Source organism: Xiphophorus hellerii, chromosome 3 (genome assembly GCF_003331165.1).
Source record: "Xiphophorus hellerii strain 12219 chromosome 3, Xiphophorus_hellerii-4.1, whole genome shotgun sequence".
NCBI lineage: Eukaryota > Metazoa > Chordata > Actinopteri > Cyprinodontiformes > Poeciliidae > Xiphophorus > Xiphophorus hellerii.
This window is the reverse complement of record NC_045674.1, coordinates 4,806,043-4,872,803: the sequence shown is the minus strand read 5'-3', so window position 1 is coordinate 4,872,803 and position 66,761 is coordinate 4,806,043. Positions and strand designations below refer to the sequence as shown.

General features: G+C 36.3%; 4 protein-coding genes and 1 long non-coding RNA gene across 8 annotated transcripts; 3 read left to right on the top strand and 2 right to left on the bottom strand.

Annotated features, from left to right (window-relative positions):
* The first annotated feature begins 12,531 nt into the window (after nucleotides 1–12,531).
* On the top strand, nucleotides 12,532–33,982 carry LOC116717178 (uncharacterized). Its single transcript, XR_004338702.1, has 3 exons — nucleotides 12,532–12,545; nucleotides 22,656–22,666; nucleotides 32,981–33,982. It is a non-coding gene; the product is annotated as an uncharacterized LOC116717178 (long non-coding RNA).
* tnfaip8l2b (tumor necrosis factor, alpha-induced protein 8-like 2b) lies at nucleotides 19,294–26,055 on the top strand. The gene is made up of 3 exons (XM_032558345.1): nucleotides 19,294–19,362; nucleotides 22,757–23,080; nucleotides 24,419–26,055. The coding sequence occupies exons 2-3, from the start codon at nucleotides 22,763–22,765 to the stop codon at nucleotides 24,659–24,661; spliced, it is 561 nt and encodes a 186-aa protein (XP_032414236.1). The 5' UTR covers nucleotides 19,294–19,362; nucleotides 22,757–22,762; the 3' UTR covers nucleotides 24,662–26,055.
* lysmd1 (LysM, putative peptidoglycan-binding, domain containing 1) lies at nucleotides 25,973–28,552 on the bottom strand. The gene is made up of 3 exons (XM_032558343.1): nucleotides 28,029–28,552; nucleotides 27,111–27,388; nucleotides 25,973–26,732 (listed from the first exon to the last, which is right to left on the bottom strand). The coding sequence occupies exons 1-3, from the start codon at nucleotides 28,206–28,208 to the stop codon at nucleotides 26,549–26,551; spliced, it is 642 nt and encodes a 213-aa protein (XP_032414234.1). The 5' UTR covers nucleotides 28,209–28,552; the 3' UTR covers nucleotides 25,973–26,548.
* Nucleotides 28,227–31,766, top strand: scnm1 (sodium channel modifier 1). 2 transcript variants are annotated; one of them, XM_032558342.1, is made up of 8 exons: nucleotides 28,227–28,247; nucleotides 29,142–29,212; nucleotides 29,297–29,385; nucleotides 30,058–30,152; nucleotides 30,929–31,029; nucleotides 31,119–31,252; nucleotides 31,342–31,435; nucleotides 31,518–31,766. In XM_032558342.1, exons 1-8 carry the CDS (start codon nucleotides 28,242–28,244, stop codon nucleotides 31,624–31,626), a joined length of 699 nt encoding a protein of 232 aa, XP_032414233.1. In that variant the 5' UTR covers nucleotides 28,227–28,241; the 3' UTR covers nucleotides 31,627–31,766. The 2 variants fall into 2 exon arrangements, with proteins under 2 accessions (XP_032414233.1, XP_032414232.1); XM_032558341.1 differs by lacking the exon at nucleotides 28,227–28,247 and adding an exon at nucleotides 28,848–28,981.
* Nucleotides 33,592–45,736, bottom strand: tmod4 (tropomodulin 4 (muscle)). 3 transcript variants are annotated; one of them, XM_032558338.1, is made up of 10 exons: nucleotides 45,607–45,736; nucleotides 40,832–40,978; nucleotides 39,697–39,853; nucleotides 38,997–39,116; nucleotides 36,152–36,244; nucleotides 35,910–36,040; nucleotides 35,598–35,705; nucleotides 35,178–35,321; nucleotides 34,919–35,063; nucleotides 33,592–33,812 (listed from the first exon to the last, which is right to left on the bottom strand). In XM_032558338.1, the coding sequence occupies exons 2-10, from the start codon at nucleotides 40,931–40,933 to the stop codon at nucleotides 33,790–33,792; spliced, it is 1,023 nt and encodes a 340-aa protein (XP_032414229.1). In that variant the 5' UTR covers nucleotides 40,934–40,978; nucleotides 45,607–45,736; the 3' UTR covers nucleotides 33,592–33,789. The 3 variants fall into 3 exon arrangements, with proteins under 3 accessions (XP_032414229.1, XP_032414230.1, XP_032414231.1); XM_032558339.1 differs by lacking the exon at nucleotides 45,607–45,736 and adding an exon at nucleotides 42,485–42,595; XM_032558340.1 differs by lacking the exon at nucleotides 45,607–45,736 and adding an exon at nucleotides 41,113–41,219.
* Between the last annotated feature and the right edge of the window lie 21,025 nt (nucleotides 45,737–66,761).

Below are 66,761 nucleotides of genomic sequence, written 5' to 3'. Positions count from 1 at the left end.
GGTGTGTTTCTGTGTTTTAATGGTCTTTTATATAAAGGGCCCTCAAGGGACAAGCTTTGCAAATTAGTCATGGCTGTAAGTGCAATAGAATATAATATGTTAAATGTACCTACTTGTCCCTATGAAATAAAGAAATAAATAATAGCCTGCTTTTAGTTTAAACCTGAAACTGATTTACTACCAATGTGAACAATTATCTGCCTTCAGCTGTAATCAGTCCAATGTGGGTTGGTGGGGCCATAAAAACCAACGTGGGCAGATGGAAAATCAGTTGATTGCACAACACAGTCAGGTAATGTCAAACCGACGGCTGGATAAAACAGAAAAAAAGAGCATTTTAAGAGACTGTTGATAGCTATTACAACAATTAAATGACATTATACCATCACCCTTTTGTTCCACAGTAAAAGGTTGAAATCAACAGCGAAATGAACCATCAATAAAAAAAAAATAAGCCCTTTCACACGCTGATTACCAGCAATATGGATGAAAAAAGGAATCCTTCTTTGAGACACCTCAGCTTTTTATTATCTTTATTTTACTATCTTTATTATTGAAGCTGGTATTGTTACCCTGCAACCTCGGATGGCTGAGGGTAATGTAGTAGATGATCTTCCCTCAACGTGTGATGCTGCGATATAGAAAAGACGAGACACACGTTGAGCTCCTTTTACCTTCAACAGGAAGATTTATTCTTCTGGTGATGACCGTACTCCATATACAACACTATGCAATACTTCATATCAAATACTTCAGGTATCACTGTATAACTTCAACAAATAACCCTTCGATTCAGTACATTACAAATGACTGCGATATCCCTTTAAACCGAACAAGAATTATTTTAACATGCTCCATCATGAATTTTATTGAATGACAAAATACTTTAGATAGCTTTTAATTATCCAAACCAATTAGCTATGTTTTAACTCAAATATCTTGTCCCTTTTCCTTAGACCTTTTGCATTTTTAACTGTCAAAATAAAAATATATGGATTTGCTTTTAACTATTTTAATAGCTTTTACAATTTTTATTCTGCACAACATATACTCATTGAGTTTGACAACAACATTGTTTCTGTGTTATTGAAATAACCCATAAAGAAAAGATACCAGAAAAATGTATTTTACCATTTCAAAAGTGAAAAATACAATAAGTTCAAAATGAACTCAATCTCTAGTCCTTCAACTGTTTCTCAGCTCAACACATGTACAATGTTCGCTCGCATTAGCATTAGTTAGCCTCCCGAAATACGTCCCGTTTTCTACACAATGTCAATCCAAAGCTGCACAAAGTGACCCACCAGTTGACTCTCGAGTCTATAACCTCTTAACTCTTAAAGGACACCACATTTATGCATCAAAATACATTTTTACTGACCTGCGATATAGAAAAGACGAGACACACACGTTGAGCTCCTTTTACCTTCAACAGGAAGATTTATTCTTCTGGTGTGCTCAAACTTTTCTTGGTCACTAACGCGTCAGCGCCCCTAGCGGCCATGTGTAGAATTGCACGGACTAACTGAAATAACACTACAGAACTTATTACGATGAGAAATTAAAGATACAAAATGAAAAATTATGTTGGGTGCCTATTTTCTTACTTCTTGGTTTTGTTTACTAACAACTTGTTTTTCACCCCTCTACAGTATCATAAGTCCAGTAAAATGATATCAGCACTACGGGTTATCATGGAGCTCTACTCGCACCAGGTTCAGTCAGATCAGCAACTAGCTTTTCTGAAGGATCTGAGTTAACGTTAACCCTAAACCCTGCACTTGTTGTTAACACATCTGTGTTAACAATCATTGTGGTTTGTGTTACATGTGACCAATAAAACCATTTCCAAATTCCAATAGAGTTAATAAACAGAAGAAAAAAAATTATATTACGGTGAGTAATTGTGTTAATTTTAAAATGAACATATTAACTCAGCACAAAATAATAAATAATGTTCATCTCCAAATCCAATGCACTACAAACTAATCAGTTTGTCAGAGTTCTGGGAAGTCCTTGACAAAATTAAGTGATTTAATATCCCTTTTTCTTAGCAACAACGGTTTACATTAACATCTTAAAGATGACTTGTGTATCATTGGCTTCTCTTTTACTATTGAAATCTATGTTAGGTCAGATTTACTGTTGTACTTTATCTTATAACACAGTTTAATATCAATTTCTTTTGCTTATGTGTGACTGTTTTTTTTTTCTATGGCAGCTTCCACAATGTGATCTCTAAACCATCACTGGCAAACATCAAGCTTCAATGTCAGCCATCAGGAATCAAAAGGCCCTGGGCTTGTTCTTGATCTCTCAATTCAGCAGCAAAATTCAATAATCAAAGATGGAGAAATCCATCACAGTGGGACAGCGAGACTAATTTCTCCACCAAAATATCCCCCAGAGACTGATGCAATAATGCCACGTTTAGTCTGCTGGGGATAAATAGAAAACCTCTCAACATCCAGATTTATCTTTAGAATCTAAATATAGAAGTCTAACAATGCTGCACAGCAACTTTCTTTTATAAAAAAATAATGTTACCAATTTCCTGGTAACCGAAGTAGACAAAAGTCTATTTCTTTCTGGATGTATTACTTTGTGATGTACTCATTCAAACAACCTTCTCTTCCTTTTAATATTATAGAGCAATTTTTTTCTCACATATTTGATTTCTCCCACAAATGTTATATTTTCATCTTTAAAATGTACATTTAGAGCAAAGTGGAACTAAAGTCATATTCCTTGTCTCTCTGCATACTGTGGCAATAAAGTTGATTCTGAAAACTGTGAAAAAGAATAAAAAAAACAAATTTAAAAAATGGAAACCACAATATTTCTGTTAATTTTTCTGAAATTTTATCCTTTTTTATTTTTTCTGTTTTTATGGAACTGACATTTTGTGGCTAACCCTCTTTGTGCAAGGTGTCAATGAGTCTGGGCTGACTTAAGTCAGCAGTCTTTCTCATAATTCTTTAGTGTATACCTATAATTTCATATCTACTTTTCTAAAAAAAAAGAAAAAGAAATGAATAAAAAACAAGATACTGAGTTTTCAATGGTTTGGAGCCGTATTCATTAAAAACATCTAAACATCTAAATTATATCACATTTTGTTCAATAAAAATGTGTGTTTTGTTCTAAAATACTGAAATGTATTAATTGTATGACTATATTCTAATTTACTGAGATGTTCATGATATCTAAAGGAAAATTGCACCAAAACTGGCATCTAATCCGTTGATCTAACAACATTCTTTAGTCATCTTAAATATTGCTTCTGATTTTTGAAGTATCTTAAGCAGAAAAGGGCCTTTTTGGCAACAGTAATTGAGCCACACACATCTTTTGCAGTCCAGTTTTTTTTTTCTAAAAAATCCCATCTTGTGGGGCTATTAAATTTTTTAGTTTCTTCATACTGTATATATGTTATTGTACTTTTCAGAGATATGTGTGTGGTTTATGCTATATAAAAATGTATGTGTCTGTCCAGTACGTGACCTTTCAAAGTGTGCATGGACCACTTGTGTGTTTGTTCGGTTGCTTTCGGGGGGGTAGAATCGGTACACAAAACCACATTAGAGCTGTCACAAGCAGAGTTGAAATTGGATTAGTGTCACCCGTGATAAGGCGAAGGAGCGAAGGAGGGAAGGGGAGAAAATTGGAAGAAAGGAAACGGCCATTTCACCACCACTGCCTCCACCAGCACAATAATTTCATTTCCAATGCCAGGCAAAGAATGCGTAACCGCACTGCCGTGCCGTTATGGAACCTGCTGAAGTTAATAGAATATTTATATGCAGACTTTTGAGCTGTGAATTTTCTTTCTTTTCTGAACAGTCTGCAACACCCCATATCCCATCCGCCTCCTCTGCTCCCCCCACACACACACCTTTCTTATCTCTGGTTTTAGAATTGCCTTTGTTAGAATTTGACACTATTTTTACACCTCTGAGAGCAGAGCATTTCTATCGGCTGCAGTTGGTCTGCCTGCAGAGAGGCGGCATGAATGTGAACACATCTTGGTCAGGTGATGTGATGTATTAGCTTCCCGTTGAAGTAAGTAATACCAGAAAAGTACATATCACAGACATTTAAACAGCACCAGAGTACTTTATTGAATTGAAGAAAGAGGATTCAGCCTAAGATTTGAGAAACTGCATTCATCTCACACTGATAGTGCCAAAGTACCTCTTTGAATAACTCCAAAGAAAGAGAAAGGGAGCACAGAAAGAGAGCAGGTTTGCAAAGAGAAAGAATTATTTTTGCGAAGGATAAGGTACTGACAAAATAAGGTGAAAACGTAATGGTGGATAAATTATGGAAAAGTAATAAGTACAGCAAAAGAATAATTTTGGTTTCTACTTTGGGCCAGAAGATGCACTGACATTGTTAGCATTCAGCTAACACAGCACTATGGTGCAGAGTCCACTGTGTGTACCATAAAAGTGATAAGAGGGAGGTATCATGGGACTCCAAAAGAAATACAGCAGATTTTTTTTTCTTCTTTTTTTTTGCTGTTGTAGGGTGGAGAGACTGAATGAATGAAATCTCAAATCTAGACTAACTGTCATTTGGTGCAGTGATGGGGTCAGAGCATTATCTATCTCCTCCACAAAGGCAGATTGTTACATTTTACACAACCCTGGATTCATTCATGCAGTTTCAATACAGCCTCGCTGCAGAAAAGGAAAGCAGAATCTAGTCTTGAGAGATTTCTTTCTGTAACTGTGAAAACCAGTACAGTTTATGTTGTTCAGCCTGTAAGTTTGTGTATTTGTCTATGTTTTGCTGCATAGTACAGCGACTTGTAAAAGTATTCACACCCTTTAGGCTTTCCGTACTTTGTCACTTTACAACCGCAAAGTTCATTGTACTTTTTAGGAGACGTGAAATAATTGTGAAATGAAAGTCAAATGGGGATAGCTCAATCTAAATCTAGATTAAAATGCTATTGATAATCTGTGGCAAGAAATGAAAACTGATGTTTTCAGATGCCCTCTGCTTATTCTAACCCAGTTTGAGATATTTTGCAAAGAGCAATGTGTCCAAAGCTGATATCATGCTACCAAAGCTGGTAGCCATACTTTATTTCTAAACTTGGTTTTACAGCATTGACTCAAGGGGATTAAATACATGATACTTTGGCACATTTTTCAGATTTCTATTTGTAAAATCTACCCCCTTGATCATGTCTTCATTAGGCTGACTGAACTTGATACAATAACTTCCTGAACCTTTTCCATGTAAAGAATGAAAACATGTATAAGTAAGAGTGAAAAAATAGCACCTCTAAGAGAGGTTGGAAAGAGAAAAACAAGGTTGTGTGTCCATTTGTGCAAGTGCAAAGCTGTTATGTTGCTCACATCAGGTAGTGTGGGGGAGGTGTTCCTTGGCTTCCCGTTAGCGTTTGAAAAATTACATGAAGAGACACCTTTTGAAACAGCGGAACCTCTCGTTTTGCACGAAAGTAGCAAAGGCAGTGTGCAATATTGGCTGAGCGATAGAAGATGAGTGTGTCATCTTTAATGAAAGCACCCACAGCCTCTGTGTGGAGTTGTGGTTGGCACCATCAGCACATTGTTATCTCTCTTTGTTCGATGGCAAAGAGGCAGTAGCAGACCTTCCAGGCTGGAGAGAGACTGGAGACCATTAAAGACAGACTGTAGCACCTGGCAAATAGGGCATAGCTTGGAAGACGGAGGAAATGAGGAGAAAGGAGGCAAAATGGAACATAGGAAATGGAACAGAGTGGCTCATTATAAACCACAGACGGTTACAGGTTAGCTGTCGGTGCCTCTTTGGTTACCGCTCAGGGACACAAGATATGGAGGAAAGCAATGTTTGGACGAGCATTGTTCTGGGTCTCTTCTCAATTCTCCTCATGATCAGAGAAAACCCACTAACCCTCAGGATCAGAATGTTTGCATGATCATTTTTATGAGCAAATCTGGTATTTCTGAAGCGGAGGACAACAAGGATCTGAATTAAATCTCCATAATCCCCAACTGCACATGAATAAAAAGCCACATATGTTCTATAACAGCAAAATACTTGGTGTTTTCTGCCTGGCCTGAAAAAATATGCCAAAGTCACTCTCTGGTTTTAACCTTTAAACTAACTTCCCTCAGCACTGGAGAAACTATTTGGAAATAAAGAAAATGGTGTAAGAGTGACCCCTAGTGGATATGGTGCTGGTCCAAAGAAGTTCATGGCCTGCATGTCTAGAATGTCACCTCACTTTGAGATAGAGTCAACAATATGGGTCAATTTGTATAAACTCACAGGTCAATACAAATTTGACTCATCAATCAACAGACTGCACTGGATAGAATTTATATTGATGGATTCAGTAATTTCACTGTTAATGCATATTTCATAAGACATTTCTCATTAAAATAGCTAAATACTGTTCTAAAACTTGAATAAAATACATTTTAAAACTTATTTTGTATTTCCTATTTCAAAGTCTTATTGTCTCTGCAATATATCAAGGAAGAGTTAGTTGACTGGAATGGTTGTCTGGCATCTTATTAAAAAATATGGAATAATATATTCAGACAAGATAGATCAAGTTGCATCATTTTGATTGAGGCAATTTAATAACACTGCTGGCTCTTGTAAATTTCTCTTCCCAGAAGCATTATCTGGCTCACTCTTCAAGATGTGAAAGCATTCCCATATCAGTGAAAATATAATCCTTCCAGAAAGTTCAGATTCTTCTGTTCTGGCAGGAAAACTGAAAACACACAACATTCATGCTTTTAAAATTCATAAGCAGCTTCTGCAAGTCAAAACAGGCAAAACGATATAATTGCAAAAATCTGTCACATTTCAGTCTATCAATTTAAATGATTTGAATGGACCCTTTTAGCATTTTGCAAAGCAACAAACAGGACAAAAACTTTCAAATGTCAATCACAGCATAGTGCAACATAGTTTGACATGCACTTCACTGTAATTATGCAGAGTAATTAGTTGCAAAACTGAAAGCCCAATGAAGTGATCGCCGTACAGCCCACAATGAGAAAATAATTTCAACTTTCATAACAGCAACCGTTGCTTATCATTAGGCTCAAAGTATGGACTTTTTCAAATGACACAGAAACTTAGTCATTTTTCCTTTCAAAGGGATTCTTTAAAAAAGCACTAAAGAGAAATATACACCTCCTGTGATTTTTTTCCCCAAGACTAAACAGATGAACTACTTTAAGTTTTATTTACAGCCAACTGTTAAAAGGCAAGTTTTCGAAGAGCTCAGATGTCTGCTACAGGTGGAAAATCTCAGCAGGGAGGAATATGGTGCTGGCTGGCACAGCTGGAGTCCAGGTTAACACAGCGCTGACTTGCTGCTTTTTTCTTCTTTTGAGTGCCTTTTAGCATTTTATGGTTTAGAACAGCTAACTGATGGATTTGGAGCATTCTGTTCCCTTGTTTTTCTTCAGTTGCTCGTTATTCCCAAGGATGTGGAGTTTTACAGCAACATGAAACAAAGCTGAAAAAGTAAACAATTTTTCTACATATTCTCACTGTTGCTCAAGGCACAGCTGTTGTAAAAATTTAATATAGAAAATCTGTATTATGAGAAAACCCTCATTTAATAAAAACTGCTGAGGCGTTTCAAATATTGTTAAAACAATGCACAATCTGAATAGCTCACATCCATTAAGCCATTTCTTCTAAAGAGAAGATTTGGAGTCTTCAGTTTCTATTTCATACTTTTATGCCCATATTTTTTCACTTTAAAATTGATTATCCATAAGCATTGTGGATAAGCTGGATGACATTGGTGATAAGTGTGAAGGAGAGCAAAACAGGGCAAAACAGTAAAGTCCCATACTAATGTAAGAGGAAAAACTACACAAGGAAGAGAACAAAAGAAATAAGAAAACAAATCTAAAGCTATGAACTAATATGGCAACACCTTTTAACAATAATGGACACAGAGAGATGAACTCGATATGACAAGAATTGTTTATTTATCGAAAGTCTGTATTAGAAAAACTGGATAATGTTGAATTATTTTAATAAACAAAACCATTTAAATCATTATGTAGCCAGTATTATTAAATGTTCAGAGATGTGCAAAGATAGGCATAAGACGCTGCTAAACCTTTTTACTTTGGGCAACAAAGGGCCCTCCTGAAAGCATTTATTCGGTTTTACAATGTAGAGTTTGACCCAAGGTATTACCAGTGTCACATTTTCATAAAAACATAAAGTTGTCTTTTGTCCACTTGAGCATCTGCCCCCAAAATGTATGTGCAATACTGCATGTGTTGCATTTCAACTCTTTCCTGCTAACTGAGGTTTGACCAAGACCATCAACCCCTGTAAGTAAAATATTTCAGGTTTTTTCAGGGTTTCTGTCTGTTCAAGCAAAATATGAATGATCTTTGTTTCATTATTTTTTTTAAAAATCATAGTAACTAATTCAGCAACAGAGAAGTTTAATTAATCAGAGTTACGATCTCAGTTAGCAATCCTAAAACAAAAAGCACATAATTTTCCAGACAGAAATACATATATTTTAAAAACTGTTAAACATTTCAGGTTTTAGGACAAAATATTCATACCTTCATCATAACTTTGCATGTACCCCACACAAATATCTCCTCTTCCCTTCCCTCGAAGTTTGACTACAAGTTTAGTTATGTGCGCCAGACCTCATGCTGTGCTACCACAGCCTTTGCAAGGTCTTAACCTTCTTTTATGAAAGGTAACAAGAAGCTTATTAGGGGAAACACGATTGTTTAAAATACTCCACCACAGCAGGAAACTTGGTTTTACCCTCAACCTCAAACCTTCTTGAATCGCTTTTAAATCCCTCCTGTTAGTCTGGGTTTCTGCCTGTGTCACTTGCATCCATTACACAGTCTTACATGTCTTTTTATGATCAGTCATGTTTTTAAACAAAAACATAAAATAAAGATAAGCAACACAAAACAGTAACATGTGTTAGTGCTATGAACATGCAACATGGGAACTTAAGGCATTTTAAAGTGACATTGCATGACACAAATTAAAATCTGTATTTAAGTTATACGATGGGTCAAAATAATCCTTAGAACACTGCACTGGTTCCTTGTTTGTCAAATACCAAACACAGAACAATCTAATACAGAGGTTTTTATTCCTGGCTCCTGGGACCCAATGTCCTTCATGTTTTAAGTGTTTCCCTGCCTCTGCACACCTGACTTAAATAAATGGGTGATTAACAGCAACACTTGATGGCATGCTAAGAGGGTTATAAAATAATTTGATTCATGTCTGCTGGAGTAGATGCCCATAAAAGACCATGAAGGACAGGGGGTCCTGAACACGAGGATGGGGGAGAAAGCCCACTGCAGAACTGTTGCTCAGGTATGAACCGTGTTGAACTCTCAGGTCATCTGAGCTCTGCTCACTAAGGGAAAAGCTTCTGTTCTGCAACCAACTCGCTGAAAACCTGAGGCCTTCAGAAACGATCAGCTCCATGAAATAGAGGCTGCAAACTTTACTGGTTCCTGCATCTCAACACATTCTCACCCGTAGAGTTCCCGGCTTGCTTCATCAGTTCATTTATATCATGTAATTGTATTTTATTTATCTTATTTGCCTTTTTGCATTTGCATTTGGGTCCTCCAGATCCACCATCCCCTTTCATTACAAAAAAACCCAAACTATTTTATACATAGTTGTTTTGCATGTACAGTGGGTTTCTCAGCTAGGTGTAAATGTTGGGTCTAAGAAAACATGATCAGAACCTGATTATTTCTGACCTTTTTTTTATAATTTGTAACTAAAACAGTCAAGGTTATTCAGTAGTTTGTTGCACAGAAGAAATTCCAGCCCTTAGGAGAACATTTCCCATCATTCTTTCTGTTTGCATCAACATTTGACACATTTTGGACAACTTTCATCAGATCTATACCCATTTGAAGGATTTGTTTGAACTGTGGTGGTGCCAAGCAGAAGGTCAACATCAAGAAGAGTGAATGGGCAACAGTCTCTGCATTTTAATCCTTTTTCCCCCCTTTAATTTAAAGTTCATAATGCATAAAACAGGATTCATTAAGAATGGATGAGATGACCAAATGTCTACCAAGTCACTCTAGAAGACAGAACAGAATAAAATATTCATAAGATATCCTGGGTGAAATCACTGTCGAACTGATTATACAGTCAGGAGTGTGTTCATTTATATTTAACTGGATGTGTTTTTGTTTGATGCACATTTAGTCAGGCTGTAGCTATTTCAGAAGAATAGAGCAATTATATACATGTAAAACTATTGTTGCTAATGCATGTATCTAGTGTTTACTGTGGCTTCTCCATATATGATGCTTTGATTATCTCAGGGACTGCCAAGAGCCAGAGCAGCTTTAATGACAAAGTTTGGAAAGAAAAAGTAAGTTACTTTCTACAAAGAGGATCAGTGTTAACAGTCACTCCATGGTGCTGAAATATAAATTTATTCAACACTGTTTAAATGGAAGTTTCTGTGAGAAAGTCTGTGAAATCAGTGGTTCATGGTATACGTGAGTAGAGGATTTATGTCAAAGTTTTGTACTGTGCAATCAGAATCTAAAAAATAAAAGAGAGCACAATAACCATGGAGGAGAGCAGAGTCATGTCAGGGATTTTTTTTTTTAAAACTGAGGATTTTACGAGGTTCTCAGGTGTCCCAAACCAGCGATCAGTGTTTCATGTGAAAGGTAACTGCCCAACCCAACTACAAGTGTCAAAATAACAATTCCAAAAATACTGTCAATTTCTGTGTTTGCAATCCTCATAATTTAAAGCTGCTACTGCCATAATAAACCATATTTTCATCAGTATAAAAGACAAATTATTCCCACTAATGGTAAGTGATGCTACCTCTATTTCAGTGGTATTGCCAGACAGTGAATGGTTAAAAGCATTGGACAGCTTCGTTACTGACTTTTCGTTACATCTCTCTATGTAAAACTCAAACTAATAACATGAAGAAACATCAGAAAAGCACTAAAACAGAGCAGGCTATTCTGGTGAGTTGTTGGGAGAATCCCACTGTCAGAATAATGACACCAGTCAGACCAGAAGCATGATTTCTATCACTCACCTGAATGCTGTCAGAATTTAGAACTTTGAATTAACATTTTTGTTATTTGCACTGTGGTGAATAACAGACAGATTGGGTTTGCAAGAGTGCTTTCAAATCCTTCCAATGGGTGGTGGTTTATTCTGTCTCCAAACTAAATTTTTTTTAGCATTTTATTTAATGGTGATGTTTTTCACCACAAGCTCCAGGTGCTGCACATGTGTACATTTCGACGACTAAACAAAACTCTCAAGATAAATATTTAAGTGGAAGTGTGTGTCACTGCCTAAGCAATTTCTCTTGACTCTTTGGCTTTCTGTATATCTTCAGTCTGATGTGAACATGTAAGGTGTTCAGAATCATTTGACTTCCATGGGGAGCTTATTTTGGCTGAGACATATCAATCAATTGAGGTGCAGCTGGCCCTCAAATGAGTGAAGATAAACTCTGAATTTCCAGTCATTAGAAACAGAGTCTTATGTCAAGAAAAACAGACTGCACAGAGAAATGAAAATTCTCCAAGATTATGAACTACCAGGGTACTTAGAGGCAGTTTATGAAACCATAGAAAATCTATGTTACTATGATATCAGTTATCAAATAAACTGTTGTTTTCTATCACATTGTAAGCATTATTTTTTTTATTTAGCCACTTGATCAGTTAAAAAAATTGAGCGCATTTCTTTTGATTTCATCAATTAAATGAACTTTAGTCATGTCTAATCCTAATTTGTGAGGATTAGACAGGGTTATGGCTGATTAGTGCCTTGTTTCTGATCCTGCAGAGGTGATAAAAAAAATCTGATCAGCGACAGAAATGTAGGATTCTCATTAGAATAGTATGGAGTTATGTTTTTGGTCTGAATCTACTTTGACAGAACTCAGTACAGAAGAAGAAAACAAACAGCCTTTATTGCATATCAGGTACTATTTTTTCCTCAATCTGCTCTTCAAATTCTGTATTCAGAAAACAAGTTTGAGCTTTTTTCTATAGATGATGCTTGTCCCTGTCCTTCTCACACAGACAAAGAATGGGTGTTGAGTACAATGCTTGCCACTATTGTATTTTAGTTGGCACCCCCTTGTGAAGCGGAAGGTTACGCACTTATAAAAAGTCAATAAAGGCAGAGCCTCCTTGTTCTCTGGGTGTTCGGCCAGAGCAGGGCAGGGTGGCTACCAGTTAAACTCAGAATGATGTCTCTTGTCTCCTATATTCTTAATAAGTAAAATAATACTTCTGCTGCAAAGATGTCTACACAAGCTACAGAAGATGACATAGTCCAGAGAAATAATAGGAGATTCCCTGCAGAAGAACCAACAATGGGCTATTGCTGATGCTGTCTATATATGCTATCGATGTGCTATGCTTTACATCCCAGAGTTTTCTATTGGTTATGTTTAACCATGAATCTTCTGCGTTCTTTGCATGTTTGCGCTGTTATCTCAAACAGAAGTTTCTTCTTGTTAAAAAAGAGTGTTTGTTTTTCACGCTTGCTATGAAGAAATACTGCAAATGCAATCAACTCTACACTCTTACTACATGGTCATTTAGGAGGATAGATTGCTGCACAGTCACTTGATGCAGTCAGCTGTGCTAACTTAGATGTTAATCTTTTTCAAAAATTAGCTATGTTTCAGATTTTGATAACCAAAAATTCTGTTTTCACATTAAAATTTCCAGCTTTTTTCCACATTTTGTGCAAAAAAGAGCTGCATTGGAAAGATAAACTATCAATTTAAAAGCCTGCCCACTTATTTTTAGATAAATAGCTTTTTTTTTTTCTCAGATAGTCAGCCAGCTACGATGTCACATGGCATTGCAATTCTGAAATGCTTCACTACTGTCTTCTAATGGCTCTGTAAATACAGCCTTAAGTATGGAAACCAAGAGCATGCCAAGATATGATGCCAGCAGAGTTATTAACTAGCATCCAGAAACTTCTGCCAAATGACAAATGCTGCTGATAGAAATGAGTTCTCAGTCAAATTCATGTCATTTATAAAAATATAAATATTTTCTCTTCGTTTATATAACCATGCCTGTAGGAACTACTGTAACATCTTACTTTTTTATTTGTGGATGGCAGTGGAGTTATGTTTTGTGGAGGATCTCATCCATGATGAACAAATTTAAAAATGATCTTTTTGCAGACTTGTCTCATAATTAAGCAGGAAATTAATATTTTTTTCAGTGTTTCAATAAATGTAAGTTTCAGTTCCTCTTAATGATGTAAAAAAGTTTCAGCAGGAATTTTTGATGCATTCAGTGTTTTAGTCTAAAAGTGTGAAGTAGCTTGAATTCTAATTCTGTAAGATATTACAGTTCACACGTTTGATGAAAATTAACATTTTATTTCCTAAATTTTTATTCATACAATAAAATATTTTTACTGTCTTCTAACTGGGAAGAAAAACTCTGTGTCTTAGTCAGTGTTGCGTGATAGTAGTGGGGAAATAAACTCGAACTGAAGCATGGACGGAGGTCAGATCTGTGGTCACTGCATCCTGTAGATAGAGAGCATGCTGGAGAACCGTTTAGCGCCTTCGCATGTTCTAAGAAGTCCTGATGTCAGCAGCAAACAATACTTACCAACCACAACTAGTGAGATTCAGCAGATAGTAGACACGAATGTCTTTTTTACTTCCTTCAGACTGACATGAAACAACAGTTATTTTAAATTATCCAATACACCATGTACTTTGGTATTTTTGTGTGACTTTGCTTGGGCAAATATTACTCTGCTTGGAAGTTTTTTTTACATATTTGTATTTACTTACTAATGCGTACAAAAAAATAATCCATGGATTTTTTTCTCATTGACTTAAATACAACTTTAACAGTTATCCAAAAGACACTGGCTGTTTTTGGTTTTTTGTTGGGTTTTTTTGTTTTGTTTTTTCTAGTAGAATCTCTAAATAAATCTGAAGTATTGTTCTTATTTTTACTGATTTAGAAGTTCTGAAATATAAAATGGTTTACATACACTTGCACCGTAAAGGACCAGCAGCTTAGAAACTAAGCCCGAGTAAGCTACCACTTACCCACTAGAGGGTGCTAAGGAGACCCCAACTATATCAAAAGCATTAACAAAGGGGAAAAGTCAGGACATGTTCCAAAGAAATGCATTAACCGTGTCTTTGTTGCATAAGGCTGCAGAAACAGAAACTGTTCTTTGCTCAAAAACAAGAGAACATCTGTCTGCCAACATGCCCAAGCACAGAGCTGCATCCTCCTATCTGACTTACTGCAGAGCTAAACTGTAACACCTGAAACCTACTTTGGTTTTGAACCGTATTCTGATGAAATGATTATGCAAGAGTTACGGTGCAGTGGATATGAGACATGAAGTGATCTTCGGTTTACTACTGCATTTAACTATTTAGCAAATGTCCATTCATTTTCTCACTAAAAGGAAATAAAATGCTGGATGCTATAGTGCAGCTACTGGATACTGCATGTATGTTTAATCTAAAATGTACATAAGTGAAGTAAAATATTTATATTTTGTGCATTGCATGATCAGCTTTTATGGAAATGAAGGTATTTTTGTAAAGCACAAACAGCTAAATCCCCACCCTGAAGGCTGAGAATTTGCAGGTTTCACAACATATCTCTTTGCATCAACAGTTTGAAGAAAAGAGGAAGTTGAACATCCTCCACAAAATACAAACTCAGACTCAGCGTAGAAAATCGAAAATGTAACAAGCATTTGAGTGGAGATGCAATTTTTTTTAAAAAAGGTGTTTTTAATTTCTTAAATCACTGCTATGTGAGTTTAATTCAACCACACACAAACACAGAAAACCTAAATCAATGAATAAAGAGTTTAAAACACAAATGTCCGTATTTTATCTGTGTTAAATGGCAACTCATATATATTTGACAAGCCATGCAAAAAAACGTAATTTCTTTTAACAACTATTTAAAGAATTCCTGAAGTAAAGGGTTTCTGTCAAAATAGGACATAAAAAATCTAGTTCCTGCTTTTATTTTCAGTAGGTTAAATGATAATGACTTTACTGAAAAACAAATCAATCAGGCAGCTGCAGTTCATCTAAAATGTTGTTGCCAGAGACCTGACCTACACCAGAAAAATGGATTACATTACATCAGTTCTTAGATCACTTGTTTCTAAAAGGTTTTGTGTTTAGTCAGTGAAACACTGAAAGGGACTGGGACCCACATACATTTCTGAGTTTCTTGGCAAGTATGAACCATAGAGACAGGCATAAAGGCAGCAACTGACCCCCAAACCAGAGGGGGGAGTCCACCTTTGTCCAGAAACCATGGCCTCAGACTTGGAGGAACTGCCTCTCATCCCGGTAGCTTCACTCTAAGATGCAAACCGCTCCAGTACATGCTAGAGCTCACGGCTCAAAAAACAAAACAGAACCACATCATCTGTAAAAAGTAAAGAAGAGAACCTGAGTTTCTGAAACCAGACAACCTTCTCTCCACAATTATGCCTTGAGATCTTGTCTAGGAATACAGCAAACTGGATTGGTAAGAAGGGGAGAGCCTGAAGGAATCCAAGGGAAGACTCGACTTTGTGCCAAGAATGCGAACAACGCGCTTGTTTTGGGTGTACAAAGATTGGATATAGCCACCTAGATTACACATACTCCTGAAGCACCCCTGACAAAAATACCTAGGCAATTCTGCAAGGATAAAGCCACATTGCTCCACCCGGCTTAGTACATAAACCACAAGTTAAGATGATTGTGTTTTTATTTTTCAAGTTTTTCCTGTGCCTTCATTATGATAATAGTCGCAAAGTCCACCCTTGAAAAGACCCCTCCTGTAAGACCAGAATGCTACATTTTTAGTCAACACTTCATTTAACATCTCTATACACAAGATTTGCATAAAGCTATTCAAATGGCTAAATCCCCCCACCTTAAACAATGAGAAACATTTTCACCCAGTAAAGTCAAGCTAAACACCTTCTCAACCAGGAATCTTTTAGAAAATGCAGGGATTCAGTCACAGGATCCCCAAATGTTTTCCTGTTGGAGTTCTTATTTGATAAAATAAATGGATATTAGATAAAAAGTAAATAGATCAGATCAAAAATAGATAATTGGATAATTTATAGATAACACAAGACAGGGCTACAAATCCATGGTATGTTTAGCATTATGAATGTTTTTTTTCCCTGCAATGTAAGGAGTATGTTGTATGAAAAAGCTGCTGCCTGCAAAGTACAACAACACAACAATTTTCTCACAGATATGGTCTGAAAAGTTTTATTTGTTCTGCTATCATTTGGAGAAGGAGACTGTCAGGATGAGAAAGCAATAAATCAGTACCTGGTTTTCCCAATCTCACTTATTGCTTTCTTGCAACAGCTGTGTAGCTTTTTTTTATTGAAGATTCCTGAACAATGCAGGCATTTTCTAACAAAATTAATATTACTAAACTATTGCTGGAGTAATCATTTTAAATGTAAGTTTTTGAGTCAGTCTTCTTGTTAAACATAAACTGAGAATGAGCTGCTTGACTAAACACTTGAAGATAAGTTTAATTCTTCCATATGGCCTCTTTATTTTTTATTTTTTGAAATGCAGCATCAACGTTGTGAAAAATTATTTAAGACCCCAACAGTTTGTTTTTATTTGATAGCATTTGGTTAGACGTTTGTTTTCAATAGAGCAGTTTAAGCAGCATAATTACATTTTCATAATGTAGATGCTTACCAATGACCTACTTTCAAACTTGAGCCAAAATAGGCGGAAATATATCAGTGGAACTAGTTATCTATAGCATCAAATTTGGGGTTTGTGTCTTTCTTTCTTTTTTGAGTTGCAGAACAGATACATGTAGATGTGTTGTACTTTTTTAACGACTTCCCATTAAGAAGTGGTTTCTTCAAATTAGATTTGTTCATAAAGTGGAAAACATAAAAAGATCAGGCCTTTTTATTTTTATTTTATTTTGGAACTTTATAGCTATTACAAAAAAAACAGGTATTATATTTGAGACTTTTAATTTGGTGATAATTTGCCAAAACCCTTTGCTTTCTCCTTTTAAAAAGTTCTTGTTTTCTTTTTCAGACAACCGATTTTTCTTATTTGGTAAGAAGCCATTTCAAACTCCACAAGGCTTTACAATCTCTGTTTTTATCCTTGTAGGGGTCTTTAAATCCTAAAATGTTTGAAGGTGAAGGGGGACGGTTTATGAGATGAATTCCAGTTCCATCTGTTTATCTTGATCCAAGCTCTCCATCTGGTTTTTAGCACTGAGTGGAAACACAGTCCAGTAGCAGAAAGTCAAATATTCCATCACATTCCAGATCTAAAGCTTCAGGTGCACTTCTCTGAGCTCAATGGTTGTGAAGCTGATTATTCTTACATTAGTCACTCTATGAGAACACACTGCCATTATGTGAGTAACTATATGTGTAAGAGAGGTTTGGCCATAGGAAGGTTTCTCTGATCTTTTAATGATAGATAAGTGGCGTAATACAAGATCCTCTCATTATGTCTTAACCAAAGAGGCAAGTACATAACATGTGTACAATGTTAAAGTGAGACAAGTGAGGGGTTTATTTCAAGTTGTCTCACACACAGTCCGTCACACACTTGCACTTATGAACATGAACGCAGTCAAATGTGTTCACTCGAACACAAGCAGATATTCGGCAGACTTCTCCCTGCTTGTGTTTCCTTGTGAGATGTCATTATACGATAAAGAGGAAGCCATCAGGAAACCGCTTAAGCACAACTTCCTGTCTGTTACTATGGTGACTACCTCATTGCTGCAGTTGCAAAAGAAGTAGTAGCAGCCACAACTTTACTTGAGTAAGTTTCTTGCACACTTGCCGAGTGGGAGGCAGAAATAAAGAGGCAGGTGTATTTTGGTCTCCGTGGTACACTGGTGGGCTGATTCATGTCCGGACACTCCTCTCGATCCACCCTGACTCTTGCGTGCCCTTTAACCCCTAACATCTGACAACAATTAACATGTGTGACTGTTTAGTGGACATGTCTTTGTTGAAGCCAACAGGCCTTCAATGCAGCTGTTTGTCATTCAGGCAACGCACATAGATAAACACAAATCTAGAAGTGGTGGGATACTTCCTGATTTGACAATGGCTCATTTCACTACTTCAGGCTAGCGGACATGTTTGCTGTAGCAGCTAAAGGTAACTGCCTTGTTGTTGTGAAGTGTAGCAGTCTATGCTGAATTTAGCTCAATAACATCCTCTATATATGCATGTATGTAAATTAGATAAGACTGACAACTTCGAAGAAATCCACATTCATAAGAAAAATTAAACCATAAATTGTATGACTTCATAGGAGCAGTGAATATTGCCTCACTGAGGAAGGGTCACAGTTTTTAGAAAATGTTAAGTTTGTTCCATATGAAATAGTTTCAGAGTAAAGATGAACTAGATGTAGATATTTGATGTTTATAAATGTATTTTTATAATTTAATCTCCAAAAACAACAAAAACTAAAATTCTAACTGTGAAACAAGAGTAAAAATACAGGAATTGCTATAAATGTGTGTCATTGTGTAGCTTTTGAATTAAAATAAACAGATGAGAATGGCCAGAATGTAATGTATAATTTTTAGACTGTTTTAAATAAAATTAAGTATAAAATCTTTACAAACTGTATTTGGATCCAGCTGTTGAGCCTGGACTGTGCATGCACTTGGAGACAGGCTGTTCATTGTTTTGATTCTACCTTCAAATAGAGACACATGGGGAGCACCATGGTGCTTTGCAACACTGACAGAAGCTACATTCCACCAAAGGTGTGTACACACAAAGGGGGTTAAGCCGCTCCCCTTTCAATCGACTGCATCACAGGATCATTGGCAAATTCTTTCAGAGCTTTTTCTACTCGTCAGAACAAGCAGAGGCACAACGTCAGCAGAGAGGTCAGACACAGGCATCAAGTGAGAGCGGCAAAGTTTTGGTGAGCAACAGCAGGAGAGAAATACAGGTTTTGAGAGTCTGAATTTGAATTTCAAAGCAAAACAGCAGATAGGCCAGTGAGAAAAAGAGAGGGAGAAACACAGAGAGAGACTCATACACATGCGGAGGGGTGTGTCATAGCAATTTAGTTCCTTAAGGAAGTAAAACTCAACATTATCTTAAGACAGGGTGGTGAGAACTGACAGAAGCGCTGCAGGAGGGCTGTTTTTATGGCTTTTGGTGTTTTTGTTGGTCAAGATGAGGGTACTCTGTTAAATTAACTTGCCTGTGCTGTCAAAGTGATACACAGAGCGGAGGGAGAGAGACATCTGACACACAAGGAGGGAGGGGGACTCAGCAAACACTCAGGTAAGACATTTCTGCTATGTTCATTTTCTGGTAAAAATATGAAAACCAAGCTATCTTTTTACGTTCATTAACTTTCAAATCAGTTCAGACCAACTGTGTTATTACTGGCAATGAGCAAAGACAGACTCAGTCAGGGGATGACTGGAAACTGAGCGACTTCTCTCCACTTCCCCATCTTGAGTACAAGTTGAGAGATCTGTTCACACACAGTCATGCTGCAACAAGTAAAACTGACAGGAGCATATGTGGAGCTCACATTTTTGTTTGTACAGGCTGAGAGCGAAATCTCAAGGAAGTGGACTTTGGCAACGTAACTGGTTGGCTTTGATTTGTTGACGGTTATAAGATACTACTAAAGACAGCAACAGGTTTCGGTGTAAAACTGTGGAACTCAAGTAAAGGACAGATACTCAGCTTACTGCTCTGTTTCGCTTCCCGTTCAGTGCAGATGTGAGGAAGGCTGAAACTGCAACTGCTCGAAAGGTTGTGCAATTTTGAAAGAGATACTGCAATACGCACATTTGAAAGATTTCAAAACCCCTTCTTGTCTGCTTCTTCATCTAAGTATAGCACAAATCTACTATAAAAATAAAATGATTTTTTAAATTAATTTGTTAAAACATTATGTGGGTGGTTCAACAGAAGATGAAGTTATACAACGGTTTGAGTGAAAAAAGGAGCTCAAACTAGAGGTCTGTGCAGTGAAGTGACGACTCATCCAGGCAAAAGGCTCAGCTTTTATAAATGTTTGCTAAGTATCTTCATTATTATTGTTATTATTTCATGTTCCCTGGTTGATGACAGGAGAGCATTTCTTTGTTTACAACATTCACCATTCTAACACAGTGAAAAACCTTCCAAAAATGGCTTCCTTGTTTTTGATATGTATTTGATATATCACAGGCTGTGAGGTGCTTCAGGTGGCCACCTTTTCACTTTTAAAGACTTCATTCCTTCATTAGTCCTGGGAGCAGTGCTGAATGATGCTGATGACATTGAAGTTAAACTAAAAAACATTTTTGCTTTCTAGAAAGAAAGTAAAATGGAGATTGGCTAAATCAAAGAGGCCTCATCTGAGTCTTCTGAGAGTCCTTTTTTTAACAAACATGAACTTCCTGATGCACACAGGTTCATACATGCACCCAAACACTGTAGCTCAATGCTGGAGACATCTGAGGAATGCTAAATATTTACCTCCACTGCTTGCCTTGATGGCCCCACTATTCACTACACTTGCTTTGACTGGCCATGAGGCCCAGCTGCTATATTCCTCACTGACTGAAACCTTATCTATGTGTGATGGTTCCACCTCTGCTTATTGTTGTTTTCCCTGCAGCACTGCACACACTCGTCAATCCCAACAGGCATCAAGAAGGGAAATAAACACTTGAACATGTAATGCAGCCACTCCCTGGCGAATGCCAACAAACAGTCTGATAAATCCTCGAAGGCCCTCTTCTATCCAATTGTACCAACAAATTTCTGCTCAGCAATGTCCATTAGAGAAAGGTGTTTCTTTTTCTGTCGCAGTGCTTTATTGTAACACAGGAATGTCTTAAAGCTCTCAAAACAACCTGAGATTCTCAAAAAAAGAAAAAAAATGTAGAAACAGTAAAAACTAAAAAGATGGAGGTTGCAGCGTGTGAAAAACTGGTTGATGACCGCTCACTGCACACGTCTCTCAAATCCCTGGAGTCTTTTCAGCAAATAAATGAGATTGAAGCACAGATCTTAAATAGCTATCACAGTGCTCCACTTCCATTATCACTGTTCAGGGAAATTAATCTAATGAATGTTTTTTAATTCTCCACAGGCATCCCAAAGCATTTGAAACAAAGCCAGCTATTAGCAAAATGAATGATTCTGCATGTAAATGAAACCAACTGAGATTATGAATTTTACACCAGTTTTACACAGGTTAGGGATAGCAATTACGTGCATGGTTTTATCAATAAAACACTTAATGTAAGTGGACTGTTTCTTCACTTACTGCTGACCCTTCATGATTATAGCTGGAAAACATCAGGGTTTACAAAACAGCATCTAATATACACAAAGAGGGACAAGAGAAATGCAATAAAGCAGCCATCAGCAAGCCATTTAGCTCACAGGTTAAGGGCCACAAGTTGCTGCTAATGCGCAGGATGTTACATTATCAGGACAGCTGATGTATGCACCGAACCACAGTACCGAAGTCAACAGCTTACTACAGTGTGCCGCTCTTTCCGTTCTTGCCCTAGCACTGATGTAACGTTAAAACTGCACGCATGGACCTGTCGCAGTTATGCAGCCTTGAAGCTACTGTTAAATTCTTGCCCACACAGGCAAGAAGTGGGAGTTAGTGGAGAAAAATGCACTTAAAGATATAAGGAGACTGACTCTAAATTGTGGACACAGTGAACTTCTACACATATACAACTAAAAACACAAAATTACATCTTTGGATGTTTGTTTAAGATAATGGTATCTCTTTGCAGATTCTGTCTTAAACACATAGGATTACAATGAGGTAGAAACTACGCTAAACTGATGCATGTCCACAATTAATGAATAAGTTATCTGCAAAGAAACATAAATTTAAACTATTTAAGGTCCTTGAACAGCTTTTACTTTCAACATTTTTAAATTGCAGCTGTCTTCAATAAGAAAATCAGATAAATATCAGGTGTCCCCAATATGTACTCAGTTTGTTACGTTTTTAAGTTGTTTTTTTAAATTATGATTAAACAAATTGTTTTAAATGAATAGTTTCAGCTAGATGATGTTGAAAAGGATAAAAAACTGATTTTGCAGTTCTGTCAGGATGTGTTGTGTTCATGCTGATGGTTTCCTTGGGGGGATCTCCATGTTGGATGCTAGGTGAGGTTAAAACCTCTGTGGAAAATTAATAGTCTCTGCCAAGTCTCTTGATGGTATCTTTCCCTTTTGTTATCATGAGTGCACAATGCATACACAAATATAGAGAGCTTTTAAATGCTTCTATTCTAACAAAGTAAACAGATTAATGTGGTAGAGCAGTGTAGATGTTTTGCTTAATAGCAAAATACTTTGGGTTTTAGTTTTGTTAAATCCCTAACCCAAACCCTTAACTGACTATAACTCCATCTTTCATTAAAATAATTTTATGTTTATTCCAGCAAAATTGTTGACAACGTTATTTCATTGGTAGTTTCCTATCGTGCGGTTAGAGGTGTATATATAAAGTGAAAACAATAGATTGACATACGCAAGCTCTTCCAAAACCTAGAAACTGTAATTAATTTCTGCAACTTGACTTTAAAGCACTGTATCAGTAAGCTGAAATGTTCTCAAGCAGAGCAGTCAATGACTTTGCTGATATTTAATGCAATAAACAAATGAGTAAAATGCTTTTTCATTTTCTCTGATAATTCAGGCAACCATGGAGGCATTCAACTCCAAGGATTTGGCCATGAAGGCACAGAAGAAGATCCTCAGCAGCATGGCCAACAAAAGCACCGTCCAAAGATTTATTGACGATACCACTAGTGAAATACTGGATGAGCTGTACCGGGTTTCCAAGGAGTACACAGGAAATAAAGGAGTAGCTCAGAAAGTCATTAAAAACCTGATCAAGATTGCTGTCAAGATTGGTGTGCTGTTTAGAAACAACTGTTTCAGTGAGGAGGAACTAAAACTAGCCCAGGAATTTAAGAAGAAGCTCCATACAGGAGCCATGACAGCCATCAGCTTCTATGAGGTAAGCCTCCAGATACTAACAACACAATATGCAAACTACATGCAGCCGTTAGAGATCCAACTCATATAAATAACCATTTTGTTCCTAACTGATTACAAAACAGGCCAAATACTTCAAATATGTTAGCAAGAAGCAAACATCAAGCATACACTTCTTGCTTGATGTCATGGTAAAAAGCATAATTAACAAGACTCAAACCTGCTTTATACATAAACTATTATGATAACATCAAACAGGCTGAAGGAATTTGAGAATACTAATTTCAGTGAGTTGCTCTCAGTACACTTGCTTTTAACTATTGTAGTAGGATTTTACTGACATTTTCTAATATGTGTTATTTTTGCTGAAGCCATTATTTATAGACATTAATCTACAATCACTTTGTAAAAAGTATCAACCAAGTATCAACCAAGTGAAATGTACAAAAAATTCAACAGAGAAAATCAGAGAAGATGATCCTCAGTAAAACATGGGACAACTCTGACATTACAGAAGCCCAATGTTTCACAAATATTAATAAAAACAACACAGACCAAGGGAAACGTGATTAAGGAGGCTACTAAATGTCAACACCACCACTGACAGACCTGCATAAATTTCTGTCAGGTGCTACCTTTAATTCCAAACAAATAATTTATGCCAGACTAAAGTCTCTCCAAGGTGTGGGAGAATGTGCACTAGAATTATGCAATAATGAAACACAATTTGAACTTTGGGCCACAATTCCAAGAGAAAAGTTTGACACAAAAGCAATACAGACCCCAGTATCATCATTGTCAGGGGTTACTTTTCCTCAGATGGGATTACATTTTTTGACACAAAGTTCTGCAGGAGTCTGTGAGAAAGATTAACATTTTATTTTTTCAGGATCATGGTGATAGCAGACTACAGAATGGTGTCATGGGAGAAATACTGAAGTTTTGGAAGAAACTGAAAATATGTGAATAGACAGTCTGATATGTTTGTAGAACTTCTGCCAGGCAGAGTGGGAAAATATTAAGTCAAGTTGTGAAATGGTAAAAGAATCAAAAGGTTGTTTAACTTAGTATTAAAGGTTGTTCTTCTAAAAGAGTGATTTATTTTTTGCTTGAACCGCACATGATAAATGTTCTACTATATGTGTAAAAAAGCTTGAAATTACTTATAGCTTCACTTTAAATAAAACAAAAACGTTGCACTTAAACTTTCGAAACACGTGTATACTTTTGAGAACAACCATATATGATCCTAATTTTGAATTCGAAATGAACTTCAAATTTGAAGTTAGACTGTTAGAAAGATTTCACTTTTTGTGCACAAGAGTTAGTTCTCTAACAATGTATCTGTTGACTGATGCAGGTGGACTTTACCTTTGATAAGACTGTGATGTCGGACAACCTGACAGAGTGTAAGGATCTTCTGCTGAAGCTTGTCAACTCCCACCTCACCTCAAAATCTCATGATCGCATCAGCCATGTCTTCAACCATTACTCCGACCCTCAGCTCCTGACCAAACTATATGACCCAAGCGGACCCTTCAGACCCCACCTCACTAAAATCTGTTTAGGACTCAACAAACTGGTAGAGGATGGGACGATATGACGTGTGAGGAACATGCTTGCATCTCACAATGGGAGATAAACAGGAAACACACACTTAAAGACTCTGAACTGGTGGACAAAATTTCTCTTTTGCTGAGTTGCTGAGGAAAGGCAACTTAATACATCTGGTTTGAAAACAAATCTGGCTCCCCTTAGCTTTCAGAGAACATATCTGATGAAGTCAAAAGTCAGGAAAATTTTTATCTCAATTGTACAATGTAGAGGGGGCACACACATCCTGTGTAAGTAAAGTACATAAAAAAATAACTTGAACTTCAACAGATTTAAACTGTTATCAGTGGTCCAAAATATTGTTGTTTTATATTTGATACTGTATGTTTTTTTTTTGTTTTTTTTACTGAGACCTAACGGCTGTGTACAATTGTGTAAGAAAAATGAAACAGCAGTTCAAGAGTCTTACCAAAATGGACAGAGATGCCACTGTGCTGCAACACCGCCATCTGGTGATTAACCTGTGATTCTACAGAAACAATGCACTGCTTACTGGAATATGGAGATGGACATACAAGTAATAAAAAAGGGAAATAACCACATAACAATTACAGGAACAGTTATTCTTATCGCTGCCATTGACTGCACAAACATTTGATAAAACTGGAAAATTGACAATGGGAAAGTATTCACACCTACTGACTTTTTTCACCTTACATCACGTTACAACAACAATCTTTGGTATATTGTTATGAAGTCTTTGGTTATAGACACACACAAAGTTGTATTCAGTGATTAAGTGAATGATTTGGTTTCAAAATGTTTCAACAAATGAAAAGTATGCCATACATTTGTATGCAGGACCCCTGACTCAATGCTTTTTATAAAAAAATCTTTGCTGCAGAAAATTTTTTTTTTTTTCTTCCACAGCATTTCTGTATAGCTAGATCCCGCTTCCCATCAACTCCGATTTACGTCAGAGAAAAACATCCCCTTAGAATGATACTGCCACACATACATATTCGCCTTAACCAGATGGTCAGTTGAGGGGTATTGCAATATCTGTGGAGGATTGCCTTTGTGTCATATTCTTTTAATTTTTAATTGATATTTTGAAGAGTGGTCAGTGAGATATGCAAACCCTGTGATATTGTTTTATTGCCAAATCCTTACTGAAAGCTTGTGAACTACTTTGTGTTGGCCTATAACCTAAAATCATGATAAAAAAAAATGACGTTTGCATTTGAAACATGATAAAAAGTGAAAAAGTTCAAGATGTATTTGTAAGGAACTGTCTCTTCTGGCTATGTGAAGTTGATCATTTTTGTAATAGGGTAAAATTTCACAGAAGCAGCAAAACTGTAAATGTTCCAGCAATGCAGGAACAAATATTAGTTTATTAATCGTTGAATCACATAAAATAACAAAATGAAAAACAAAGTCCTGGCAAATAATAAAAGATGCTGTCAAAAATATCCTAAAAACATATTTCTGTGATTTGTCTCTTTTTTGTGTTAGCAGCATACAGTGTCAACCTGTTTATGCTCTTACTGCTACAGTGAATGAGTATTTGCATTCCCTGGGTAAATGATGAGGAGCGGAAAATGCTGCATTTCCATATGCAGACATATGACTGAAGCATCATGTGACAAAATCCTCATGTCCCTATTCTCTGTAGGAACAAGCCAAACAGTTACAGACAAAAAAGAGTTTTCATACAAACTGTAGGTTCCCACAAATAAATATGTGCAATTTTTACTGCATTTCTACAACAAAATTTAGTTATTGACTAAGTAAAAGGATTTTTAAACTTTACACAGCAGCACTATTAGTAGAGCCCTTTCACCTTTCTGCAAATGTCTTGACCTGCAGTCTAGTCCCTTCACCATGTGTCTAGTGTTTTTTAATCATCAGAAAGACATTAAACAAAATTATGTCACAGTTCAAAGATCTCATCTTCCCTTTCTTTCAGCTTCTTGGTGAGCTTAGTGGTGGTGAGGGGGACTGCCCCAAGTTGGGCTTGCTGCTGAAATCTTGATGATGAAATAACACTCTGTGACCTTGTTAAGGGACGCCAGTCTGAAGTTGTGCTTGAGCAAGCGGCTTCTACGGCTGCAACACTGTAAAAAAAAGATAAAACAGATGAAAGGAAAAGCTGAAATGAATCAATAATATTTACTTTGGGAAATACTTTATAAATATTCTCAAAGTCTAACTGTTGTTTAAAGTATTTGGTAATATATATTACCAGATACCACACACACATGCAATCATTACAACATCATCTTAGCCAACATACATAATTAACATATGCTAATTTATGGTTAATGTAAATGTGCAGCTGCAAAGTTCAATATTGACAAAATAATTGGTAGTTCTATGGTATGTGAATGGAAATGTGCCTTTTTGATGATATTACCATTAAAATAAAATTTGTTTTCAGTGAATGGTGACACTTTAAAACAGTTATGGTATAAAGAAGTGGTAACCAAAAGTACCGTTTCTCTGCATCTTTGCATCCTCTGGCTGCAGCCTCCTTAGACTGGCTGATCAAGTTATCCAGTCTTTTCAAAAAATCTCCAGGAGTAAGGTCTGATGCAGGTTTTCTATAATCCTCTGTATCACAGTTTGTCTTTCCTTCTTTATGGTCTTCCTCAGACGAATCTACTCCATTGCTGTGGTCATTCAAGTCTGACAGGACTGGGATTGACAAGGATTTCTTCAGGAATATTGAGTCGTTGGTGTACAGTCTGTTTGCTCTTTTGATTACCTCGACCTGGAAAATATATCGTCTTTGTCAGGCTTGAAGATATTTATCACATTTAATCAAAGCTTATAGGTGCATCTCAATAGATTAGAATATTAATTCATTTCAGTAATTCAGTTCAAACAGTGAAATTCATATAATTATGATTACATATAAATAAAATATGTCAAATGTTTATGTTCAATCATTCAAATAATAAAAATTCAAAAAATCAATTTCTCAGAAAAATTAATGCACATCCATATTTTATCCAGCATATGCACTTAAGCCCAGTTATTATTATTATTTTTAACAAAAGCTTTCAGCTAATTAGCATTATTGGGTCTCTGCTTTACTCCATACATTCTCAGTAATGTTTCAAGTCAGTTTGAGTTTGCTGGAGAATCGGTAATTCTATGTCTATTAAACAAAATATTACTCTTGACAGGGTAGACAGGTTCCAAGCCATGCTAGAAAACGTAATCAACACACCCATGAAGTTTGTTTGCATTTTAGAAAAACATAACTTTACAACGGTATTTTGTTAGGTAATGAAATGCACCTGTACAGGTTTCTAAAGTGCTGGGGGGTGCGTTGTGTTCTCCAAACTACAGAAGGCAGACAGTCATTTCAACGTTTCATTCTTGTTTTAACAGTACATAATACTTACAGTCACGCCATACTTTAAAGCCAGACCCTGAAGGGTCTCTCCTGGTTTAACTGTGTGTTCAATGACTTTCTGGCGAACCGGAGAAAGCGAAGAGCTAGTTAAGCTGCCATAAGATCTTGTTCTGCTTCCGCGAAGCAGGCCGCCTCCCCCGGATGGCAACGACGCTCGCTCGCCGGACATATTCCAGAAACATTTGGGTTGGTAAAAGCCAGAATGGAGGTAGAATACAGTTCCCGGTGAGCTTTACATTTGGTAATCTCATAAGAGGGTGGGTTTCTTTCAACTAGAACGTATGCTCAAATGTTAAACTGGCAGTTTAATAAACCAGGCAAGCTAAGTTGCCAACTTAATCTACGTTAAACCCTGTTTCTGTTTTGTAAAACCTGTTACAATATCAAAGAACAAAAGTTGGTAAATATACCTAGCAACCATATATCCTTTCTATTAAAACATTAGTTAAATGCAAACCTTACCTGCCTATATAACATTTGAAAAGTTGCTCTGAACTCGTAAGAAATAATATTTTTCTATTTCACGCACGCAGCGGCTATGTGTTGCCATGGCTGCCGTGTTGAGTGATTGGTCACATGATTCGTCACAAACGCTGCATTCAAGTCAGTTGGAATAAGTCGCTATGTTGTGAGTTCGTATAAGCATTGATTAAAAATAACCACACATCTAATACTAATAGTTAAAGCAGGTACTAAATAATATTTGCGTTTCTGTTTCTTAACTATCTATTGGAATTTAATATAGTAATGTTTTGTAATTAAACGTTACTCAAATTTTAGTAGATGTTTTCCCCATTTGACAGTTTTTTTACGAACGCATCACGGCTATCGGAAGTAGCTTATTAGCTAATCTGTTTTGAAGCCTGTTTTTAGATTACTGCTCTATTTATAATGTCGTTTAAAAGAGAAGGAGATGATAAAAGCCAGCTCAATATTCTGAAGGTAACAGCTCATTTAACACAATTTCCCTTGTGGTAAGAATATAATGCAACTGACGTTAAATGTTAAAGTTAGCATCGTTTTGCTAACCACAGTGTATCGGTTGTATTACGAGCAGTTTAAAATATTTGTTGATATCCAAATTTATTAAAACGTTTTCCAGAAACGTCGTGTGGCAGACCTTTTGTCTAATTTTATTCCGGAAGATGAAGCGGCTCTTATGAAAAATGGGAGGTAAGTTATGCCTTAAAACGCGTTTGTAACTGAAATCTAGTGGATTTGTATTGGTACAATAACAGCTATCTGTTTGATTTCTAGATACACTTGTCTTATATGCTCCTACCGTCCCGTGTTTGATACGGTAGACATGCTGACAGTCCACAGGCAAGGAAAGAAGCATCTAGAAGGTGAGGATTCCCAAACAAAAATTCACTTTAGGGAGCAATGATTTCATTCCTTTTCAAAAACAGGTTTGAGATTTTTTTTTATTTTATTTTTTTTATGATTAGCATGTTAACTTGTCAAGTTTTTATGCTGTGGGATAATAAAAATAATATAAATTTCATAAAGTTTTTAATTCCCATCATGCAAAACCTTAGCACAGTAAAATTGTGCAACATCTTGTATGTTTATATTGTAAAAAGAACATTTGCAGGCCTTCTTTTATATCAATGGTCCTATTGGTACCTTACTTGAGCTGGTCAGCCATCAAGAAATGGATTCCTTTGACACCTAGAAATTTTGTCCATAAAGGTTATAAACAGAGTCAGTATCAAGCTCTCACCAGGAACAAGTCCAACTTCAAAGGAACATTATGATTAAATAAACATTTAACTGAAACTCTATTACATTATTGATAAATGAAAAATACCTTCATATGGTATTTTGACAGTCAATGATGGTCAAGATAAATTTTGACTCATTTAATCAGAAAACAGTTTATTAAAGCTAGTCTTAATGAATAGCATTTTTTTCATTTTAGTGATACCGATATGATGAATAGTAAATGTCAACGTTCTTGTAATTCATTATATTGATTTGTTAGAAAGCTGCATTCTTTTTTCCTGGTGCGTTTTCAGGATTGAAAGCGTTCTACGGCAAGAAAGCAAAGCTGAAGAATGAAATATCGAAAAGACAACATGAAAACTATATCCAGTCTGAAGAAAGACAACAGGTTGGTGGTTTTCTCCATGTTCACTCTGTTCTGTGTTCACCACTCAGCCATAACATTTTAACACTGTTTGGGTCCTCCTTTAACAGCCAGAGCCTCGTGGGGTTACCTGGGGACCTTCAGTTAATGATTCTTGTGAATGCTCTTTAACAGTTTGTGGAGGATAAATAATCTACCTGAATGCAACAATTTAAGTTTTCCAAAAAGAATAGAACTCTAAAATTTAACTTTGAAACTCTGACATTTTTATAGCATTTTTCTCAGTTTCACATGCTATTGTTTTTGCATCACAAACATACCTACCGTTGCTAAAAAAACAAAAAGCAAGCAACTATAATTTGTGTCACATTGTTAAAATAATCATAAGACTATGCAAAGCTTTTTATTTATGTAATTTATTCCAGGCTTGGCAGTTAAACTCCAGGGAATTAGTTTTGAATATAATTACCACGGTACATATGAAGATGTGTGGGAAAACTGTAGGCAGTAGTCAAATTTACCAGAGGGCAAATGAATCATCATCAAAAACAACATGAGCTCAACAAGCTGTCCTTGACTAACACTTAAATCATGTTGTTTTGTGTGAAATGTGCTACGTGGTGTCTCCGGGAATATCTTCTGGCTCTGACAAATTGAACCCTGCCATACATTTTAAAGCAGTTTGGTGCCTGAATGTTGCATACTAGCAGATTATTTACCAGAATGGTTGCTTCAGTGAGCTCATAGCAGCATTTGAGAGAGAATGTAATTTAATAAAAAGGGTTTTGTTGTGCTTTCAGGAACCCTCCAGTTCAGCCCCTTTACTGGCACAAACACGGAAACTCACCCATCATGCTTTACTAAAGACTGTCCCCTATAACAGCTGCCACAGAAAAACCAGGTGTGTCTGTGTGATGTGCAGTTCCCTTTTATTTTATTCACACAATGAATATCTCAATTTAAACTATAGCTTCTGTCATTCTTTCCAAGTACAAAATCTGAAAGAAGACCTATGAGTACTGGCTCAGGTGCCTCTGGAAACCTACACAGCAAATCTCCATCTGCATCCTGTAAAACTGAAGTTTCAGAAATATCAGCAAGCAATAACGATGACTCTAACGCAGGTAAAGTCTCACTGGAAATTAATGTGCTAATGTTGTTTCATTTCTGAAGTTATTAAATTTTTTTGATGATGAATTGTCATCAACATTAGTCAAAACAGAAGACCTGGCTGCATTAACAGAAGCTGCAGAACCTCTAACAGCACAGAGGAGAAGGGAAATGGAGCACTATCTCAAACTGAAAAGGTGAAAAATATTTTTTATTATTTCCTCTTATTGTTGGAACCGAAGCAAAGTGATTACATTATGTGTTGTTTGTTTTTTTAAGTGATGGGTGGGTGCAAGATCGTAAAGGACAGTGGGTCAAAGACGAGAATGTGGAGTTTGACTCTGATGAGGAAGAACCTGCACCGCTTGTTCCCTTATCTACAAGCTAGTGTCACAACAAAGAGCTGTGAGACGCCTCGTATTGTACCACAGTGGTACGCTTGAGCAACAATTCTGTTTTGAAGAACCAGAACTCGCATCAGTGGAGGACATTGTGAAACTAACTAAACAATTTTCTGGTCTTCCATCACAGCGTGTTTCTTTTTTTTTCTGATTCTTTAAAATCTTTTTTTCACATCCACTGCAGTGGGATGTTAAAGCAACTATGTTGTCTTTGTTTTCCTTTTGAACCTTTATGACTGCAGTGTCTTGCTTGATAAGGTGTTGCAACTCACCAGCACCGCCTGCATGTCAACAGACATGTTTTGTGGGCCGAAACCTGCTGGTATGAAATAAAGTGCAAATGTTTGCACAAGGTAAATTCCAAATAACTTTAACGTTGCTGTTATGTTTCTTTAATACATATTACTCTCATCTACTTTTACTTTGGGTGTTTATAGCAATATATCAGGTATACATTCTAGGCTTCTTCCTAACAGGTATCAGGTCACATTAACTTTACAAGTCCACCCGTGCATTAAGAATGTAATTTCTGTTTAGCAATAACAGCCGTTCTGTCACTGAACCTCCAAGCATTGCATTCTCATGGTTTAAAAACTACAGAACATGCAGCATTTTTCTGCTTCTGTTAAACTCTGTGGGTTTCCAAATACACAAAAGTTATTTCCACTTCACTTGCTGGAAGTTATTGAATAGTAATACTACTACTTCTACTAAAATGGCATTCAACAAGCACATGCATAAAGTCAAATGATTGTGAATTAGCTTAAAAAATGTCAACTTGCTGGATCCATACAGGAATCAACAATGGATAACTTAAGAGTTCAGGAGCAAAATGATCAGATTTAATTGCTTAAATAACTTTAAATCTACTTGGTTGTCATATTGTAAGTGTAATCTTTGTGCAAATACTCAGAAACGTATACAAAACCATTCTTGTATTTCACCCAGCCATTAGCATGTCTGTTATCAAAGTTTGAGATCTGAGCAGTAGACATTTCCTCTTTCACACTTTAGATGATTTTCTAAAAGTTAATTCTCTAATACCTAATTATATTGTTTGCATGACTATTAGGGCTAAATTTGATTAGCTTGATGCATTTTATTTTATTTTATTTTTTTTCATTGGGGTCAATATGTCTGTTTGATTCACTGTTCGTTTTCTTCCCCAATGAATGTCTTTATTAACACAAAAATGAACATTTATTAGGATCAGTAAAATGTTTACTTTAATAATTTCCAGAAATACTTTTATAGTTTTCCATGAGGATCATGCTACTCACAACAATATTGTGTCAAAATCATAGCAAGCCAGATGTGGTGCCTAGTCTCAATAGTACAAAGAAAAAAAGAGCATGTTGGCATGAGGATCATAGGAGTTGAAATCCTCATAGGTTAGCAGCTGCTTCTGTTTGTAGATGTCTGGGTTCACAAAAGTGCAGCTCTCTTAAAGTTGGTTCTTATATTTGGAACAGGGTAACTCAAGCTCAGCGGGCTAATTTCTGTTTTGCATCAGGGTCAAGAAAGGGAGGGCACAGGGTGTAAAAATAGCTCTGGTGTTTGGGAAAAGTCATTGGATCGGGAAAGAATTAAAATAATTAATTTGATGTGATTCATTTGTTCTTAAAATTCAGTAATATTTTCAAGTTATATAATTTTGCCTGAAATATACAGAGAATGTGATCCTAAGAAACGTTTTGTGACTCATATAAATAGATCGGCCATTAGTTGACCATAATTTCCATATGTGCAACTGTGTGTAGAAGAAACAAAATTAAACTTGCCAGAGATGTAGAAAAAAATAGTCCAATAGATATTTTTATTGAAAATATTTACAGGTTCCCTCCCCACAAAAGATTTAGCACCACAAAAGTGAAAAAGTTTCCATGAATCAAATAATTTTCTGTGATGATGATGTTGGTGATGAACAAATTAAATCACAAAAAAGACACAGCACATTTGATCACATCATTTTATAATGAATTCAGCAGTAAATGAAATGAAATGGTTAAGCATGGAAGTTGGACATGGTTCAGATTAATTTGGGATGATTTGTTCGTCTCTTTCACACCCCTGACAGAGAAAGCTGTCGCATCGCTGACATCAGAGGTCTTTTCAGGCTCCGAAGGGCTTAAGTGTTTCTCCTGTTTGCTTCATCTCAGTCTCTGTTGGCGAACTGTAAGGCAAAGAGATCTTACAGTCACATTTTCACTCTGTTGTGGTTGCTCCAAAAACAGTGATTTTCTTTTCTAAAAGGCAAATGCAGTTCTGATAAAAACTCTTATCAAAATCATTATTTCATAGATTTTGTCTTATCTTGAAATGAAATGAATATACAACAAGCAATATGGGAAGTATGATTGCTAGAGAGTTTTTGTTACTTTTCTTTTTAGATTTGCATAGCGAAAAGGACATATAAAAGCTGAAATATATAAAAACATTTGTAAATGTTCCTTTACAAGTTCCATAACAAACAAAAACTTCTGGATTTACTCTAGGTGATTATTTGATCACTCCTATCAACAGAATTGCTACATTTTAAATAATTTGATTTTCTGGTATAGACTCGGCATTTACTTCTTTTAGGTTTAAGGTCAGGGACAGAAGCTTAAATGTCAGACTGCTTTATTCATTGCAAAATCATTTTTGATGTGTTTGGAATTGTAATGCTAGTTGATTTTGCCACAGCTTTATTTGTCCGGTATGTCAGATGAGAGAAAATTAATTAAAACATTCAGGAAACACCAAACCTCAAGCTACTGCAGTTTACAAATTGCAGTTGTAAACTGCAAATGACAAAAAAAAAAAAAACAGTTTCACCTTCAAATTAGATGTTTGGAGGAGCTTTTCAAGCCTAAAGACTTAGCTTTTGAACAAGATGGTGCTTTAATCTGTTTCAGTACCAGAGCTATTGGCTCATTGCACAAGGTGAATGAAATAAGAAATGACTTCCAACTTCAGTTCAATTAGCAGCTAGATGGCTAATGTTCTGACAGGACAAAGATCCCAAATGGATCATAAATGATTTGGGGATAGATTAAAGGGCATAAACTTTATTCCAATAAAAATATATTAATTGAAATAGTTTGTTATATGATCATCTCAAATAATGGTTCAAATACATTGTTAAAAGCCAAAAATTCTTTTTCCAGACATGCAAGCCCATGATGTGTATGTAAGCCACTTTCAAGTGTTCCTGTTTGCCTGTGTTGATCTATTTTTGATTACCAAAGCAAAACCTTAACAATTCATGTTGTTCTAAGCAGACTGGGCAGTACTCACTCATGTCATTGTTTCTTGTAATGGCCATGGCGGCTCTGGCGCGGGGACCCTGCTGGTTGAAATGGTAGCCGAACTTAAGAATGCTGGAGTTGTTTTCCAACATGGAGGCAATCTCCATCTCGACTGTGTCTCCCAGCTTCTGCCTCTGCATAAAAGAACAGGAATGGATTCATCTCTTATTATTTTGCTGTTTTTTACTGGTACTGATTAGCCTAACTAAATGCATTGCTTGAAAAAAATGGTCACATCTGTTTCCTACCTGGTTGTCAATCTTGAGCTCCACCAGTGTGGCGTTGTTAGCCATGGCTTTAATGATGGCCATCATGCCATCGGAAGTAATAAAATTGGACTCAATGTTAAGACTCTGCAAGCTGGTGTTCTCCTGTAGCATCTCAGCACATGCCTGGAAACAACACACATAATATGATCACATGCTCTACGTTTGCATTATCTCTTTTGTTTAACAGATAAAAATCTTACAACAAACACTTAAAGGATGATGATTTTTGAATAGTTTAAGGAAATATTAATATTTTATTTATTTACACAAAACTGCGTAAGTACATATCCTAGTAAGCAATATATCTAATTTGTAAAAAAATAAATGAAGTCATAACACAAAATCTTAAACTTTTTTTTTTTTTGCTGTTACTGTTAATGAAAACACCAATGTACTCACATAAGCCACAGGGTCATTGCTACGAGTTGCAGCAATGCTTAAAACCTCTACATGGGAGTTCTCCTTCATTGCGTCAAAGACCTCCTTTAGTGTTGGGATGGGAATGTCCTACAAAAGGTTAAATCATTTGTCTTTATTTGAGCCAGCTTCAAATGACCTAAACTATTTAATAGACTTTGTGTTGTGGCACATGGTGATATGACAAATGTTTGGCAAAAAACAGCTTGAAAAAGTAGTTTTTTTGGATGAACCAAAAAATGAATTAAGTAGCAGACTTTTGCTATTCTTGCTGTAAAGTACCCCTGAAACTACCTTGATGTTGTTCAGGTTGACCTCAGTCAGAGAGCTGTCATTGTTGAGGATTCTCTCGAGGGTCTCCTCCACATTGGTGGGGTTTGGAGGTTCTTCAGGGAAGCTCTTGAATGGATCTGGTTTCACAACACCTGGATGCAACAGGAAGACACAAGTGAGGCTAAAGAGATGCAGAATGAAATGAATCTTGATTATACAGCACTATCCAACTAATCTGCCTTTCTAGAATGAGTATCACTCACTGTTGATGCCCTCTGTGTTAGCGATTGTGCCTGTGGTGCCCAGAGCATCGTAGTACTGCTTGTTGCTCATCAGTGTGTACATTCCAAGGATGGCTGCAAGGAGAGGAAAACTATCACTACACAGCTGTGGCATGGTCACTGCTGAGATATAAATATGTTTATATTTAAATCAAAGTACATGCCACAGCCTACTTTACAGTCCATTTTCTTTTTTAAATCTGTGCTGCTACTGTGTCCGAAGATAAGTTTTTACACACTGGCTTGTTGGTAAACCAGATTTTTATTTTCTTCTGTTCTACTTTTGGATTTAAAACCTAAAGACTTCTGGATTCTGTGCGTGTCATAATAAAATGTAAGCTTCTTTGCATGTTTTTCGAAAGCAGAAATATAGTTTTATTTCTACTGAGCTTAGTAGGAACCTGGATGTTCTATCAGAGTTTTGCAAAGATGGATGGATGGAAATTCACATTTGACAGGATTTGTTAAATCATTTGTTAAAAGATAAATGACAGCAAAAAAGAAAATTGTAAGCCACATTCATACACAAAAGAAATAATTGAAAAAAAAGAAACAAAAACAATCTGACTGTGATGATGTTTAAAATGAATATTTCAAAGGGAATGTTATTATAGTTAGCGTATACTTCTTAGCAAGAAATACAGTATATAGACATATATTTTGTAAATTTGGCCTTATTTTACACTATTTTACTCTTATTTTTCTGTTTTTATATTTTTGTTCATTTTAGTTTGAATATACATGCATATATTTGAATATGCATGCCTATATTTACATTTATCTTGCTGCTGGTAGTTAAATGTCTCCACTGTGGGACAATAAAGATATTTCTAATCTAAAGATATAAAACAGTTCTCAGAAACATGGTTCTAAAACTAATCTTTAAGTATGTTTCAGTTTAAACTATATTTTTTTATTTTAAAAAGAAATATGACAAAAAAATAATAATTTTCTAATTTTCTCACATGTTTTGCTTTGGAATCAAAGGCTCAGTTTTCCCAGTGAGTTTGTGTTTGTGAAATAAACACAAACTTTTTTAAAGAAGTTTGTCCTACCTTTGTAGTTGGTAATAATTTCTGAAGCTATTAAATCCTCTAAACAACATCCAACACTCATTAGGTGAGAAGTGCCATATTTTTGCTGATATGCAGTTTAAAAACATGCAAGATGTAGTACCACAATTTCAATAATGAGTTGGTGTTTATATTTGACATTTATATTAATTGTGAATAAGCACCATATAAATAAGCTAAAACCAATTGAATCAGGTACCTGGCAACAATTTGCAAGTGTGCAGCGAATATAATAACATATACAACAAATGCTTCTAGTATAGGAAGATAAAAGTATTTTTCAAAATAAAACGTTTTATGGACCAGTACTTAAGGATTCAAAACAGTATGTTTCTTCATTTACTTAAAGGTGAAGTGAAAGTAAACGTATTTTAGCCGAATTTTGCTGTTTTTCTGCTGCTATTACAGTTTGTCACCAGCAGGAGGCAGACTGTTGGTTTTTTTTGTTTGTTTTTTTTGCTTGGTCTTGTAAACTGCCAGCACCCATCTGATGTAGAAGCCAACTGCTGTGACAGCACCCACCTCCCCACCCACCAGCCTCCTGACCCGGAGAGGGGAACCATGGGAAGGGCCTTGAGAGAAAAGAGAAGCCAGGGGGGGGACAGCTGCTAGTTAAGGGGACAGGGATTTCTGGGAGCGAGATAGAGGTGTTTCTGGCCATTAACACCTGGACGTCATCCGGTTTGGCCCTGACAAATTTGAGCTTTCTGGCTCAAAGTAGACTATTGAACTAAAATATTTGAACTCAGATTAAATGTGTTTGTCAAAATCAGGACAAAATTTTAAATCCAACTTTTCTGTTTAACCTGCCTGGTGATATCTGAGCTCAGATTGGATATTTTATGCATTTTTTTAATATGTTAGCCCACACAAAGCCTCACAGGGGCTAACTGAGATTTAATCCTGATCTGGATGCTGTCCAGGGTCAAACACGCGGCTGCTGGACAAACACACCCCCTCGTTCTGCTTTTCCAGATGCCTGCTCGTCTGACCGGACTGTCAGGAGAGTGTGACTGCTTGTTCGGCCTGCTTTGTCACTCTCAATAAAGTTGACTCTCTTAATGATTCAGTGTCATCCACCGCAGACAGACCCAACTTCTCCAATTAGCAGCCATTACTTTGAAGCAGCGAAGCACGGCACATTCTGGATCCTAAACTGAAGTTTAAGGATTCCGACCTTCAGGAAACATGGAAAACTGTGGCTTTATCACCCAACACAGAGCCTTCACACATGTCTGCTTGGGGCAGATACAGTATCTTTGCTCTCACCATCCCTACATCCTCTCCACCCTTTCTTCAGTGGCCTGCAGCCAGGCTTATTTATTTTAGTGTTTGCTGAGCTCGGGGAATTGGAGCTTGCTGCGTTTCTGGCAGCGTCTGTTAACTTGGGACAACTTTGCCATCTTAGTGTTGAGGGAAACAATTTGAAGCCAACGGCAGAGACAACAGCCCTACAGGATTGAACTATGTGGGTCACAGCGGCCGTTGTGAAAACAACAAAATCACACTATGCATTGTGGGCCATTATTATGGGTTAGATGGCAGCTGTTGGTGGGAAACTGAATGGGGAAAGACAAAATATGGCAGAGCAAAATAAACTTTTTTTCTTTTTTTTTAGATTTCTTGCTGCAAAACAGCATCTTAAATGATATCCTATAAAACCATTTATGATCTTAGGCACAGACAGTTTTCAGTCAAAGGAACATATTTAGTTAATCTTAAGTGTTTGATCAGCACTGTGAAGGTTTTCTAACCTGCAATGTCGCACATCTCTGCATCTGTGGCGTTTTTCAAAGCTTCTTCCAGCTCTGGCTCCAGGATCACCTGCTCATGCAAGGGAATCTCCTTTGGCTTCTTAGGCACAAATTTCTTTCCTGGAGTACAGACAAAAAGAAAATCAAACAGCATAACTGCAATATTCAAAGCAATCTAATATTTATGCGTATTATATTAAATGATGTTCTGCAGATTTCTTTCTCTGTTTTGACAGATGATAGTTCTGATAAAAGTGTTTAAGAGCTATGAAGCACTACTTTATCATTTTTCTTATGTGAATAAATCTACACAACAGCACCTGGCAATACAAAAGTACTTGTTGCATTTCTAATTCCTATTTAATAAATCTAATAAACTTCATCTGAAGCACACTCTCTTGCAGATATTTTAGGTCTAAAGATGCTGGACTGCAGCTGCTTAATGAATGTGGCCTCAAAAGTCAGTCAGCTGCAAAATCCCACACAGATCTGAAACCAAGAGCACTGAACTTTGGCGCAGCGGTGCATCACAGACCCCAACACTGTAGAGCTGATGGAAAGAGCATGAAAAAGCCTTTTGAAATGCACAAAATAGAGCTGAGGAACTCCTTTAGTAGCGTTTTGTTTTCCAAAATGCAGATCTAAATGACACAAATTGCATTTTAATTTCAAAGAGTTCAGAGAAACTACTTTCTCTGACCCTTCTTTTTCCCGGTGAAGGGCACCAGGTCTTCCCTGTCAGGGTGCTCCAGAGCCTGCTTCTCCAGGTGCTGCAGCAGGGCTTCACGGTCAAACGGCCCCGTTGGGCCCTTCTTGGTCTGGTCTCGTTGCCGCATGCCAGCTGGGAGCATGGCATTCTGGGAGAACACAAGATCAAAACAATGTCCAAATGAAACATCTCAAAGATACAGGAATATGTTCTTTGAAGCCCCCAGAGGTTTGCTAAAGAACATTAGTGAATAATCAGAATCATGAACACTAAATAACACAGCAGGCAGAAGGAACATAATGGAGAATTTTTATGCCGTTTGCTCAAAGTTATGTAGGTGCTGCAGCAGACAGGTTGACAATTTGGATCTCATGAGATTCCTAGGTGCAAAGAGCTTTATGGAGGTAAACACTGTTCATAACCCTGAAAACACCATCCCAATCATAAAAAATAGTGATAGCAGGGATATTTTTATTTCAGGTACCTTTTTTGTCTATCACATAAAAACCCAGAGCACACATTAACATTTGTTAAAATGTGAAATGGTTCAAAGGGAATGAACACACTAGCAAGGTGCTCCAAAAGTGAAACAATGCCTTGATGCTAGACATCATTTCAATCTTTGTGATGGTGCAAAGAAAGATTTTACATAAAATCAAGAAAAATTATGGACAACCCTGAGCATCCTCTTCATGAGGCTGTCATAGACTGTCTTCAGTCTGAGGCTTCTTCAAATTTGTTGTAACACAGACTGCTACAGGAGACATTTCCTGTCCACATCCTTCACCATCTACAATAACTCTTTAGTTAAATGAGCTTCAACAGCATTTCATTTTTTAATTTGAATTTGAATTGAGCTTGCCATAGTATTTTTTGCATACAATTCTGATAAAATGCATTTAGCACAGATTATGCAGAGATTATTAAATCGGGTTTGTAGATTTGGTTGCATGTTGGAGTCATCAGAAGGAAAAATTAAATGATAATGTCAAAATTCAGTAGAACTATGAATCTACTGATGACCCGAAAAACCCACACCAGGTTTGAATAAGACCATTAATCCCCTGAGGCCCAGGTGTCAGAGATCAAAGCTGAGCGCTTGGCAGGTTTTACTGTCACTCCATACCTCAGGGTCCATCTCCTGCAGTTCACACTCCAGCTGCTCCAGCTCTTCAGCACTGAGGCCTTTGAGGATGGCATCCTCATCGATGTTCCTTGGGTCCGACATGGCTCACATACACTCACAGTCAGTCATACACACCGCTGCACACCCCTGGATTTGAGGATAGAAAGGAAAACAATTCAATACATTTTCTTAAACTTTTAAGCAAATGCTTACAAATGTTAAATAAAGAAAAAATAAATACATCTCCAATTGTCAAACCAAGCAGTTGAGAGAAGCTTCACCTTAAAACATCTAAACGGTGATTAACCACAGACTGATGTCCTGCGTAAGTGAAACATATGAGACACACAGAGCAAGGTCCTTGTAACATTAAACCCTTCGCTCACCACATAGCAACTAAGAATAGCAGAATGTAGAGAGGACTGAAAAGAGCAATCCCTTATTTATCATTGACAAACACACACCCATACAGAAGCAGGCCCACCCAAAACATATCTGCTAACACTAACGCCGGACGACTGTCGCACCAACAAGGAGCAAAGGATTCATCCTACATAAGAATTTTAACCAAGACAAACATATCATGAGACATCAGAGTTTGAGCAGCCAATGGTTTTATTTTTGGTCCAGAGATTTCCCCAACTATGACAAAGGAGTGAAATCCTCTCGCTCCACGTTACAGAATAAGGTTTATTAAAAAGAGAGAATGATTTGCATAAAATATCATTAAAAGGAGTTTAATACCAAATAAATATAATTTCAGAATGTTTCAATGTTCTACCTCTCATGCTTTCTCTATGCTTTTGTTCTGGTTCATGTCATAAGACATGGATCAAGTCCAAAAATAATACTGAATTGGATTTTCTCTGTCAGATGAAAAAGGTAAAGTGAGGAACTTCACCATCCATAGGAAATTCAAGATAAAGCTGCTGCTCCTTTGTGTTGACGCCTCCTGGATGTCTCTTTTCCAAAGTTTTCTGAATACATCATACTTTGAAGAGACACCAGTGCCGACCCTAAACTCACTGGAAGGAGCATGTATCTTTGGCAATTGGGATCTCTGTGTTTCCCCCCATTGCCTGTCACTACAGTGAGAATTAATGACTAAACAGATGCAACTAAATCAATTTGAATGTAGAATTTTCATACTCTGGAAGAAGTACTCTGTTGTTTGTGTAGTATCACTAGATCAAGTTTCAGGACAGATTACAGCAAAAGATCAGACATACCAAACAATGGATACCAAGAAAAATGAAATGTTCTGCTCATGTCTCAGGGCTCGGTCATCCTGAAACATTGTTATAACATTACTCTCTCTCTTTCTCAAAGTCACAGACTTTATTAGAGGACACATTGAGTTGTACTTTAAGCACATCAGGTTTATCTCTTTTATTGAAATAATGTCTTTAAGTCGTCAGCCAAGCCAAACATAATAAGCTACCATCCAAAAACAATCTTTTTTGGATTATCAGTTTATGAAGTTATAAACTGATAATAACAGTTTTTTTAAGAATAATGTACAATGTTAAATTCACAATGTCATGAATTCCTTTATCTAAAACCAATCAGTGATGTTTTCCTGGACGCTAGTTTCAGGCCTCCTTAACAAGCAAGCATCCAGCAACAGACATAAACATGATGGAATCAGACCACCTGATTAAACCTGGTAGTTTGTTCCTGTGCGGCTCGCAAGCTCTGCTGGCTTCGCATCACCGCTGAGTGGCTCTAATGCGTAAAGCCAAGGACACAAACTCTGGATCACACCTCAGGTCGAAGAAGATAGAGGAGATTTAAAGGATAAGAAGGAGAGGAGGAGATGCAGCTCAGGAGGCAATGTGGAGAACAACTCAATTGGGATTTACTTTCACCATGAACAAGTGGTTTTGATTTGTTTTTAAAATGCACAAACTAGCAAAGTCCCTTTTTGTTATGACTGTATCTGACCCTAACGATCTCCAACATTTCCATCATGATAGAAACAGAATCATGTGTATTTCCAGCCTTGAAAAAAATGTTTCAGCTTTGAAACAGTAAATCGTGAACTAAAACAGGAATCTGCATTTACAACAGTTTATGTCTTTCCCCAAATGTTGACCTCTGAACTTTATGCGATGGAACACAGAGAAACCAGAGAACAAACTTTTAATAATACCAATTTACTCCTATTCTCAGAGGAAACACAACCATGAAATGAAATATGAAAATATGACTGCTGAGTTAATGCCAGAATACATCGTAGTCTTCTTATTATGAATCACCAGTTCATGTACGGAGAAACTTAATACATATCACTGCCAATAAAGAAAAAGTGATATGTATTTTAATGAACTGGTTTTATTAAGACTAATGTAAATTGATAAGAAAACAAAAAATAGGACCTTGATTGCACCCACAGCTCCTTTGAAAACTTAGTTGCAAACTTTGTAACTTCGGTTTTTGGTTTTATTTTTTATTGTATTTAATTAATTCAGACATGGACAGAAGTTAAATTTGTAACCTGTAAGTCTGGCTTAATCTTCTATCTGCATTCAAAGTTTTATCATACTAGCAGGGATTAGACTGAATAAACCAGTATAAACTTTTTTTTAAAAATTTCTTTAACTAAAGAATTTAATAGAAAGTGACATTAAATGTTGCCCCTCGTTTTATTGCATCAGTCCACCTCAGTGGAAACAATTGATGCAATGATAAAGGTTCATCTGTCCCCAGCAGTCCCTGTAGAGTTTCTAGATGCAACCAAACAATCTGTGATCCAAGCCGTCTGATGGTTGTCACCTGTTCTGTCAGTTGGCTGATGACTGTTCATTTTCCAGTCAAAAGTCAAACTCATGCATCTGCAAGTGGCTGCTTTGAGGTGGAACTCAGCTGAATCTGAACCTGTACAACATTTAATAATTACAGATTTGACATTTAGGAGTAGAAAACTGCACTAAAAAGGCAGGTCCATAGATTTTTTAAATGTTTATTAATAAGAAATGTGTATGAGAGCTGCAAATTCAGACTCCTGTGAAAAAGTAAAAAAAATTAAAATAAATAAAAAAATCATATTCTTCAGAAGTAGGGAGAGCCATACACAAGATGAATCTGAAATGCAGTAAAGAGAAGAATCATCCACTCAAGTGTCTTTTAGTTGGATTTTTATTTCTAACCCAAGTTTCTAGGAAAATGTGAGAAATTTTTTTTCTGGGAAAATTAACCTGTTGTGCTCAAATATAGAAAAATGTATACAAATATTTACCTGCAGTGACAGTACTCAAGTAACGAGTCTGAGTTCAAAACCTTTGTTAGGCATGGTACTGTTCAGACTTAAACATTAAAAATCTACTCTTAGTGTTGAACAAGTAAGATGCAGATTATGATTGTTTCCAGTTTTTTTGTTGTTATAAGCTGTTTAGTATGAATTAGTTTTCTTGTCTAATTCATTGACAGAAGATCTTTTTCCACTTTTAATAAAAGAAGCCTCATAGCGTCATCCTAGGTAAAATCTAGGTGTAATTTTTAGATTCTGCTTCTCCTATTTCATTACCTCTCTTCCTGCCAAAGAGTGAATTTGTCAGGTAAAGTGTAACTGAGCTCTTAAAAAGTTTCAGACATGAATTTTCTGAAGGCAGCTTGTTTATGCACACAAGTAAATCAGGACTCTTTGGCTGTGTGTTGATTCCTTTCAGTACTGGGTTTCAACCTCCAACCATCTGGTGAACTCCTAAAAGCACAATCACAACTTTAGTCACAGCATCTAATTTCCCTGCTTTTATTTTGTTGTGATTTAATAAATATGTATGGCAGAGTTTTAAATTCTTGCACTCCAAGAAACTTTGCATCTAAATAAAAAAAATAACATTACATACATTAGGTAATGAAGCGGTAGGAGAAATTTGCCTCTTGAGAAAAATAAAAATACTTGTGAGTAATTGGATGTGGAGGATATAAACACAAATCCTCTGAAATGATTACTTTTCTATCAATAAACCTTTCAGGTTTTAGTAACCAAACTCCCGTTTTGATTGCCATTTAGATGTTAAATTTACTGTCCAGGTTTTTAAAAGAGCAAAGCCAAGGTTCCTTCAGCAAGCAGACCTTTGTGAAGATCTCTCGCCATGCGAGGGTCGTCTTCTCCACGCCTTACCGTCCGAGTGCAACATTCCAAATCAGCCCTCAGATTAATTTTAGCCACACAAGTCAGCTACTTTCAGTCGTGTGGATCCTCCCCAGCTTGGGTTGCTACTTAAGACTGTGTCAGAGTACCATCCGTACCTTGAAGAGCAACTTTTAAAAGTTTTATATGAGGAAAAAATCCAAAAGACAATCTGTTCCAGGGAGAGAAATACAGATGTCAGCCATTAATGGAGCTTCGCTGGATTTGATGAATAGGCAGAGAACAAACTTTGTTTTCTTTCCTTTAATCTGAGGCTTTCAGAGACAAATCTCCAAATCCTCTAGGACGAATTAAAAACACAGTGTTGGGAAACGATTGGATGATTTAACTTCTCCACGTACAATGCAGGCTGCCTCAACAGTAACCCACTATCCCAGGTTTCACCGCAGGAAAATCCTCTGCACACAAACTGAACAGTTTTTAGCTTTAATTTTACATTTAACAGCAAAACAGAAACCCTGAAAAACTTCTGAACAACATATTCAACAATTCCTTCATTTTTACTCCATTCTAACTGAATCAACCGGAGTCATTCAAACTGAAATAGAAATGAATGACTCTATGGGCCCCATATAATAAAGAAAAAGCAGCAGAGACAGAGGGAAGCAGCCTCACCTACCTTCACAGAAGCACAGGGCTGAAGCCCCTCAGCAGGACAGAAGCTGAAGTTAAAGCAGGTTCCCTCTCTGTTTTTCCTCCCCCCTCCCTTTCTTGTTTCACTCTCTCATGGGTCAGGCTTTATGGTTGCTATGCTGAGACGAGCTCACTAGCAGCACTTTGAAAAGTCAGCATTTTATTATTTTGGCTGTGTGGCAGAGAAGGGAGAGACAGAAACAAGTGGGACCTATTCATCAGCCTTTCAAACTGCATTTAAAGTTGTCCAAGAAGAGGGGAAAAAGTGACATCTGGTGGTTTGACTGGAGCGGTACACTGGAAAAGAAATGCAACTATACTAGCCTCTAAAAATACTGACATCCTTGGAAAACCTTATGACCGCGGAATAGCAGAGCTTGATAATTAGTGATAGAGACTTGAATAACGATGGTACAAAACATATACATATGTATAGGTTGTTTTTTTATTATTATTATAAACTGCAGTCATATTTTTCTTAAATACAGCCTTTAATTTTTAAATATGAATTCCTTGTAAACTGTGACATCCTCTTAGAAGATGGGAGTTGTATTCTGATGAATTTTCAATTTTTAAAAGATCTGAAAAAGCAATTTCTTTACAAATTGGTTATTTTTTTAAATAACAATTTTTTTGGTTCACTGAACATGAAGCAGCTGACATATTTATTTTATTGTTTTTTTTCTTAATATACCTCTTTGCACTTTGTATTGCCTTGTTGCTGAAAATGTGCTATATGAATAAAATTAGCTTTACCTTTTTTACCTTATATAGCAACTCATGTTTAATATTTTATTACTACTACTACATCTATACAACAGCAGGTTGAAGATGTAAGTTTTGAATGAATTAATCAATTTACCTTCACCTGATTAAAAAGAATAAAAGGTTAACAGGCCTACAGATATATTTATTTTACCATGCCTGCATGAAGATGGGCTAACTCAATATTTTTTTTCAAGATTGAAAAAATTAAAATAGTTTTGTTATGGGGCAAAGAAGAAGAATGATTGCAGGACACAAAGCAGTATTTAATTGCCTTGAATTTGACTTATTTTACTATCACTTAATAAGTGAAAGCTAAGAAATTAGCTATGATTTTATGAAATGTAATCTAAAAAAATATGAATGTGCTTAAAAATAGTATACATGATGTTAATTCAAAAATGTTTACCCTGCCTAATATATTTAAATGGGTTGCCATTTAAATATATTATACAAAGACTGTGTTGTCACACAGTCTTTGTATAATATATTAATAATAAGTAATTCCACAACAAGAGAAAACTAATGTAACACACAGTTGGTTTGAAATGCTTTGAAATAATTTATATGATTAATTTCATTCAACCATGTCTGGATTCAAACCCGAAAACTTTCATGCAAAGAGGTATAAATGCAGGCACTTGTTTTGGCTCAATGTGACAATAAATGTGTCTAAATCTATATATATATGTGTGTGTGTGGGGAGCTGGGAGTGCGTGTGTGTGTGTCTGTCTATGTATGTACATATGTATATGAAACAATGATGAAGCAATACTGTTACTCCAGTATTATAGTGTTTTAAAGTTACATGATAATCAAATTTCAAAATGCATTTTCCACACATTTTTTAACATATATTTCTTTGTTCAAAATAAAAGAAATAGGTGATTTAATAAAAATGCCAGACCACCTGACAGTACACCCACTAATTACTGTAAAGGTTGAGGAATTCTGCAGAGAAATGACTGGCATGTATCTAATTCCCCTGTTTTGCTTGAATAACTTTTAGAAAGCGCTTTGAAACAAACCCTTTTAATTTCACTTCTTCTTCTCATTGGTTTCATCATATGGCACTTCCAAACTGTACTTTGGAAATGTTCAAGTTCTTGATGCAGTTATGCATTTTATAGTTGTTTATTTAATTTTATTCTGCTTGTCAAAGTTGCCTTTTCTCTTCTTTATCACCACTAGGTGACAGAAATGAGTCTGGTCCAGATGAGAGAAGGGATGCAGCTTGGACAGATTGCCAGCCAATCACAGGACTAATCTCCATCTTTTTGAGCTTTAAGAAAAGATGGAGAGTTGAAAGAAAAATAAATGCAGATATAAATTAATTGAATTTCTTTATACAGTTTATTTATATACTAAAAGTTACACAACACGTTTTCCTCATTTTAGGTGAGTTACAATTTTGATGCAATCCCTCGTCCCTCACAGGGATTGCATCAATCTAAGTGTTAAGTGTTTTTCGGCTAAGTGTTTTTCTCTTTTTCCTCCAAATGTAAAGATGCCCAAACTCTCCAATGCTTGCTTCATCAGAATCACAAGACATGACTCCAGAAATTAGTTTTTTTTTCTCCTGAGAAATGCGCATCACACAAATTTTGTGATGCACAAAATGCATTATGCATTTTATGTTGCTTTCAAATTAATGGCTTCAGCCTATGCCAATAACTGACTCATTTCACTATAGATAATCAAACTCTCTTACCAGCTTCAGTCAGGAACTTCACAAGTTATTTGACTTTTGTTCTGGAGTGGATTTACACATCTTGAAGCAAAACAGATTCACCGCTGGGAGATGAAGACCTGATGGGCTGGACTGCTTATACTTTCAGATGCTCAGGCCATCTTCAGCCATCTGGAAACTGATGAACCAGACTTTTAGAAGTCTGCAGGTCTCTTCCTGTTATCTTGACTGATTTTTTTTATTTTCCGTGATGTCACACAGAGGAAGTGTGCTGAAGGTGTTACCCTAAAATAAATCCACTTGCATGTCTCCAGTTTACTCAAACTGGAGACACCCTTTGAAAGTTTAGAATGCTTTGGCATCATCACTGTTAAAAGGTAAAGGAGCTTCAGTCTATGTATAATTTGTAATTTGAAGAAAGCAGTAAATAAAAAAAAATCCCCCATGAATTGAATTTGGAAAGATCTTTAAATCAATATAAACAACCTCAAAGTGATCACAAAACAATCTCAAATAAAAACCAAAGCCCAAACACCTGGGAGTGAAGATAGTTAAAATAATTGGAAGCATGTATATTTTTTCTTTATATAAATGTTCATAATTGATAACCTTCAATAATATAATACTACTACTATTTGTTTTATTGTATTTTGAGATGCTTGTCTCATGTCTTAGAATGAATCAAATTTTAAATCTGAATCTCCCGGTGGTATGAATATTTTTGGGCTCAACTACATCTGGTTTAAGCTACATAAATATACCACTGCATAAAAAAACAACTATGAACTACTATGCATCTAAGTGTTAACAATTCCTCAGATCATTTTTGGTTGATTTTCTTTTTCTTTGTTTTTATTAATTACCTTTATGTTTTGGCTTTCATTATTTAATACTCAAATTCTAGAAGGGGTTTTCCACTGTCTTGCCTTCAGTTTACGCTTCTGGTTTCATTCTGGTTCTTCAGCAATCCTGTCAGCAGTTATCCAGGTTATAAGTTATCAGTACCCTACCTATCATGTTTCGTTTGTATCATTTAATGTTTTTCTTTCACTACACTGAAACAAGTAGGTGGTATGAACAATATTCTTCCCAAAATATGGCGCCAACATTAATTGCAATAGATGTTTGTTTGGTATGAGTCTAATTTCTTCCCACTAAAGGTTTACATGGAGTTCCCCTGTTTCATGGGAACATTTGGAAAGTAAACATAGACACTTTTCATCTTCTCACTGTTTACATCATGTGGCATTTCCAAACTTTGCAGGGAAATTTTCCTTTTTTGTTCACATGGGTATATTATGCGTGTTTATTTAATTGTATTTTCTATGAACAAACCTCTCTTCTCACCTCTCTACTTGGTAGAATAAGACGATGATTCCTTATAGAACCAGCTAAAAGGCTGAGGAATGTTTCATGAGAAAGAAGAATCTCCTGTAGACAGGTTGGTGGCCATTTACAGGACGATCCATCTGAAATATATTCACAGTCATTCTTTTTGGATCAATCTGGAGCGTTAAGTGAAAAACCATGAAGATATTTGAGCATGTCTTAGAAATTCACCACAGTAGCTTCCCCACCTGCACAATCACAACACCTGATTGAAAGTCTACATTGTAGCTTTTGCACTGCAGAACAATGCAGGCAAATAACTGAATAACCATTGCTAGAATATTTAAAAATAATTTTTATGGGCATATTTATATTCCATAATAAGTGTTGCCAAAGTGACAGTGGTTAACTGCTTACAACCATGACTAAGCTTTAACCTTGTTCTAAAGATGACAATGTTCGTCATCCCATTGATACTGTGCTCATTGTTTGTGTTCTTTCTACACGTTTCAAAAATGTGAGTTGATGACGTTCCAACCATTGTTTAAATTCTTGAAATTCCGTAGATTGTTTCCAACATTTTGTGATCATCTGTTTTAAGAGCCAGCGTGAGAAACATGTAGACTTTTGGCTATTTTGACGCCAATTTGTATTTTGTTTAATGAAACTAGTAAGATATCTGAAAACACACACAGTAGTGGGCTTTAAATTGACTCTGATGAAATGAACTTACATTCTCGCTTTATCTTGTGCTGATAACTTGCCTCAGCTTTGTTCTGCAGACCCATTAAAAGGATATGAAGGATATTTGAAAAAATCAAGTCTCTCAAAAATATTAAACAGCAGTGATTGTTTCTGAAAATCCCTGCATAACAAAAACACTGGAGATTGTTTTTTCCACATCTCAGTGGTAAAAACAAAATCTTTTTTTTTTTTTTATTTTATACCTGGGGAATCTAAAGCAGACACATTTCTTTCCATGGGAAGCAAACTATGTGACCTGAACAAACCAAGTCGGTATAAACCTACAGTAAGATTCATTGCTGTATCATAAAACATGATCTTGACAGCAGTGAATGAAATATTTCCAACTGAATACAGCAAAACCAAATATCAAGTATCATCATCTGCACCTACTTCCCACAAAGCTTTATTAGCATGACCCAATAAAGAAGAAAACTGTTTACACCTAGGAAAACTTTCACAATTTCCATCAGAAGATTTTATGGCCAGTCTTTAAATCAAATAGCCCTGGGAATCTTTTGAACTTTACTTGGTGTAAATCCACAAACACCTACAATGTAAAGTGGCAGCATTTCTATTGGACCTGTAAGTAATTTCCTCATTTTTAGACAGTTAGACACGGAACAGGACCATTTAGATTTAAAAATGCACGGTTGCATGGTTTTTATGGGTGACTGCATGTCACATAAATTGAACTTAGATTTTAGGACACTGTGGGATTTTACTTCCAAAAAATATGTTTGGGTGTGTGTGAGAAAAGTACTTCCAGGCAATCATTTGGCAAATCATGAAGGAGGAGGAAGACTGGGAGCGAAAGACAAAAGCCCCAAGGTACTTTACCTAAACTTACTCAGCTTGATCTAAACAGAAAATATGGAATGAGAAAATAACCTCTGGGTATCTACAACATTGATTATGAGTCAAATTTAGTTTAAATTCAAGTCTTTTAATTTACGTAACACTAACTAACGCAACTGTTATTTCAATATACTTTGCAAGACAGTTAGTTTCTACACAGGAGTATATATTTAAATCAATTCAATCCTTGGATTCTCAATAAATGACTTCTATTCCAGTTGGATCCTAGTTGTTATAAAGCACAGTGAGTTCAGTTATGTTAGGTTTCTGTGAAAGAATAGGCAATCGCACTGAGTCATTCACTTCACTGCAATCCTTTCATGTTGAGTAATAGTGGAAAGGAACATCTACCTTTAACATCCTCGGTGAGACTGGTCATCTGCCACGACTGACTGGGGTGTGTCGACACAGAATTTGAACTGCATTATTTTGGAAAAACTAAATAGTTTTTTTTTACTCAATTTGAGCTTCAACAAGTACTTCAACAATATTATGCACCTGGAGTAACTGAGCAAGAACTGGTTTTCCTGTGTCACCCTGAAACAGGATACTTATAATTTACTGATGTCACACTGGTGGCCGAGTCATCAAGAACAGACTGTGGACAATGTGAGTATTTGTGACTCAGTGTGGGAAACATTTAAACAAGATAACACCAATACTGGTCCTCATAGAGACCTGATTACAATGTTTTACTAAGAAAGAAATTCTTCACTTTATGACCTCTACCCCAAAAATGAGTAAGTAGCAAAGCCTTGTGACCATACCACTTTATAATAGATTTTGGAAAATAATAACAAAAGTATTAAAAAGAAATGTGTTACGGAGTAATACACTACCTCCACAAGCCATGCAAATTTCAATTATTTATGAATCAGGTTAATAAGTTCTCCTTTGTAATTTGTGGACATTCTGTTCTATTAATATATTTTAAAACGTCTGGACCCTACTTTTCATATTTGACAGTCCACAGTTTGGTCAGAACCATGATTTTGAAAGCAATGTTCTAAACAGCTTGTACACAAAGTATTTACAGGGATCCACGTTTCGGGGTACAGCCAATCTGCAGCAAGGTAAATGAATGGCACTCCTGGATTGGTTGCTTTGCAAACATTGAGTGAAGTAACGCAGCGCTTTAGTTTATCAACCTTTCAAACTGCATTTTCTTTCGAAAAATCTGTGAATAGGCCGATTATCTGCAAATAAGATGGAGTTACATCCAAGAAAAAATCTGAGAGTATTAGGAGGGGTCCATTGTACAATACTACTACATGTTTGATGCTACTACAGTTAGCATAAAACACAGGAACAAATAGAGCAATGCCTTTCTCAAGCCAGATCACAGAGTCTCAAGGTACATAACTCCAGCTGTTCACTTATTAGCTTGCTTTCTACTAAAAAAGTAAAATTACATTTGGATGATATGTATAACTACTACATTCCCAGAAAGGTTACCTTTGATCATTATTTCTCAAAATAATCTGTGGAAATTTAATACCAGCGTGACGAGACGTGGTTCTCACAGAAACACGGGGCTCTCCCCTTTGGTTTCCCGATCACAGTTTTTCTTATTTATTTATTTTTTTTTCTTTTTCAGGTAATTTTCCATGATGCCATTCATCACTTGTCATTACGCCACTTAGAAACCGAAACATTTGCATTTGTCTCTGAAAAGGGAAGTGCATCACATATTTTTTTTTAAACGCTTTCTGTCATTAAGTCTCGTACACAACGACCACTAGGTGGAGTTTTGATCACATGAGTGAACTGGAGACAGGCTGTTCCTTCCTCCCTTCTAGAGTGTGTGATACGTGCACATCGTGCTTCAGCCTAGAAAAGCTGTTTGTGCATGAATCACACACACTGCATGCCCTGCACGTATTTCTATTCCTCTGAGTCTTCAAATATTTTTTTCTGTTTTAGTCAGGATTTGGGTCTTTCTATGCAAGATTGATAGGGTGCCCATTTTACTTGAGAAGGTTCCTTATGAATGAATGGAGCAGAATTAAAGATACATTAAAAACGCAAGAGGAAGAGAGCAATGTGCTAGACTAAATAAAAGGCAGGATAAAGCTTGGTTGTAAGTGTGCGACCATGTTGAAATCACAATGAAAATAATGCATTGCAGCACAATCATACTTAGGAGGAAGTATGTCTGCTTAGTCATTAATATAAATGCACTGTTCAAACCATGTGCAAGATGATGTCTGTTCAAAGTTCTGCATGCAAGGCTGTAACGTAATTAGATAAAAGTTGAAAAGTGGGAAAGGTTAGACTTTGATCTTGAATACGTATTCATCAAGTTCAAGTAAAATAGATAGCGATAGAGCAACACCTGACAGGGCAAAAGGATGACATGATTCAATAAAGAAATGTAAAATCTGACAGCGACATCTGTCTCATTTTGTATTATTCAACTTAGTTAGCCAATACCTTTTCATGTTAGAAAATCAACAGTAGTTCATTTTGTAAGTATTTTTTTAAATAAATCCGTAAAGCCCTCTAAAATAATAAAATGTTACTCCTTCATTTTGTTAATTTATAGAACATCCAACACCCAGAAATTTAACAATCGGTAAATGAACAATTATGTGTGATGGATTTAGAAAGAGGTCATAATGACAAAAAATCATTTACCGGTATTTAATTTTTTCTTGTGAATTGTTCAATGTTTTGAATAATATTAAATCACTTAATCTAGTTAGCATTGCCCTCTATGATGCTGTGATCTGCTAAGGAATCACAGTAATCCCAGACCAACAAGCAAGTTCACTCAAATCTAGGATCTAGGATTTGGAGCTCATGAGGAGCTGGTCATTCATGGGTCATAGTTTCCTTTCTAACACTTCAGGGCTGAAAGGGGAGCTGAAGCTGCTGGTGATTCATTTTGCCATGTCTGTGTTGAGTCTGTGTTTTGGTGGCCAAAACCACAAGAATGCTGCTTTATGATTCAACTAACTCAACTCCAAATTGGGTTTCGTAATTGGTAACACTCCTTCGTTTGGTCTGCATGAATAGTCAAAAGGGAATTTGGGTATGTTAATGGGTTGGGCGAATCTTTGCATCAATCTGACTATACATAATATTTATGACGGTTGCCATGACTAATGATCCAAGATTATTCCTAACCCTCCCTGGTTACACCTAAAGCCATATAACCCATTTCACAAAGTATTTTATGGACCTTAATGTCTTATCACGTGTTAACATTTGTGTGGCCTTGATAGTAGATAACCAAAGTAACTAGTTTATAGAGGCGGAATGTCCATATAAGTCCTGCCTGAGCAATAGCCTTTTCCAAATGACTGTAGATGTCAGACAATAAAAGTCCAACATTTCCATTTCCTTTACGACACTAAGCATTCATTCATGGTACAGCCTAATTAGTCCTTACTGTCACTGTATTCACACAGTCATTTCAGTCTGGAGCTTACTATAAAACACAGAACAATATGAAACCCTGACAATAATGATCTTTGTTCAAAGGTCAGAAAGCAACAGGTAGAACAGGTAAAGTGGAGAAAAGAATGACTAAGGTAGGTCTCTGAGGTGCAATCTGAAAAGAACAGATCAGTATGTAAAACATTCAGGACAAACAGAGATGGGATTCCACTCTAAGTATAGCTGAGAAACCTTTTGACTGAGACTCCCATTGTACATTCTAAATATGGGAAACAAAAGATAAAAAAGAATAATTAGAATATTAAAAATAAATTGCTTTGTCTTGGTGTTAAAGTTACTTCTTTTGGTCAAACCTGCTCTTCTGACTGAAATAAAGGAGTATTGTTTGCGTAATCTGATTAAATCTTTACCCTATGCCACCTGAAAGCCGCTGCGACCAACAGGTCACATAGCAAATCTGTTACTCCATTAATATTGCATCCTTACAACATGTGGTTGTTCATTTTGTGCACAGTTGTACATCTTTAATGTGCTGACCATGATGCTGTTCTTTCAGATTTAAACAGCTGTAAACCGACATTTTCATAGTCACACCCAGGTATGTACTTAACCACTCCCACTATTTTTCCTTTCATTTTGTAGGTGCAGTGGCCATGATGAAAAGATGTTCGCTTTTCTCAAGCGTGAAACAACACACTATGTCCTAATTGTACATAATGTGCTATTATTGCACATCAACACCGTAAGAACTTCTTTCAATGTATGAGCTGCAGAATCTCATAACTGTTTGCTATATAACTTTTCTCCCAAAAATAAGATATGCATTGATCACCATTTTTGCTTTTAGCAAATGAAAAGGATTGCATTTGAAATGTTTTACAGTTCTTCATCTCACCTGGTTTAAACTAATGCCTGTTGCAGAAACTGATAAGACAAATCGCCCTTTGAAAAAGGTTTGTTGAAGCAGTTCCATGACTAAAATCCAGAAGGCGGGAGTTTCCAAAAACTTGGGTGGGAATCCTGAATTGTTTGTGTCTCCTATCGTTTATGTAATCATTAATAGTTTTGGGGGGAGATTTGAAACTTCTGCATGATAGTATCACTTTCTAATGACGTATAAGCTTTACCAAACATTTATTGCCAAATTCCTGTAAAGCAGAAGTAACCGTTTCCCTTTTGTATTGAAAACCAGAGCAAACACCCATCTAATGGATGGGAGACCGATTAATAGGATAGATATTAGAAAATTATGTAAGACTGGTTGGAGAAAAAAATGTAAGCCTGTGTATGAGTTTAATCCTTTTTTCAAACATTTTCCACACCAATGGTTCCACTTTTGAACCATTCTTAGGTCTAAGTTTAGTCTTTTCTTTTGTGTGGTCTAACTAGTTTCATGTCCTTCTTTTAGCTTAGTGTCTGCTTTGTGGAAATTTTTAAATCCGGTTTTTCAGCCACAGTGTAATCTTCCCTTGACACATGCATGTCTGTATTTAGGTTCACTACATAATATTTGGAGATTAGGGACCAGAATGAAACAGGATTTATTTATCAGTGTTGTGCCCTTGCAGTGTTTTGACCAAACAAATAAAGATTGCTCCAAGGCTGCAGACGACCGAAGACTCAAGATATTCAGAAATTTGGAAAATATTTTGACATTACTCACTCAGGGGTGTGTGTTGTCTGGAATGGCAATGTGGGAAATTGGAGAAAGAACAAGTTGGGACAACGGCTAGTTCTTTTTCTTTGTTACATTTCCAGAAACCTGTGAATCATTTTGATCCACCCATTTTTTTATTTATGAAACTTAAATTTGATTTCACATGCAGATTTAGTCCCAAATATATTGTCAAATGAAATAGAATTATTTACAATAAAATACCCACACCATAGCATCAGGAAAGAGAAGAAAATCCAAAGACAACAATAAAATGTTTGTACTCTAAGCATATTTTCCCCATTATATATGTTCTTTTGTAGTCAGCAAATTAGATTATTTAAATAGGAACTTTCAAAGTAATGGTAACAAAGTGTTTGACAGAAAGTAACCCAATAAAATACGATGCAAAAAACACAAAACAATCATAAAAAACCAAAGTCTAAACACTGTTAAAGTGTGAGTAAAAAGTCTTGAGTTGCTTCTAGAAAGCACCAGAAGACAACCAGAGCAAATCTGAAGTGCAGGTTTTAAATGATGATAAGCATCTCCAGACCATCACAGTACTGCCATTGTGATTTATTTATTTATTTATTTATTTATTTATTTATTTATTTTCAATGCACTTAGTTTTGGGCCAGATCATGTAACACAAATCACACTTTCCAAAAGGTTCCACTTTTGTTGTATCTGTCCATAGAACATTTGCTCAAAATTCTTGGAGAGTAAGATATTTTTTAATATAAGACATACCTCAGAAATGGCTTTGCAACCTTTACCTAACAGATACCAGTGACTTTGTTTCTCATCTACTGAAGAATTTCTTTTCATAAGAGCATGATGTGTTTTTTGTGGGTTTTTTTTTTTTAGCATTTAGCTTATGTCATGCTGTCATGAAGGCTGCATTTTTTTTCTTTCAATAGGTGGCCAGTGAAATTCTGCCATAAAGAAAGGCTAATTACCGTTATTTCCCGATTTAAAATATATGTTTTCACTTGGAACCAGATTGTTTTGTAATGTTTTTCATTTAATAAATGGTGTATCTTTTTGGATTCATTCAATTTTTCTTTGTCTGATGTTCCAATTTGATTCATAATAATAATAAAAAAGGAAAAACAAAATATATGTTTTAATAGACTTATTCTTTTTAACAGCACTGTAAAAAGATTTCCATAAAAGTTGCAGAAACCTTGTGTTACAGATCAGTTTTATACATATAAGGTGATAGAGAGAGGTTTTATCAGAGTCGTGCATGCTTCCTCCTTTCATTCAAAATGTCATGTCTGTTTATTTGCATTTTTTTTTTACTTGTTGAGTTTCAAATGTCCAAACATGAATGAAAGTGAGCTTCTAATCAACATATGCTCCACTGCTTTTCTGACTGCCATTCCATAACTGACCATTAAAATGTATTTTTTTTACATTTTTCAGAATTTTATCAAATTTAGGAATTCCATTTCTCACAGATCACATAACATAACTCCATTGCATGAAGCCCCCTCTCCAGTGGTTATGATGTTTTATGCCAAACAAAGATGTAACCATCTTTTCACCTTTTACCGAGACGCCTTCTGAGAATGCCTCTATCCACTATAAACTGCCTTCATCAACAGCACATCTGTTTTCCAAACAAAGACTTACTCATGTGTGATATTTGGATATAAGAAGACATTTTGATCCTCCCAGTGTTGTGAGAACGTGAAATGATGCTTATCTGTACAGCCAGTTTTTGTGGATGTGTCCTCTACTCTTGAGAAGATGGTCCGGAGCAAAATGAAAGTCTCAGGTTAAGGTTTTTCTCAATCTGCAGTTTCCAGGTTAAGTTGATTTGTAAGCTGGTTGCTGGCGTTTAATTTGACTGCAGGTCACATTAGCAAAATTTTTGCGTTTTGGAGCTTTGTATGAAAAGGACATGCAATCAAAAGACTACAGCAGCATGTCAGAATGAATTGATCCAATTTCTATATTTCATCTCTTATTTCAAAATGGACAATTTACAACAATGATACACTAAATCCTGGGTTTCTTCTTTAAATGGGTTGTTTTAAAAACATGGTGATTCATGATAGTGAGCCAGCTTCTGGGGTTAGAAAGAAAGACTAAAAGCCAGCATCATCAGACTTTATTGATACTCTTCTCCTTATATGCTAAAGGGCTAGTGCTAACAATACTCAGCTTTCATTCCTTGATAAAAGTTGATATAAGCAGGCAATAGTTTATGGTGTTATATCTTGATTTTGAATGTATTGGATGTGGATATATTAACCTCTGTAGATAAGTACCAATCCCCCTGTAACTCTCAAAGCGAACATGTATAAAAACAAATCAGTGGATGCATGAAATTTAAAAATATTATTTTTTTATTGACCTAGCTTCTGTTCTTTTTTTTCAATAAAATTTCTGTTAGCTTAAAGTTGGGCTTGGGTTTCTATAAACCATTCATTGTTAACTTTTAGTTCATCACAACATTTATGTTTAAGTTCATTATGTAAATGTGCCAAATTTAGTCACACAGACTAATTTGCATCTATAGCTCCTGGCAGAATGATGGTAGGCTACAAAGGCAAAAATGTAATGTTTAAAAACATTAAAAATAATACACTAGGTAGGACGGATACCAGGGGCGGACTGGGATGAAACAAAAAACAAAACAGCCCTGTTCATGATGTGCATGAACAGACCTGTCTTAGTATTGTCATGTTCTCATGACGATAATCCACAAAGTAGTTGTCAAAAATGTTAGTGACTTGTTTGTTGCCTGTTGTAACAGCATAAATATGCCTGGATACATATTGACTATATTGTAGAACAATATATTGTAGGACAATATGTGTTCTACAATGTAGAATACATATTGGCTATATGTATTGGTTAATACAGCTGTACTAAGCTGTATTAGCATAATACAGTTTGCTGTGTTAATTTCTTTCAGTTTGTTGTGTTCCTCTAGATAATTTTTTCTATATTTTTTTACATTCATTCATTTCTGCACAGGTCTGAAGAGTTTGGAGAGATTCTCAGAACTGCTCAGCATAATTTCTTCTCCTCTTTTTCCCCCCAGTTAATATGTATGTTTTTGCTGTGTTTTATTGGTTTGACGCCCAGTAATTATCATAGTATTGTCTCCTACAGGTGTCGACTGTTATTGTTGCTCAATCCGATGTTTCCGTTGATGAACAACAACATATATCGTAACATTGACTACATCACTACATGACTACATGACTACATCGTAAATTAATTGGGAAGATCTTCAGAGAGTACAGATGACTAGTTCTCAGAACAATAATGATGTGATAGTATCATTCTGTCACCAGTGATAGAATGAATGCAGATTCCCTCCTAAAAAGTAGATGTTCTCTGATAAGTCGACATGTTGATGCGGAAGTCTGTTATCTTCTGGGCGATGCCAGACTTAAAGGAATTCAAAAAATGTCTCCCTCAGAATGTCTGTGTTCTAAAACATCCCCGTGTTTTTCATCTGTTATCTGATGATTACTGCCCCGAAAATCCTCACTGAATCCGTTCCACACCCTGTCATTTGTTTAAAGTTAGAAAAGAAAATGAAAGAGGGGTTTTTCTTTTTTTTAGAGAAGCAAACTTACTCTAGTTTTTACCACATTCAAAAGGTTTTTTTTTTGTCTCCATCTCCTCTTCTGCAGCAGTGTTCTTTTTGGAGCACCTATTAAATCTGAAATTAACTTATAATTTATATAACAGCAAAAATCATATCCTGCAGACTAAAAAGCTGTGCATTCTGAGTTAAAGGACTCTGGGACATAATTAAACCTCTCCCATTGCTCCACATGATATTTCTTAACACCCTAAATTAGCTTTTTGTTCAGAAAATGGATGTGAAAGTTTACATCTCTAATGTGAGCAGTTCTGTTTGCATTAATAACAGCTTCAGAGCAATGAGTAGTACTAGGCCTGCTAATGTTGGAGCAGCAAAACAACTGCTGCATCAGTTTTAGTCACAGTAATATAAGATGGTCTCTCCAACCTGAAATAGAAATAAACAGACTGTTGATCCTTTGATATATTGCTATGGTTCTGGTATGGCTAGACTATGCTTAGAGGCTCCAGTGATGATAATATTATCATCACGATGCAACAGTACAAAATCTCTGTTTGCATGAATGGCAGCTGATACAGACCTCCAAAAGCTCTGTTACCATTTTTAACTCCTTATGAATCCTTAGCAGACCATCAGTGAGAGATAAATGTCAACAAGTACAATTTAGTTACAGCAACAACAGATTTAATTGGGACTCGATTAAATCTGCTATTTCCAGTGAAAACCAAGTCCCAATACCTGTTGCTTTGTCCTGTCTGAGATTTTATGTTCTCTGCACCCACAGCCAGTAAGCTGTACATTCATGTCTTTTTCCAACACATTTTTGAAAATTCATTTTGCTAATTTACTAAATTTGGGATTTTGCTTGCAATCTAAGTATTTTATTTTATTTTTTTGCTCTTTATAATGATGTTCACAATTAAAGTCAGACTATATTTGCAACTGCAACTTCCTGTTTGTCTTGGTCATGTGATTTGCTCCTTGCGCTTTCCTCACATAACCCCAACTGTCCATGAAGGGAACAGAAAGCAAAACATTCCTTTAAACTAGTATTTTGGACTGAAACTGGAATAAACAAATGTACCATATCAACTCAGATCAGTATTAAGGACAAACATTGATGAGGACAACTTTGCTAAATTCATTCCCCTTTTCAATGTTTTTGTTCAATATAATGTACAATGAGTTATTTATCTAAACTTTTATGCATTTAGATTTTGTGTAGGGTGGATGTAACTTATTTTACGATTATGTGTCGTTATTGGAGTTTCTTGAATTGTATACATTTTCCATGCAAGTATTGCAGAGGAAGTATGTTTATTCTAAAACATAGAATACATTTCAGGAAATAAAATAAAATAAGGAATGACTTCAGCTTGTGCCAAATGCATGATGTGGCAGTGGGGCCTAATAAAGTTGAATGAGTGAAAAGCTGAATGGAGCCAGATGGCTGAGGCATCCGTGCCGTTCATGGCCACATGGCGGATTGCATTTCCTTTGTCTCCGAGCCCCACATGCTTGGTGAAAAGAGGGGATCCGATTTCCCCTGTCTTTGATGTCTCCTCCTCCCACGCTTCCCCCGCCTTCTTTCTTTTCAGGCACCCTCTCGCCCTCCCACCCAGACAAACACAAACACATGGGCCTTCTGCTGACGGGAAACCCAATCGCTTGGTGGAAACTGGCCATGAGCTTGAATAAGCTCCCTGAATGAGTGCATGTGGAAAACATTTAAGACAGAACTGAGTCCAAAACTGAAGACGCCATAGACTCTGTCTGATATAAAGTTAGAATATATGGCAGTGTCATCACTTATCTGAATACTTACTGGGTTTGATTGTCAGTCTTATAAGTTAATGAGATAGAATTGTTATTAGGGTCCTTGGATCACTTTCATGCTGTACATTGTGTTGAGCCAGAAACATCCTTCCATTTGAACACATTAAGTAAACATTCAACAAAAGAACAACACACTGTGCTTGATTGCTTCAAATGAAGAGTCAACATGAGCGAAGCCAATGAGATTTTGACATATCCACAGGTAGCAGCTAATCCTTCGGGATAACAGGAAAGCAAACAGAGGTACAGAAAAAGAGTTTTGTGCAACCTGATGTAATCCACATATTACTAGCAAACAATTTACTAAGATAACAACAGATTATGATGTCACTGTTGAACAAGAGCTCCAAAGGTTAGAAACTAAAAGTCGTTAGAGTTCATTGGGCTTCAGGCTGCAGTTTTGCAAACCATAATATTTACATTCAGCATGTGACCTTAATTTCCATACAGCCCATCTACTGGAGGTGGTAGTGATGAAAGGGGGGTGATCCATCTTAACAAACACTGGCCACTGCCATCTAATTTATACCACCAAACACCACGTGGTATGTAAACCATCCCTTTGATTGCATTGTTTTGGGAGGCTTCAGCTTTAAAGGGTGGGGTAAACTCACGCCCTGATGGAGTCCGCCAACCAGACTGCTCAGGTCAAGAGGGGCCCCTTCCCGCACACAGCCATTTTACCACCTTCCTGCAGCCGGGCTGATGTCAGGTCCAAGGAATGTCGAAAACAGAGCACACTGGGGGGCCTTGTTCTTCCACTCTGAATAGTCCTAGGCTGGAATCCAAAACACATGCCACACACGCAGCTCTGCGAGGAGGAAAGGGGCCGGGTGGGGGCAGGGGGGAGCAAGTCCAGAGTGTGTTTTTCTCTGGAGTCAGTGTGTTGAGAGGAAAACACACTAACTAGGAAAATCTAAGGGTGTTCAGACAGATGAAAATAAGATGGGTCTGAAACCTTGTCCTACTTTTCAAAGACTGGAATCTAAAACTATGTTGTTGTGCTTTTTTTTTAAGGTTTCTCATGCAGATAAAGTCTTTTAATCAAAATAGATTGAAAATGTTTTCAAACATTGTTTCTCCCAAACAGATAGTATCAGATGAAGACTCTCAAATCACATCTATGACTGCAAACAATGTCAAAATAAGAAAAAAAAGGAATTCCAGTTTTGGTCCACTAACTTGCAAGCAACATAATAATTTAGTAAATTGATACTTGCTGTCACAAATAATTAGTTGAAAATTAATAATAATTCATAAGTGTTAACTGTCTACAATGTGTTAATGAATGGGCAACAGAGACTGACTTAACAGAAAGACAGAAATCAGTGCAATTAACAATTGCGTGAATTTTCTATGTGTGAATAAACTCACAGGTGTCAAACTCAGTGTCCTGTTATTATATTGGGTTGGCAAGATAACTGCAAATATCTATCAGGACTGCTGATAGACAGCGCATGCTACCACTATAAATACCCAAATATCTAAATAAAGTGATGTGGCCAAGAGGAGCAGTACAGGTGGAAATGTCTGTTGTATAATTATCCCTCTGATGCATGACTTATTGACTATACAGTCTTCCATGAATGGGTCTTTTTGGACCCGTGTTTAAATCAATGTGTTTTTATGCTACTTTTGTCATTTTGATTCAAAATAATGTTTGGTATGATACTTTCTGCTGTGTTTTATTTCACACAAGTATTAATTCATGTTTGAAATAGTTTAATTTTTCACATTTTTAAGCATTTTCAGAAGAAATTGTGAACATTTGTGACAATTTGTAGAACATTTTTAAAACGAAATGACAACAACAGCAATTTTACAACAGCAATGTTGGAACAACGTCAGTGTCCATTATGTGTGTGTGGGCGTGGGTGTGTGTGTGTGTGGGCAGGGGGAGGTGCAGAGGAGGGGATAGAAAGAGCACGTTTCTTGAAACTAGCTAGCTGACCAAGCTAGCTAGCATTGCCATCTGTATTCTATTGTGCTGTGTGTATCATGCATGTGGGGGTGTGCATGTATGTGCATTTATTTATGCATCCATCCATCCATCTATCAATCCATTCATCCATCCATCCATCCATCCATCCATTCATCCATCCATCCATTCATCTTCTTCTGTTTATCTGAGGTCAGGTTGCGGGGTAGCAGCCTGAGAAGGGAGGCCCACAGTTTGCTCTCCCCAGCCACTTGTTCCAGCTCCTCTGGGGGAATCCCAAGGCGTTCCTAGGCTAGCTGAGAAACATAGTCCCTCCAGCTTGTTCTGGGTCTTCATCTGGGCCCCCTCCTGGTGGGACGGGCCCGGAACATCTCACCAGAGAGGCGACCAGGAGGCATCCTAATCAGATGTCCGACCCACCTCCACTAGCTCCTTTCGACATGAAGGAGCAGCAGCTCTACTCTGATTCCCTTCCAGATGACTGAGCTTCTCTCTTTAAGGGACAGCCCAGACACCACCCTAAAAAACTAACACTGATTTTGTCCGCTTGTATCCGTGACCTCGTTCTTTTGGACATTACCCAAAGCTCATGATCATAGATGAGGGTAGGAACTTAGACCGGTAAATCAAGAGCTTCACTTTTTGCCTCAGCTCTCTCTTCACCTCGACAGACTGGTACAGCATCCGCTTCACTGCGACAATCTGTCTGTCGATCTCCCACTCCAATTGGGGCAGGACATCCTCCCTGACCCGAAGAAGGCACTCTATTCTTTTTCAGTTCATTTATTTATTTTATATTTATATAGCTATGAATTTTTATTTTATTTATTGAGATAATAAAAGAAAGAACCTTGAACACATTGATCAACAAGTTTTTCATGTCATTCAACCCATTTTCTCTTTTGGTTTTCTCATCCAGGGTGTCAGACACACACAGAGACACGCCGACACACACACATAAAAATGATACACATGAACAATAAAGTACAGGCAGTAATGTTAGCTAGCTTGGTTAGATAACTAGTGTTAACTAACTTCAAAGAAGGCTAATAGGTTGATTTATGACAATAACGCTGTCACAGCACTGATGATCGACACACACACATGCACATTTGTGAGGTAAAAATAAAGATAATAATTATATATAAAGATTCTTGGTGTAAAATATTATTATGCAGGGGTGAGACTTAAGACTCAGTGTGTATGGTTCACAAAAAAATGTTTTCCTGACAGTCACAGCTGGTAAGAAACAAAGATTCCCATTAAATTCCATAAGAAATGAATGCGGGTCATTTTGGACCCACTTATGGAAGAATGGGGTAGTAATATAAAACATGGTATTTCTTAAAATGTTTAAAAGGCACATGAAAAATTTGAACTGCATGATATCAATAACATGCTTGTTGAGGAATATCTGGAATATGAAGTGATGAAAACTTTTCATTACAAAGATCTTGCAAAATGATGACCTCACCGGGTCCAAAAGGAGCCACTTACGCATCAGAGGGTTAGTCATGCCAATTCATTAGTCATGCACTCCTGAAATCTGGCTTTTAATGAGGACTTAATGCAACACTGTCTGATCTCATTATCTTATTTTATCCTTTTCCTGGAAGGAAATAAGATAAGAAAGAAAAACATTTTGACACTTTGTACATGTTTCTGTGATGAGCCCAGTTTAAACATCGCGTCAGACTGAAAGAGAAAGAGATCAGAATGGTAAAAGAATTAGACCGCTACACGAACATCAAAGATAGATCCCATTTCAAACCTCTAGGCAGAACTCGGTAATAACAGACTTGAAACTAAATAAAATGTTCTTGATTTCAAATTCATATAATACACTCATGAGAACAGGAACACCCTGGAGGCTGAAGTGAACCAAAGGTCTCACCCTCTGTTTGGAGTCATGCATTGCATTTAGTCTCCTGCAATCATAAATAAAAGTAAAGATCAAGATGTCATCCAGATAAATGTAATCAAAACACCACTGCAGTGATTTTCTAAGCCCCATACAGTGGCTGAAACACAGTTACATCACATCTGGAAACAGAAGTTCTGTTTTGGTAACTTTGTGTCAGAGAAAACTTGATGACATTCAGCAAATGCAATGGTTAAAACCAGAGGAAGAAAGGTTGCTAGGTGGTGACAAAATAAACACATTGTGATTCCAAACCTAGACTGAACATGCTGTCCCATTTTTCAGCTGTGCTGTTTCTTTGTATCATTATCCATTATCAAGCAGATTAAAATAAATCTTTTTAACGTTAGACACAAAACTGAGATAGATTACAGGCTGGTGATACATGAAAGCCCAGCCTCATTGACGCATGTATCTGAATGACTCCTACTTTATTTTTAGTTTTCATCAAAGATTATTTTTGAAACTTTTAATCTACTCAGAAAATATTTTCAACCCAAGTCCTAATAAATGATTCACTTCTGTTCTAATCAGTCATTCCATTCTAAAGTAAAACTTTTTATTTACACACCTCAGTGATCCAACCTGCAATTCTACTTCCAAGATCTTTAAGGTGTGAAGCAGTTTCAACATGAAGACTTTGTTTTTGTAATGGCCTTGAAAGACTTTAAAGGATCCACTCAACTATTGATATTAAAGACCTACTGTATATATTTAAATTCCCGGGATATTGCTCACTTCGAAATATGGCCTTTTGTGCTCTATAGAACCAAGTTTAATGCAAGTTATATGTTTAGCAATAGAAATGTAACTATTAGTCAGTTTAATCTGTCTGGCTGGTTACAACATCAACAATTTCTTTTTTTTCCAATCTGTAACTGTCCCATGATGAATGCTGTCAGGACATTCTGACAGAAACACTCTTTGATGTTGATGCTCTTACTGAGGGAGGAAGACTCACTCACAGCCATTTTCAGAGGAAGCACAAGAGGAAAATGAATTTATTTTTTTAAAAACTGCATTTTTTACAGTGTGTTGAGACAACTCTACTTCTAAAATACATACAGTACTTTACAATAATTACTGTTATTGTTTCAATGATGAATCTGTGTAAGCAAATAACACAATTACACAGATTCATTATTGAAACAATAATAATAATGATTTAATTTTTTTTAAATATGAAAAAATTATAAAGTATTTTCAAAGTAGTTTTTTTTAAACTAGATGAACACTTGAGACATTAGTTGAACAAGTTTTTACTTTAAAATTAAAAACTTTGTTTTTGTAATTCTTGAAAGACTTTGAAGGATCAACTCAACTATTGATATTAAAGACGTATATAAATTCCTGAGATATTGACTGGAGGTTTTCCACCACATCACTTAGAACAATGGCCTTTTATTCTCTATAGTACCAAGTTTAA

Coding starts and splice junctions, on each gene's coding strand:
- tmod4 (XM_032558338.1), bottom strand. CDS start 40,933: ATGTCGGACCCAAGGAACATCGATGAGGATGCCATCCTCAAAGGCCTC. Junction 35,706..35,909: donor TCAACCTGAACAACATCAAG/GTAGTTTCAGGG, acceptor AACCTTTTGTAG/GACATTCCCATCCCAACACT. Junction 33,813..34,918: donor TACAAGAAACAATGACATGA/GTGAGTACTGCC, acceptor TTTGCCTTACAG/TTCGCCAACAGAGACTGAGA.
- tnfaip8l2b (XM_032558345.1), top strand. CDS start 22,763: ATGGAGGCATTCAACTCCAAGGATTTGGCCATGAAGGCACAGAAGAAG. Junction 23,081..24,418: donor CAGCCATCAGCTTCTATGAG/GTAAGCCTCCAG, acceptor TGACTGATGCAG/GTGGACTTTACCTTTGATAA.
- lysmd1 (XM_032558343.1), bottom strand. CDS start 28,208: ATGTCCGGCGAGCGAGCGTCGTTGCCATCCGGGGGAGGCGGCCTGCTT. Junction 27,389..28,028: donor CTTTAAAGTATGGCGTGACT/GTAAGTATTATG, acceptor TATATTTTCCAG/GTCGAGGTAATCAAAAGAGC. Junction 26,733..27,110: donor TGCAAAGATGCAGAGAAACG/GTACTTTTGGTT, acceptor TTTTTTTTACAG/TGTTGCAGCCGTAGAAGCCG.
- scnm1 (XM_032558341.1), top strand. CDS start 28,931: ATGTCGTTTAAAAGAGAAGGAGATGATAAAAGCCAGCTCAATATTCTG. Junction 29,213..29,296: donor GCTCTTATGAAAAATGGGAG/GTAAGTTATGCC, acceptor TTTGATTTCTAG/ATACACTTGTCTTATATGCT. Junction 30,153..30,928: donor AGTCTGAAGAAAGACAACAG/GTTGGTGGTTTT, acceptor TTGTGCTTTCAG/GAACCCTCCAGTTCAGCCCC.